Below are 67,321 nucleotides of genomic sequence, written 5' to 3' on the forward strand. Positions count from 1 at the left end.
TGCCCCTGGCCGAGTGGTTAAGTTCCAGCGCTCTGCTAGGGTGACCTAGGGTTTCACTGGTTCGGATCCTGGGCACAGACATGGCACTGCTCATCAGGCCACGCTGAGGCGGCAGCCCACATAGCACAACTAGAAGGACCCACAGCTGAAAATACACAACTATGTACTGGGGGAATTTGGGGAGAAAAAGGAAAAATAAAATCTTTAAAAAAAAAAAGCAAGTAGAAAAATGATACAGTTTGACACTTAGATCAACCACTGAAAACAGAAGGTGAAACTATGTAGCAACTTGGCAGAGTGTATGGAGCAGCTGGCTGCAGGCTGCCCGCATCCCGGCTGAGGCGCTCAGGCTACCTGTGTTCCAATCCGGCCACTACTGCACACTAACAGTGACACCCTGGGCAAGTCACTTTGCTACTCTGTGCCTCAGTTTCTTCATCTGTAAAACAGGATGATAATAGTGGTGCCTAACTCATAGAGTTGCTGGGAGCTTATTATGAATTAATTCTTCTAAAGCACAGAAGAGGGGAGCAGTAATTGTTCGGTATCATTTTTATTTAGAATGCTGTTTCTGTGTTGGTGGAGGGGAATGGAGCTGGGGAGGTGAACACAGGTGACTTCCACTTTATAGAGTGTTATGTCTTTTATTCATTTATTTGTATTTATTTTTTTTGAGGAAGACTGGCCCTGAGCTAACATCATGCCCCTCTTCCTCTACTTTATATGTGGGACGCCTGCCACAGCATGGCCTGCCAAGCGGTGCCATGTCCGCACCCGGGATCCGAACTGGTGAACCCCAGGCCATCGAAGCAGAACATGCGCACTTAACCACTACGCCACCGGGCCAGCCCCTATGTCTTATTTTTAATCCTTTTTTTGACTGTGGCACAATTTACGTGTGGTGAAGTGCACAGACCTTTTGGGCTGCAGCTCCTTGAATTTTTAGATCTGTATACACCCTGTGGCCGTCACCCGGCCCACCCCCACCGCATCAGTTTCGTGCCCTTTGCAGCTTCTTCCTGCAGATTCTATCGTCACAGACTAATTCTGCTTGTTCTTGAACTTCATACCACGTGGAATCACCTTATGATTCTTTTATATCTGGATTCTTGCACTCAACATGTTTTGTTTTCTATTGAAAGAAAATTCACATACCATAAAACCCAGCCCTTTTTTTAAGTGTGCAGTCCAGTCATTTTTAGTATCTTCACAAAGAACATGATGTTTCTGAGATCCGTCCACAGTGCACTGTGTGTCCATCGTTTATTGCTTTTCCTTTCTACTGCTGTTCTGCGGTGCGGGTGGACCACAGGCTCTTTGCACGTCCACTTGTTGACAGACATTGGATTTGCTTCTAGTTTGGAGCCATGGTGCATAAACAGTGTTCCTTGCGCATACCTTCTTGTGGGCAAAATGTGTTCCATTGACTGTTTGAGCCACACGGAGGAGGACTGCTCGGTCATGACAGATAGGCCTGTTTAACCCAATGGGTCGCCTGCAGGGTGATTTTGTCCCCTCCCCCGGGGGGACATGAGCAATGTCTGCAGACATTTTTGGTTGTCACGACTGGTGGGGGGGTGCTACCATCACATGGAGGCCAGAGCTGCTGCTCACCATCCTGCAGTGTGCAGGGCAGCGGTGCTGAGGCTGCGAACCCCGGGGAACCTTACCACAAACAGCCAACAATCCCACAGCCATCGCCCCGTTTACACACCCCCCCAACCGAGGGTGAGAGCTCGGGCTGTTCCGAGGCCGCCTCGGTCCTTCGTATCGTGAGTCGTTTTCTTTTTAGGCATTTGGGTGGGTGTGTTTTAAATCATTTACGTCTTAAAATAATTCTGAAGTGAATCAAGGCAGCATGACAAACGTTAGCATGTGTTCCTCTTGGCTGGCAGACGTACTTTAGGAGGCTCCCATCTCTTCTGGATTTAAAACTGGCACGGACATATTTTTAAACAGTAGAAGTGCCCCCTGGCCGCACAGATCGTGGGTGTGCTGGGGTGTTTTCCTGTTTTCCCAGACTTCTCAACTGGACTCAGCCGGCTTCGGCTGCCTCCTCCATCCTCGTCTCAGATGATCTAGTTAATCCGAGCTCGCCTCCCGCCTGCTTTCCCTGGGCGCCTCCTCTCTCCCCGGGGACTGGTTTTCTCCAGGCTCCCAAGTTACCTGGCTGTGCCCTCTGTTTCCACCTTCAGAGGATGTGGACAAGTCTCCTGGAGGGATGGCCTGGGCCTGCCCCCCTGCAATGGAGATGCTAACGCACATGCCTCGTCCCTCCGCTCCTGGTGGGGATCCAATCTGTGGGTATATTTAGATTTCTCAGAACCAGGCTGAGCACCAGGGTGGGGGACTAGGGTAACGAGAAGTGAAGTACTTGCCTTGGGCATAAAATTTAAGGCGGCGCCAAAACACCTCGAGATACACGGTTTTAATGTAATATTTATTAAAAAATCAAAATTAATGCAGAAAAACCCAAATAAAGCCAGGATCAGCAATCCTGATCTCTTCCTTCCGCCTCAGGGGCCAATAGGGCTCAGCTCCATACAGCACTGTTTCTTAAAGTTTTGCTATTTTGTTCGTTACAGATTTTTTAAATTAATTTTGATTTAAAATAGTGCGTTCAAATATGATTTATGTTGATGCCTGAATTTCCATGCCTCCTGCATCCCGGCCCCTCCAGGCACCCAGGGCGCCCTGTGAATGATGCGGACGGTGTCTGCTTACACCGTGCTGAGCCCCTCCGGCCTGGACACACACTGGTTTCTCTTCGCTGGGCTTTTTGGCTGAAGTTATACGTCCGGTGACTTCAGCTCTGAACCTGTTGTCTAGAACATGGACCCCCAGGTAGCCTACACTAAAGGAGGCAAAGGCTAGAACCTTCTTGCAACACTGTGGAGGAAGGTTTAGCGGTGTCAGGGCCTGAGGGAGAGGGAGGGCTGGAGCGGGCTGATTCTGCTTGGCCTACTTGCCTCCCCTCCCCCTCCCAAATCCCCAAACCTAAACATGGCTGAGAAAAGACTGACAACACCAGGTGCCAGCACGGACTGCAAGTCCCTGGAAGTTCCACACGGTGCCGGTGGGAGTGCAACGTGGAACCACCACTTAGGATAGCTGTCGGGATCTACTCAAGCTGAGCACACCCGTGACCTCCGGCCACCATTCCCCTCCTAGGTATTTAACCTAGAGAAGTGAACTCAAGTTTGTAAAAATACCCGTACACGCTTTATAAATAATGGCCAATCGCTGAAGACAAATAACTGTCCATTAGCGGGTGAATGGAGAACCCGTCTGGGCTATGCTGCGGTGCGGCCACAGAGTGGAATACTACTCAGCAGTGAAAAAGCATGAAGTCTTGATACGTGCGGCAACACGGACAAATCTCAGAACACTTTGAGAGCAAAAGAGGACAGGCACAAGAGACGACCTACTGCATGATTCTATCTACGTGCGATCCGAGAACAGATCAAACCACTGATCGAAATCCACAGTGGTTGCCTCGTGGGTGGGGACAGGGCTGTGGCTGACTTGACAGGGGCCCAGCAGAACCTTCCGGGGCCGCAAATGTTCCACGTCTTCGCCCGTCAGGTCACTCGGGTGACAACCGTCAAAACTCATGGCCCTGTTACTTTTACAATAAACTTTACCTCGGTAACGTTCTTGGGGGGAAAATAATCTAATACGGGGAAAAAGTGAGCATTAAAAGAAAGCATCCTGGTTGCGGTTCTGCCGCCTGAGCCCGAGCGGTCGCCGGCAGCGTCTAACCCAGGACGCCACTCTCAGCCGAGGGAACTGCTCCGACCGCCTGTCCGCCGCCGGGCACCCCTCACCCACCGCCGGCGCCGCCCGCGACGCACCGGAGCCCGCGCACGCGCCCTGCCTCCCGCGGGGACCGCTAGGCGCAGGGACACGCCCACAGCGGAAGCCCCGCGCTTCCTGCCCGGCGTGGAAGCCACGCTTCATAAGGGCAAGGCGCTCGCCATCGGCCAACCATCCTGGTTTCGATTGCCAGTACTAAACATGGCGGCGCCCGCCGAGCGCAAAACGCCCATCACGTGACCGAGCGCGGGTGGACCCCGGCCTTAGCCAGCCCACTCGAGCGCCTACTTTTAGGTGAACCCAAGGCTGAGACACGCCCTCTTTCCTCTCTCCACCAATAGCCTCCCGGCGGCTCCCGCAAGATCCAATCACCGCTTCCGCCTCTCTTGAATGAAAAGCCAGCGCTCCAGTGAGCGGAGCCGCAGTCGGATGCTGCGGACAGGAAGCGCGACAGCTCGGGTCGAGGCGCGCGACCGGTAACCGGAGTCGGGCGGCTCTTCTCGCAGCACGCGGAGGCGAACGGGGGGCCAAGTGAGCGGCGGGCCCGGGGCGCGGGACTGGGGTGCGGGGACGTGGGGCCCTTGGGCGAGCGGGCGAGGGGAGACGCCGGGGTTCGAAGGGAGGAGCAGGAGAGGAGGGCGCGAGACACGGGGGGGCGGGGCAGTTGGGGCGCAGGTCGCGCGGCGGCAGCCGTTGGGCGCCGCGCGCATGCGCAAGGGGTGGGCCGGCCGTTGGCGCGCGGGGCGTGGGGCGCGCTTCCGGGAGGGGCTGTCATTGCGGCGGCGGGCCGAGCCCGAGCCGAGGGCGATCCTGCCGTCTCGGCGGCCCCGGGCTGGTCGGGGAGGGCGCGGGCGTGGCGGGCTTCTCCGAGGCCCAGGGCCCCGCCGCCCTGCGCTGCCGCCGCTGCTGCTGCGGTGTTTGGGGCTCGCGGTGCCAGAGGCTCCGGGCGAAGAGGCTGTTCCCGGAGGGCCAGCTCGGCGGGGCGGCCCATCCCGGGGCGCTCGAGGGCGGGCCGCCGCCTCCCCTCCAGGCCGGCCTCCTTCCGAGCTTTGCGTCCTGTCCGGTCAGTTCCCGGGAGGTCCGGTGCCTCAAACGCGTCTGCCCCCAAGTCTGCCCCCCGGCAGAAGCCAGCGACGGTGACCCCGCGTCTGCGCCGCCCCCCGCTCCCTCCTGCCCGCGGCTCCCCGGGCGCTGCGCCCTGCTCTTCCCTGTTTCACGCCCCGCTCTTGTCGGTCCTCTTCCGTTTGGCGACTGGTTTTCCCAGCCGCTCGTCTCCTCCCCTCCGTCTTCTGCTCGGCCACATCGCTCCCGGCGAGTCCCGATGGAGTCACCTGACTCGGAGCCCTGCTCAGCGCTCCCGTTGTTGAGCAAACACAGCGACGACCTGGGCCTGACCGGCTCCTGCAGCTTCGTCTTCAGCCCGCCCACCCCGCCCCGGTCCCCGGGAGCTTCTGGGGCCGCTTCTGCCACTGGCCCTTCCTGGCTCCTGTGCTGCTGCCTGGGGAAGGACCCCTCCTGTCTTTGCCGGTCCGACTCCTCGGGGCTGGTGTCGGAAGGCCTCTTCCGAGAACCAGGACAGGAGAGGCGCCCACCTCAGCCCTGAGCTCGACCTGGAGGCCTTGGTTCTAGTTCCGTTCGTTCGGCCAGGGCTGTTCTGGGCGCCTTAGGTTGCTCTTAGGTTAGAGCAAGCAGGAAGAGCCCTGAAAGGAGTGGGGGACTCGTGCCTACTCGAGGCGGCAGGGGCAGCAAGGGCAGGCGCCCGGCGTGTCTGAGGTGCAGCTGCAAGGCCAGTGTGAGGGCGCTGGGGTGATGGCCTCTGAGCAGAGGAGGCAGGGCCTGGGGGCCGTGATGGGGACTCTGGATTTGTTCTGAGTGCAGCAGGAGCTCGGGGAGGGTTTTGAGCAGAGGAGGATCGTTCTCTGACTTAGCTTACATAGGCTCCTTCTGGCTGCTGTGGAGAGTGCATGGAGAGGGGTGGGCGATGGGAAACAGGGAGACCAGTGAGGCGGCTCTTGGCCTAATGCAGGCCAGGGGCGGCAGTGTCCAATTGCCCGCCAGCCGACAGTGGATACGCTAACTGCGGTGTTCCCATACGACGGAGTATTACTCAGCCACGAAAAGGGATGAAGTTCTGACATGTGTTGCAACATGGATGAACCTCAGAAACGTTATGCTGAATGACAGAAACCACGCACAAACGTCACATCTCACGTGCTTCCGTTATATGAAGTGTCCAAAGTCTGCAGATTCATAGACAGGGAGGTAGATTAGTGATTGCCAAGGGCGTCGGGAGCATAGGATGAAACTAAAGGGTGCAGTCTTTTTGAGGTGATGAAGTTCTAAGCCTGTGTACTGATTTCACATTTGTACTGACTCTAAAAGCCGCTGACCTGTACATTTTCAGTGGTGTGTTGTGTGGCATGTGACTATCTCAATAAAACTGTTCTAATTTAAAAGAAAGGCAGGGGAGGGGAGCTTGGGAGCAGTGAGGGCGCAGGGGTGAGAAGTGGCCTGATGGTCCTGGTGGGCTTTGTTGGCTGACCGGACAGGGTGGGTGAGAGAGAAGGGACAGAGCCATTGCGAGAACGGACTGCCTGTTCTGAGCTGGGAGAGCTGGCCTGCAGGAGGAGTGGAGTGCGGAGCCCTCCTTGCGGGGGGAGGTGTGGAAGAGTTGGCCATAGCTGAGTCTGGGGCTGTAGCTGAGTCTGGGGCTGCGGGGAGAGATTGCCGAGGGAAACACAGCTGGGGAAGCTTCTGCCCAGGGATTAAAGCCCTGGGGCTGGATGGAGTCACAGGACGAGTGACAGGAGGGCCGGAGCCTGGGCCCAGACCCCTGAGTGTCCAGCTCCGGAAGGAGGGCTGCTCTGGCACTCGCACCCTGAGGCTAGAGGCTGGACACTGGCTCTGGCAGGGAGGACCAGAGACGCTGTTCCTGCCTTTGGGGTCCTGGTACTTGCACCCAGTGGGCACCTTGTGTGTGTTGGGTTAAATAAAGCCAGGAGGCGACCGAGCTTTGTGCTAATTCCATTTATCCTCTTGGCTGTATTTTTGTCGGCCTGGGCCCAATGGGAGGCCTGTTCACGACAGCACTTAATTATTCCCCTGTGCAGACCACACAGTAGGGGAGCCAGGGCTGGGCAGCCTCTGCGCTCTCTCCAGCAGCCCAGCAGCCCAGCAGCCCATCCCCAGAGCTCAAGGTCCTGCCCGTGTGGGCTGGGTGGGGTTCTTGCGGAGCAATGCCGAGGGGGCTTCTCAGGCTAGATGGTCTGAGGCCCTTCCTGTGATCTGAGACCTTAGGGCTGCGAAGGCGGCAACTGTGCAGAGATCTGGGAGCAGCGCGTTCCCGCTGGTGCACTGGGCTGTGAAAGCTCGGGGTGGGGTGCCGCAAGGAGCCAAGCAAGCCTGGGGGTGGTTGACAGGGCCAATGAGGAGGGCCGTGGGGTCCATGGGCAGGAATTGGGGATTCAGTGGGAGACAGTGGGAGGCCCTTGGAGGGTAGGGGGATGTGCATGTGTGGGTGTGGCTGGCAGGGTTCGGGGAGCTGTGAGGTGGCTCAGAGGCGTAGTACAGGTGGAGTCACATGGGGAGCACGGGAGAGAGTTGATCAGAGAGTGATGTCTGGTCTCGGCTTCCTCAGCTGGGTGCTTCTGTGCCAGCTCCCAACCCGACCCTGGCGCATCGCGCCTCTCGTCGGACTGGTGGCAGCCGCCCGCAGCTGCTGTGCATCCTTCTCCCTCAGCTCCCTCGCTGGTGGGTTCTTCTGCATGCATCTCAGCTCAGTTGCCTCCCTCGGCCCTTCCTCCCTCCTCTGTTCTCAGCACCATGGCGGAACAGGATGTGGAAAATGAGCTGCTGGACTACGAGGAGGACGAAGAGCCACAGGCTCCCCCCGAGAGCACGCCAGCTCCCCCCAAGAAAGATGTCAAGGGTTCCTACGTTTCCATCCACAGCTCTGGCTTCCGGGACTTTCTGCTGAAGCCGGAGCTGCTGAGGGCCATAGTGGACTGTGGCTTTGAGCATCCGTCTGAGGGTACGCCTCCCTGGTCTTCCCGCCAAGGCCCTCTCACCGCCCGCACCATGGTCCCCTCAGGACCTGGCACGGGGCCTGCACAGAGAGAGTGTCCGGTTGCTGAGGCTCACACGCGCTCTCTCCCTCAGTCCAGCACGAGTGTATCCCCCAAGCCATCCTGGGCATGGACGTGCTGTGCCAGGCCAAGTCTGGGATGGGCAAGACGGCCGTCTTCGTGCTGGCCACCCTGCAGCAGATTGAGCCCGTCAACGGACAGGTGGGTGGGCGCCTGCCCCGCCAGGCCAAGCTCCCCGAGGCAGCGGGAGCCTGGCTCCTCTGCGTCCAAACGCCCATGCCCTCGCTCCTATGTGGGCCTTTGAAATTAAGTACAGTACTGAGTTGTAACAGAACCCCCCAAAAATAAGGCAAGAGAAAAAACGGAGAACTGCCCACCGTCTGGAGGTGGGCTGTTCCCCGAGTCGTGTACATTTCTAGATGGCAGCGTTCATGACGGCGTCACACACAACGCGGTTTCCTTACTGCCATTATTGCAGACGGGCGCCAGCTGTCTGCTCATGTGACCAACGTTGTCCTCCACGGTCCTAGGGGATCGTTGGGGTGAACACCAGCCTTCTGCTCTTGTCAGGCTGGGGTGCCCCCCTCAGCCGTGTGTGGGGGCTGGGCTCTGTTTCCTCAGGGCAGGGGTGCTTTAGTGGGAGGTGTGCTCTGGGCACGCGGTGCTGGGGGCTTGGGTCTAAAGGCGAGGGCTGCCTCCCTTCGTGGTCATGGGTGGGTCACCGGTGAGGCTGGGTGGGACTGTTATCCAGGCCTGCACCCTGGTGCGGAGACAGAGGCCCCCAGAGCTGTGGGAGGCCAGGGAGGCCGAGGGAGGGAGCTCAGGCTGTGAGGAGGCGGAGATGCGGATGGGGTCCCTGGATGGCCTTAGGGGTGGGAGCGGCCGGCCAGGCACCTCCAGGTATGCTGAGGGAAAAGCACTGGTGTGGGCCCTGCCTTGAGTGTCTCCCCTGCCCGCCCCACAGGTGACGGTCCTGGTCATGTGCCACACTCGGGAGCTGGCTTTCCAGATCAGCAAGGAGTATGAGCGCTTCTCCAAGTACATGCCCAGCGTCAAGGTGAGCCCTGTCTGGCCCTCTGCAGCCTTGCTGGCCTCGGCCCCTGTTTCCGGGCTTGGCTGCAGCAGCTGTGTCTAGGGCAGTGGTGGTATCTGCTCCGGAAAAGCCTGATGAATCATGCATGGCCCCCGGAGGCCTGCGTCTCAGCCCTGGGGCTCCTTCTCAGTGGAGTGTGGCCGGGCTCTCAGGCCGGCCTCTGCCCCACGGGCCTCTCCTGTTCCCACCCACAGGCCTGGGGTTTGGGGGCCTGCTGGGGCCTGCGGTGGCAGGGCCACGGACTAGGTGATGGACAGGGTGGCCGTTGGCATGAAAGGCAACTTCTGTCTGCCCACACAGGTGTCTGTGTTCTTTGGGGGTCTCTCCATCAAGAAGGATGAAGACGTGTTGAAGAAGAACTGCCCGCACGTCGTGGTGGGGACACCGGGCCGCATCCTGGCGCTCGTGCGGAACCGGAGCCTCAGCCTGAAGCACGTGAAGCACTTCGTGCTGGACGAGTGCGACAAGATGTTGGAGCAGCTGGGTGCGTGTCCCCCCTGGGTGCAGGGCCGCCGCAGGCCCGCCCAGCCTCAGCCGCACCCTCCCCCATCCTCACAGCCCCCTGGCCGAAGGTCTCCCCAAAGTGGGGTCATGTGGGCACCCAGCACACGGGCCTTCTGTGAGTGAACTGGGGAAAGTTCTAGTGTTGGCAGAATGCGGCCTGCTGCCTCTGAGCCCAGGCCAAGTGGGCCCACAGGCCCGCAGGAGCGTTTGATGGGCACACACACGGCAGCCCTAGCAGTGCCATGGCCTCGCGCCTGGGGCTACTCTTCAGCCCCACTGGCCGGCGGGAGGTGGGCTTGTGCCCGGCGGCGGCTGCAGCCCTCACCCAGCGGCTGTCTCTGCCTCAGGCTCCCCTCCCTGAAGTGTGGCTCGAGGCGCTGGCTCGGCTGCTCCGCCGCAGCGTGTAAGTGACGGCAGCTCCTGGCGCTCGCTCGCCGAGTCCAGCCCCTCAAGCGCCGGGACTCGCCCGCCCTCCCTCCTCGGCTCCCAGTGCCCTCGTCACGGTGCCCAGGGCTCCCTGGCACAGGTTGGGAGGGCCGGGTCTGCTCTCGGGAGGGGGTCCTGGCCCGGCGGGCACTCACGCCCCGCCCTGTCTCTTTTCCCCCAGACATGCGGCGGGACGTGCAGGAGATCTTCCGCCTGACGCCCCACGAGAAGCAGTGCATGATGTTCAGCGCCACCCTGAGTAAGGAGATCCGGCCCGTCTGCAGGAAGTTCATGCAGGACGTGAGTAGGGTGAGACGGTGGCCGACCGCGTGCAGCAGCTTCCGCCCGCTGGCCGGGGCCCGAGCTGTGGCTGCTCCACGACACCCGCTGCCCTCACGGCAGGAGGATGCTGGGGGGCCGGCGCAGCCCTCCTTCCCTCCCCTCGGTCTGGCCAAGCTGGGAGCTGAGCTCGGCCTCCACCTGAGCCAGCCCGGAGCTTAGATCCGGCCGTTGGGAGAGAAGCACTTACTGGGGTTCAGCAGGCCCTCGGGGCAGCATCGCAGCACAGGAGCCACTCGCTGGAAGGTCCTGGGCAGGCGGGGTGCCCAGGAGTGAGCCCCGCCCGCCCCCGCTCCCCTTCCCGCGCAGCCCATGGAGGTGTTTGTGGACGACGAGACTAAACTCACGCTGCACGGCCTGCAGCAGTACTATGTCAAGCTCAAGGACAGCGAGAAGAACCGCAAGCTCTTCGACCTCCTGGATGTGCTGGAGTTCAACCAGGTGACAGACGCTCGGGTCGCCTGTCTGGGGTTCTGGGCCTCTGGGCCTCGGGAGCCCAGGGCGCGGGGACTCTGGCCCTGACTGCGCCCCCCGCAGGTGGTGATCTTCGTGAAGTCAGTGCAGCGCTGCATGGCCCTGGCCCAGCTCCTGGTGGAGCAGAACTTCCCGGCCATCGCCATCCACAGGGGCATGGCCCAGGAGGAGCGGTGAGTGCCCGCGCCCCGCAGCCCAGGCAGCTCCGTGGGCGCCCCGCCCAGAAGCCCGTGTCTGACGGCCACCTTGTCCTCCTGCACCCAGCCTGTCGCGCTATCAGCAGTTCAAGGACTTCCAGCGGCGGATCCTGGTGGCCACCAATCTGTTTGGCCGAGGGATGGACATTGAGCGAGTCAACATCGTCTTCAACTACGACATGCCAGAGGACTCGGACACCTACCTCCACCGGGTGAGTGGCTGCACAGAGGTGTCCCCTCCTAACAATCCCTCGGGGTGGAGGCGCGTGAGGGCCTGGCCCTGCTTGTCCACCCACGAGGTCTTGGCCTGATCCCTGCTCCCATCTCCCTGCAGGTGGCCCGTGCGGGGCGCTTTGGCACCAAGGGCCTGGCCATCACTTTTGTGTCTGACGAGAATGATGCCAAAATCCTCAATGACGTTCAGGACAGGTTTGAAGTGAATGTCGCAGAGCTTCCGGAAGAGATCGACATCTCCACATACAGTGAGGGACTTGGGCCGGCCGGGGGCCTGGTGGGGGGCTGTGGGCCCCATTCCCCCAGCTAACCAGCCTCCCCTGTGTCTTACAGTTGAGCAGAGCCGGTAACCTCGCGCCTGTCGGACGGCCCAGGTCCCCCCTGCTCCCCCTCGTGCCACCAGTCCTCCTAGGCAACAGTGGCCTTTCTTTTACCGTTGAAAGCTGTAGATTTGTGTCAGAATAAATTTGTATTATGGAAGCCTGGCTCCCTGTCTCGTCTGTTTTGTGGTGGCTCCATGTTTCTGGGACACCCTGGGTCAGCCAGTGAGACCCCAGCCAGCGAGCAGTGCCACCTGTGTATCAGTGTGATATTTAATTTTAAGTGTCAACATAGAAAGGTTTATACAGATAGAAAAACATTACACACCATTCACAACCGTCCAAACAAGGAGGACCCTCTGCACCACGAGCAGACGGGCCTCTGTACCGTGAGCCTCGGGCAGTGGGGCTGGGAGGGGCCCTGCCCTCCTCCCACCCCGACCTCAGTCTTAGCTTACAGGGGCGCTGAACCCCAGCACCCTGGCCTCTCGTTCTGGAGCAAAGACAGCCGGGGGAAAGGGCCAGGCGGGCACGGGAGCCCTGTCTGTCCGGGCCCTGGGCCAGCCCCGCCCCGCCCCCGAGCCCCAGTCAGTCAGCGGGGAGCAGAGAGGCAGCCAGAAGCAGGCCCAGCAGGTGGGACTCTCCACCCTGGCTGAGCCATCTGGGGCTTGGTGCCAGGCAGCAACTGTTGACCCCCCTCCGTCACGCACATGGGGGCCGAGGCAGGAGGCTGAGCAGAATGACGGGAGAGGAGGGGACAGTCTTCGGCATGTGCAAAAGCTGCTGTGGCCGCAGGAGCTGCTGGCCTGGCTTGAACTACCCGGTCACATGCTCCATCATATGCCAGACTCAGAAGACCTGAGGGCCTGGAGGGAAAGAAGCCCGGTGAGACCTGAGACCGAGCTGGCCGAGGCAGCCTTCCAGCCCGGCAGCCCTGGCCCAGGCTCTGCCTTACCCGAGTCTGACTCTGGCTGGAGACAGACGTGGACGTGGTGAACTCCGAGTACTTGTTCCCGGTGACCATGCAGGCCCACTTCCGGTACTCCTCCCTCACCTGGGGGTCCAGGGTGCCAGGTCAGGGAGGAGCAGGGGGGCCTCGGCGGCCCGCCCGCCCCCCGCGGCCGCACACCCACCTTCTTGTTGAGCAGGCAGTGCAGCACGAAGAGGAAGAGGCCCTGCAGGCAGTTGAGGACGGAGAAGACGTAGGACAGCATCCAGCTCCGCGGGTCGAACATGAACAGGCCGAAGACCCAGGTGCAGCCCAGCACGAAGAGCTGGGCGACGGCCGTGATGGTCAGCACCCTGGGGGAGCAGGGCAGTGGCAGTGCGCCGTCGCCCCTCCCCTCCCGCAGCCCCCGCCGCGCCCCTGCGCTCACCTGAGCTTCTTCAGCTTCTTCACGTCCGGGTTGATCTCAGAAAACTTGCGCGTGAGCTTCCAGACGGTGGTGACGAAGATGACGGCGTTGCCCTGGGCGGGGGCACAGAATCAGGATTAGGGGCGTCCCCGGGGCTCGCAGGGAGAGCTGCCCTGGTGGGGCTCAGGCTGCAGGGGCGGAGCGGGGCGGTTACCAGGATGATGGCGATCACGGGGCCCAAGAAGCTCCAGAGGAAGCCGCCTCTCAGGTCCAGCCAGCAGCTGGGAGAGAAAGGGGATCCTGTCAGGGCCCTGGCCCGCCCCTGGCCCCCGCGCCCCGCGACCCCCCGCGCCCCCCCCCCCCCCCCCCCCCCCCCGCGCCCCGCCCCCCCCCGCCCCCCCCCCGCCCCCCACACTCACTAGCGCGGGCGGCCGTAGCCCTGCTTGTTGGCGGCCGCCGAGATGGCCACGATGAGCAGCGGCACGCCGTAGCCGAGGAGGCAGAGCCAGCGCGTGCGCAGCCCCTGGCCCTGGAACACGCGCACCACGAGGAAGTAGAGCTCCAGGCCCTCGAGGGCCATCCAGCAGAAGGCGGCCAGGAAGCAGTAGTGCAGCAGCCCGGCCACCAGGCGGCAGCGCAGCCCCACCTGCGCGGGCGGCCACGTCAGCGGGCGGGGCCACGTCACGGGGCGGGGGCGGGGCGGGGGCGGGGCGGGGGCGGGCGGGGCCGCGTCGGCTGGGGCTGGCCCGGCGCTCTCAGGTGAGAGCGGGACCCCCACGGGCCGGTGCTCACCTCGCCGCCTTGGTTGTCGATGCCCGCCAGGAAGATGGCGGAGCCCACGAAGAGGCAGATGCAGAGGTGCAGGTGCAGGGTGGTACGCGAGCCCTGGATGGGCCGCACCAGCAGGAAGGTGAGAATGCACAGCAGCAGGCAGACGAGCGACAGCGCCAGTCCCACAGTCGTGATCAGGGCCAGCAACTCGTCCTAGGCGCAGGGCGGTGGGTGGGCCGCCGTCAGCACCCTGAGGTTTTCTTGCCCTCCTTGTGGGCCCAGACTCCCGGGCCTGGCCTGCAGGGCTCTGATCAGGTGGCCCACCTCCCCCACCTCCTCTGCCGGCGACGTCTGAGCAGGCCTGCTATGTCTCTCATTCTAAGTCACCCCACCCCTGGGCACAGCAGGGCTCCCCCTTCTCTTATGCTTCCCTGGCCACCTCCTGATCGGCCTCCCCACTGTGCACCCAGACTGCTCCTCCAATAAGGTCCCCAGTGAGGCCTCACGGGCCACATCCCTCTTCTCCACCACTGAGGGGCCCACCTCTCTGCCCTGTCTCCTGCCCCTCCCACACCCGGCCCTGCCTCATGGCCCTGCCTATGAGCTCCCCAAATCCCACGGCCTTCTGCCTGGACCACCAGCCTCTCCCCCTCTGTCTGGCCCATTCCAGGTATCCCCATGGCCCAGCGCATCTGTGGCCCCCTGGGGCCACATCCAGAAAGCTGTGCTCCATCAGGAGTGTTTAGCAATATTTAACAACCAGTTCAGGGTGGGCAGTTAGGAGACTGGCCAGAGCAGAGCCTGCAGTGCCAGCCACACTGTTTAGTTGCTGGCTCATGACAGGGTCTGGGGGGTCCCAGGGAAGGGGCTGGGCTGTGCAGCAGGGGGCCTCCTGGGTTGTACATACAGAACCAGTCGGGCCACACCACCTGGCCCCTCGGCCAGCCCTGCCTGCTGTGGGCCTCTCAGGGTGGCCCCGGCCCTCACCTCCACATCGTAGTGGGCCATCAGGACGGCAAAGCTGCTGAGGTGGCTGCACTGGCAGGTGGTGCTGTTGTTCCGGCTGCCCAGCGTCCGGCACCCCGAGGTGGCCCAGTGCCCGCCCCCGTCGTCAGCTCCCTTCCAGAAGGCACAGATCAGCTCCTGCCGTGTCCCGGGCTTCTCTGGCTGTGGGCAGGTGGGGTTGACCAGAGAGGTTAGCCTGGAACCCCCCTTGGGTCCTGAGCGCGGGCTGAGGCTGAGGATGCTGTTCATTTGCAGCTGCCCGCTGAGCACCTGCTGCGTGTGCCAGGCGGGGGCGCAGCAGTGACCAGGGCAGACCCACGTCCCTGCCCTGGGGGGCTGACATGCTCGGGGAGACAGATGGTAAATAATAGACCTGATAAGTAAGTAAACTAGACAGTGTGTTGGAAGGTGTTAGGTGCTATTTAAAAACATAAAAAGAAAGACACAGCGGAGGGGAAGGAGAGCTGTGGCTCCAGGTTGTAATTTTCAGTAAGGAGGTCCGGGGAGGCCTAAAAGAGAAGGGGACATTTGAACACACTGGAAACAGGGAAAGGGCTGAGTCACGGGAGGGAAAGGTGTCCCAGGCAGAGGGCACAGCAAGCGCAAAGGCCCTGAGGTTTGAGGAAGGAGCAGAGTGGGCGCAGGTGGGCTGCAGAGGGACCACTGTGACCCTGGCTACCGGGTGAGCAGTGGGGCTGACCCCTCCCCGCCCCAGGACTCACAGGGTGGGAGAAGGCGAAGGTGACCTTGGGGTCGAGTTTCGTCGTGTTCGTGTTGCTCAGAAAGACCGAGTTGACGGCCGAAAGGAGACTCAACTGGACGCCGTAGAGGGGGCTTTCGTGGGTCTCCTCCAGCTCAGCTTGCCTCTCGGGGTCCAGCTCCAGGGAGGCGTTGGCCAGCAGTTTCTGCATGTTGGGGTTGGAGAGGATGCCTGCCACGGTGGGGCCTGCGGACAGACACACCGGCCCGTCTGCCCTCCCTCCTCCCTGAGATGCCTCATCCAGCTGGCCATTCCTGGGGGCCCGTCTGACCCTCACCCCTGGCCACATCCCAGCCCCCTCCCTCTCCACGGGTGCCCCCGCACCCTGCCTTACCCGACCCCGCAGCCCCGGCCGCCACGGCCCAGTCCAGGAGCATCCGTGCGTGGCTCTGGCCCAGGGTGACGTTCCCGTGCCCCTGCTCCTGGATCACCAGGGACAGCTCTGAGGGGAGAGGGGCAGTGAGTGGGGGTCCGGGGCAGGACGCACGTGGGGCTGGGGAGGGCAGGGCAGGACGAGGCCTCACCTGTGCCTGCAGGAGACTGGTAGGTGAAGGAGCCTCCAGGCACGGCCTTGGCGAGGGTCCTCAGGACTTCTTCCAGGCCCGAGAGCAGGTGGGTGACCGTGTGGTGCCGGTCAGGCAGGGCCAGGGTCTCCAGGTCCCCGGGGGCTTTCAGCAGCTCGTCCACTGACTGGATGAGGTCCTGGGGGTGGTGGGTGACAGCTGCTGGGTCATCGCACCACAGGGGCCGCCTGAATGACCCAGCTCTCCCCCACCAGGGACACAGGAGGACCACCCGGGGCCTGCGGAGCACACGTGGGCGTCATCGAGACCCCGCAGGAGCCAGAAGACCAGTGAGGGCGCAGCCTGTGGCCTGTGTTTGTGTCACAGCCACGGCGCTCAACGTCCCTCAGGATGGGCCTCCTGCCCCTCCGCCCAGAACAGTTGCCACGAGCCACGTGGCCGTCGGGCACTGGAAATGTGGCTGCTCCAAATGGAGCTGAGCTTGAAGTGTGAAATACGCGGCAAAATTGCAAACACTTAGTTCAAAAGAATGTGCAATATCTCAGTGACATTTTTATGATTCTGTGTTGAAATGGTAATATTTTGGATCTATTGGGTTAAAGGCCATTTTCTCAGTAATTTCCCTTGTTTACTTGTACTTTTTTTTTTTAATGTAGCTACCAGGAAATTTAAAATGACATACGGGCTCCCACTTTTCTACCCGCTAAGTGCGCACCAGCTCCACCCTGCGCCCCCGGGCGCCAGCTGCTGTTTCTGGAGCCTCTTCTCTTAGTTCATTTATGAAGTGAGGAGAGGGGCGGAGTCACTTGCCTGAAGTCACACGGCAGGGAGGGGCAGTGGGTGGGGAGGGGGATTTGAACCCTCGTGGCCCAGCTCCAGAGAGAAAATCCTTAACTGCTCCCTTCTCCCCCTCGAGTGCACGCGCGTGTTTCAGGCTGTGTGGGCACGTCCGCGCTTGAGTAACTGGTGTAGACACGGCGTGTATGTGGCGCACATGGACATGAGTCTCCCTGAGCAGAGGCCCTGCTGGGGCTGTCTCCACTCACACGGAAGCATCCCCCAGACACCGCAGGGGACTGTCCTGGGCCCCTGGGTCCTGCCCCTACCTGGACGGTGTCCTGGGCCGAGGCTGGTGTGAAGTGTCTGCGCAGATCCTGGACTCTTTCAAAGAAGCCTGAGAGACGCTGGGGGGAGGGGAGCAGAAGGGGTCAGGGAGTCAGCGAGCCTCGAGGGTGGGTGGGGAGCTTGGGGGAAAACTGGCTGACAGCGGGGGAGGGGGGGAATTCCTGCCTCCTGGTCCCTGCTGGGGGCACTCACCTGGCTCTGGATTCCAGGGGGCGGAGTCCAGGTGGGGAAGGTCATCTCTGCAGGGGACAGACAGGGGTTCATTAGGGCTGAGAGGGTCTGTGCTCGTTGGGGTGGAGTCTGGGGTCGTGTCAGATCAGGTACCTTCACACACAGTGGTGTTTTGGTTGTCCCGGAACCCCGGCAGGGGTGTCCACCCTTGGCGGCAGCGGCACCTGTATGAGCCCACGGTGTTGATACAGGCGGTGGAGTTGTGACATGGATGCTGCCTGGAGCTGCACTCGTCGACATCTGGGGACACGAAGATGGGGTCAGGCCAGGTCACAGCCTGGATGAGGCCCCTCTCCCCTCCACGCCCCGCCCCTTCTCCATATTTGCATCCCCTGGCCCACTCGCTGGAGGTGATGCCACTTGGTGACAGCACACCCCGAGTGGTGACCCCAGGTCATGGGGAGTGCAGAGGTGACTAGCAGGTGAGCCGGACGGATGTGCAGGTTTGTGAAATAGTGGGAACCTTCATCCCAGTTAGTAATCAGCTGCTGCCTGGGGTCCCGGGAACCTTCCCCGTGGTACCCCAGCTCCTTCCCCAGGACCCCCAGATGTTTTCACATTTGGTCTCAAAAGGCATAGTGCCTGGCCCAGCAGGCACCCCCAGCCTTCATGCTGCTGGGTCTGCTTGGGAACCATCGAGTATGTGAGCAGCTGTTCTGGGTGGAGGTCCCCAGGAGTGCAGCCGCTGAGCTCTGGACCTGCACAGACGGTGCTGTCTGGGCCTTCGGGGGACCCAGGAACCGGCTTCCAGCCAGGGCGGCAGCAGCACTTGTAGCCACCCACGACGTTGAGGCAGTGGGTGGAGTTGTGGCAGGGATTGTGCCCCGAGGCACATTCGTTCACATCTGAGGACAAAGCCAGAGGGTCAGGCCCTGCCCTCCACTCACTGCACGCCCCTCACTGCCCGGCACTAGGACCCCAGCATTCTTGCACGCGCCACCACCTGGTGAACTTCACCTTCACCCTCAAAGCACCTTATGGTGGCCTCCCTGCAACGTGGCCTTGCAGGGACCACATCCCCCAGTTTACAGGCAGAGAAACCAGGAGAGAAACTGAGTCATGAGGGCTGGACTTTTTGACCAAGGACTCTTGCTGGCTCCATCCCGGGCCCTGGTCCAGGTTCCCCTTCTGGAAAGTGGAAGTGACAGCTTCCTCCTGCCCCCGTGTGACAGACGAGGAAGGGGCGAGGTCTAGGGGTGCTCTCAGGGGCAGGGGGCTCCACGGGGGACCCAGGCCCAGAGACCCATCTGCCTCCCTGCTCTGTCGGGGACCTTCAGGGAGGCGGTCCCCTGGGCAGGCTCCACAGGTGTCAGCGTCGCAGGGCCTGAGGATCGGCTCCTCCTTGGGTTGCAGGACCCGCCTCGGCTCCTTCCCAGTCCATCCAGCCTCGGTGTCTCCCCAGGGCTCTACCTGTGCACAGATTCGGGTCCTTCGGGTTGAGCTCCAAGCCGGGCGGGCACGTGCAGGTGTAGCTGCCCAGGGTGTTGATGCAGACACTGCGGCCTTTACAGATTCTGGGTTTCTGCTGACATTCATCCACGTCTGCAAGGGGAAGGAGAGGTGACATGGCCTGCAGCCGTGGGCAGCCCTCTGGGCTGGGAGGCAGCCACGTTTCCTGGCAGAGAAGCATCTGGAAGGCCCCACTGTCTGTTCCCGGGTGAGTGGGCGCCTTTTCTCATTCACATGGAGGCCTGAGGATGGATGTGGTGGCCTGGATGCGCTGATGTCCAGAAGTGGCTGGAGGCAGCCTGAGTCCTCCCTGTCCCCAGCTCTGACTCCCTCAGCCTCCCTGGGCATCTCCCAGCCCGGGTGGGGACAGCAAGTCCACCTGTCTCTGAGGATGTGGTCATTGGCCAGGTGGGCCTCCCTGGGATTGAGAGCAGGGAAATGCTGCGTTCCCCGAGCAGCACTATCCTGGACCCAGTGATGGCCTTTGCTCAGGGCGGATGCTTCTGGCTGAGTTCTCCTTGGAATCCCTGTGAGCATGACAGGACAGTGCTCTCCCATCCACGCTCACTCTGAGACTCCAGCTCCGTGGAAATGGACCACGAGCCACCCCTGAGCCAGGCCCCTGCAGAAGGAGGCGTTCAACAGAAGAAGGGAAAGTGAAGATAGTGCTGGACAGTCCAGGGCGTTCTGGCCAGCGGGCGCCAGGCTGGGTGGACAGTGGGGCTGACTGACATCCGGCCAGGCAGCCTTGGGGCTGTGAAGGTGCCTTTTCCTGATTCCCATGAAGACATCCTCTGGACAGACAGAAGTGGGGAGATTCACATCGGATCAAGGCCAGCAGTGGGCGAGGGCTGGGTTGCTGGAAGGGGAGCAGGTGCTGATGGGCGAGGGGTGGCGGAGGTTTCTGTGTTCTCAGCCCTCGGCCTCCCCACAGAGACGCAGAACGGTGGGCCTCTGCCTCCATCTTCTGGGCCCAAGTGGTGCTCCCTGGATTGGCCCCCTTGGGAGAGGGTCAGCCTGGGGCGATGGTCCATGATGACGCCCTCTCTAGCCATTTGGTCCAGACAGGAGCTCTTCTGTCACCTGATTCTCTGAGTTTGTGTAGGGGGTTCCCATGTCACGCTATCCACCCCCGACCCTGCTCCCCCTGGGTCCCGGTCATCCACACTGCCCACGGGCCCATGAGCTGAAACTACTGGGGAGGGTCCGGGCAGCGCCTTGTTCAGAGAAGTCGATGGAGGCTGAGCCACCGGGTCAGGTGCCAGGAGGCATCGTCACCAGCGGGGTTGCCGGCCAGGGGCATGGTCGGCCGGGGACGGTGGGCCCGCCCTCAAGCCTCCTCTGAGTTTCTAGATGGGGGTGGCCGAGGGTCTGAGGGGCTCCTGGTGGCCGAGCCACGTGGCACCGCTGGGGCTGGTCTTGGGTGGCAGTAACTGATGGCGGCAGAGAGGACACACGGCCTGCGCCCCAGCCTTGTTTGATGCCAATAAGACGCCTGGTAGGCAGGGGCGGAAGGGACCCTCTGTGGGGGGTTCTGAGCCATGGGGTTCAGAGAGGGTCGGGGGACCAGATGGGGGCCCAGGATGGCCTCTGATGCCTGGAGAAAGTGGGGTGAGGGGCCCAGGGCCGGCCCAGGCTCCTGCCCCAGCACACTGCCTGCCAGGGCCCGGGCGGATGCATCTGTGGTATGGCGACGGCTGGAATGAGGTGGGGGCTGCACAGACGGCCCGGCTGATCCCGGCACAGAGGGCGGCAGGCCCTGGCCCAGGCTAGCAGGCTCACTCTCCTCATCGCCCACCCTGAGGCCTGTGGGGGTCCCTCTCCCACCTCGCTCTTTTTTTTAGGTAGCTCTGAGCTAACTGCTGCCAATCCTCCTCTTTTTGCTGAGGAAGCCTGGCCCTGAGCTAACATCGTGCCCATCTTCCTCTACTTTATATGTGGGATGCCTACCACAGCATGGTGTGCCAAGCAGTGTCATGTCCCCACCCGGGATCGGGATCGGAACCGGGGAACCCTGGGCCGTGAGAAGCGGAACATGCGCACTTAACCACTGCGCCACTGGGCCGGCCCCTCCCACCTCGCTTCTGTTCATCCCCGTCTCTGCTCAGCGGCTGAGTCTTCTTCTCTCAGCCCTGGCCTGCTTCTAACCCAGCAACGCGCCGCCTCAGTATCCACAACCACCACTGCCTGTGCTGGCGGCTCAACAGAGTGGGCGGGCAGCACCCCCGGCCCGGGCACAGTGAGTGGGATCCACGACCACCATGTGCAGTTGTGCAGGTCGCTCACTGCAAGGATATCCAGCCAAGGGGGCAAGTGGGGGCCGAACACCAGCTCTCTCCCCCTTCCCCAAGCACACTGTGTTCACCTGGCCACAAGCGGCCTTTGTCCAGTTCACGTGAAGACTGTGTCCACTGGCCAGGCCACAGGGATGGGGCACAACATTCACCCACAAAGGGCCCCGGTGGACCAGCAGCAGGTGGATGGAGCCCCCCCGCCCGCTGGGCTCCAGGAAGGTGCAGGTCCCCCTTCCCTCCGGCCAGGAAGCTCTGCTGCCCTCGGCCTGCACGCGGGAGGGGCTAGGACCTGCGAGTCCGTGGTGTCCCCCCCACCCCCCCCACCCCCCCCACCCCCCCGCTGCAGGGCGGTGTCCTCCATCCCGGGCCTCCCCTTCTGGCTCCGCCCTGCCCGCCTGCCCCTCAGCAGGAGTGATGCGGTGCCGCCTGGAGGCTGCTCCTCCCAGTCTGAGGTGGGCGCCAGAACCAACAGTGTGACTGTGGCAGGGCCCGCCAGGGCTGCTGCCCCCTGAGCGCCCCCGGGGCCGGCCCAGGATGCCCGGAGAGGGCACCTTCGTTGGACACGATGATTCTAATTTTAAAACCCAACGGCCACCACTGTTGAGCGCTTTGCAACCTCATGCACCTTCCCAGCGATTCTATGAGGGGCCAAATTGTCACCTCCCTTCTACAGATGGGTGGACTGAGGCACAGAGAGGCCAGCCAACGTGTCCAAAGTCACACAGTTAACAAGAGGCAAAGCCACTTTCGTCTATAAGATGGGAGCTCTTTTTTTTTTTTTACAAAAACACAAAGTCACAATAGTATTATCACATCCTGCATGTTAACAGTGATTTCTGGACGAGCACCCTGGGTGGGGCCACACAGCCAGCGGGCTCAAGCTGGGGTGGGCGCCCTTGGCTCTGTGCCGCCGGCCTCTCTGGGCTGGAGGGACAGGCGCAGGAACCCCGTCCCCACCCAGACCTGTAAGCCGGGCCCTGCCCCTGGACACTGCAGGAGTGGCTCAGGTGACCCCAAACCTCACGACGAGGGGATGGAAGATGAGAGGTGGTTCTTACCTTGACACGTGTTCTCACTCTCGTTTCTGAACGTTGTTGCCCCAGAAACGAGCCCATATCCTGGGCTACATGTGCAGTAGTAGCTCCCATCCACGTTCTGGCAATCCGCGAATTTTCCACAGGACACCGCCAAGGGTGGTCCACACTCGTTGATGTCTGGAACACAACAGGGCAGAGGGTCACCTCCCAAAGGTGAGAGTTCCTTCAGGGCAGAGATCCCATCGCCTACCGGACTCCCCAGCAAGGGGCCTGATACTTAATCAGTGTCTTTTTGGAAAGAATTAGCCTCTCAGGCAACACTGCTGAGGCTGGGCCGTGGCTGGAGCAAGCACTTCCTGAAGAAACCCACTGCAATATTGTGATTTATAAGAAATATGGATTTGCTCATTCAGATGACCAAAATATATTTTCTCATATATATTCGGCATTCGCACACAGTTCCTGGCTCACAGTTCCCACAACCCTTGGAATTTCCTAAGTGTTGAGAGTGATAACCGTGTCTTTTGTTTTGTTAACGAGGTGACCTTCGGAAAGCACCTAAGGATGGGAGCTGGTTGCCCAAGGAGCACAGTGTGACTAGAGGGTTGGAACTTTCAGACCCTCCACGCGCCCCTGTGGGAGGGGAGGGGGCTGAGGTTGAATCAGTCACCGGTGGCCAAAGACTTAATCAATTGTGCCTATGGCATGAAGCCTGCATAAAACCCCCAAAGGACAGGGTCCAGGAGCTTCTGGGCTGGGGACACGAGGAGGTGCAGGGAGAGGGGCCACTTGGAGAGGGCCTGGGGCCACGTCCTCCCGCACCTCACCCCCTGCGGCTTTCCACCAGGCTGTCCCTGAGGTCTGTCCTCTTCCCACAGACCGGCGTCTAGGAAGTAACACGCTTCTCTGAGATCTGTGAGCTGGGCCAGTGAGCTGAGCGAACCTGAGGAGGGGTCTGGGCACCGCGGACTTACAGCGCCTGCTGAAGTTGGGGGGCAGTCTTGTAGGACCAAACCCTCAAGCTGTGGGGTCTGACGCTCTCTCCCGGAGACAGTGCCAGAGCTGAGCTGAATCGCAGGACCCCCAGCTGGTGTCCCGAGGGTCGCTTGTTGGAGTGGGGACCCCTCCCCATGGGGTTGGCACCAGAACCCACTGACCCACCCAATTAGTTCACTCTTCTCGGCCCTGGGGCTGGCATCCCAGATGTGGACACAGTGGGAAGAGCCGGAGTCGGGGGTGCAGACGCTCTGCCACTGCCCAGTCCTGAAGGGTCCAACGAGGCCCACGTCCAGCCTCCTGGAGGCCGGCTCATCCCTCTGCAGGAAGCCATGCCTGTCCACTTCGATTTTCCACCTTCACATCTTTTCCTTTCTTTTCTCTGCTCTTGCTGACGATCCCAAGGACAAAGGCTGAGGCCCCAGCCAGCCACCACATCTCCTGAGGGCCCTGGGCTGTGCCCCACCGTCCCCACGTGCCCCCACCACCCCAAGCCCCGACTGTACCGTCACAACTGTCTGCAGGGCTGGTGATGATCTCCCCAGACCAGGAGCTGAATCCCGGATGGCAGCGACAGGTGGTGGCATTGACACATACGGAGTTCCGAGGGCACCAGGGAGCACAGCCTGGAGGGGCAGAGGCTGCGGGGGCAGAGGCTGCGGAGGCAGAGGCTGTGGGACAAGGACCATGGTCAGAAGGTGAGGGCTGGGCCAGGGGCTGGGGGCCGGGGCAGGGTCCAGGGTCCCTCCCCAGGCTCTGGAAGTGGGCCCAGCTGCTCCCAGCAGACTCACCCCACTGCCCGCCTCCAGCTTCCGACAGAATCAGCAAGACACCCAGCACTGGAACAGAGAGAGGGAGGGTCAGGGTGGACCCCAGAGCAGGGATGAGTTGGCAAGGCTGCAGGGTGACGGGTCTGAGGGCAGGGCTGCCGACACCCAGAGCTCTGTCCATTGCTGGGGAGAGAGCCAGCAGGGGCCACTGCCTGGGCTCCCACAGCCTCCAGCGCCATTGCCTGGGGTGGGTTTCAGGAACCGAGGGATGGGGAGGGGCCTGAGCCCAGGGGTGGGGGTATTGGCTCTGGCTGACCTTCGGGCAGCAGCTCAGTCAACAGACTGGAGCGAGGCAGCCTTGGTTCAAATCCCAGACCTTGGTCAGGTTAGCCGCCTCTCAGTGCCTCAGTTTCCCTTCTGGAAAATGAGGACGGGACCCACTTTCTGACTAGGGTGAGAGTCAAGCACGCAGACACCACCTGGTGTGTGGAAGTGTGCGCCATCATCATCATCTCTTTATGGACAAACGAGGGGTGGGACCAGGGCTTCTCCTGGGTCCTCGTGAATCTACTCCCGCCCCAAATCCTTCCTGAGGGACACAGGTGCATGACACCACGCCTACAACATCTGTCAGCCCCAACGGCTGGCTTGGGACCCAGCGGTGACGTTTCACCCCAGGCTCCCCACACACAGGAAGACGTGGTGGGCTTTTGGGGTGGCGCGAGCGGCCCCTCCTCCTGGGGCGTGTCCTGGGGGCCTCCTCAAGTCCCAGGGGCCTGTAAGATGGGGTCTTTTTGCCGTTCATGAGAGGGACAGAGAAGGAGAGAGAGGAAAGAGAGAGGAGAGACAGGGGCCACCTGGTGGCATGGTGGTTAAGTCCGGCATGCTCTGTGTTGGTGGCCTAGGTTTGCAGGTTCGGTTCCCAGGAGCAGACCTACACCACTCATCAGCCATACTGTGGTGACGAGCCACATATAGAGTGGGGAGGAAGATTGGCACAGATGTCAGCTCAGGGCTGATCTTCCTCAGCAAAAAGAAAAAAACGTATGAGACACAGAGACAAGGAGACAGAGAGATGGAGAGAGAGAAAGAGACAGAGATAGAAAGGAACAGAGAAAAGGGAATAAAGACACAGAGAGAAGAGAAAGGAGACAGAGAAGGAGAGAGAGAATAAAGAGATGAGAGAGAGAGACAGAGAGACAGGCAGAAGTTAAGACGGAGATAGAGAGAGATGGGCAGAGAAATAGGGAACCTGGGCAGAGAGGCCAAGATGGCAGAGAGATGGAGGGGGAGATAGAGGAACAGTCGGATGGGGCAGTGGAAACTGGGCAGGGCTGAGGGGCAGCAGGTGGAGGCTGGGGAGGCCATGGGGAGACGTCCAGCCAGTCCCTGCCCATCTGGCATCTGGGGACAGCACAGACACGGAGAATCCAGGGTGACCCAAACGGGGGGGGGGGGGGGGGGGGGGGGGGCTCGGGCGGGTCGCCCCCGGGGCCCCGGGAAAGGCTGACTCAGCGCTGCCCCTGGGGGGGCTCCCCGGGGAATTCCGGGGTCCTCATTGTGAGCTGGCTTGAGGGGCTGTGGGGCTGCAGACCCGAGGGGGCTCTGGCCGCTCGCCCCTGTGTCCAAACCTGATATCCGGCAGGCTGGTAAGGGGCAGAGACTTCGCTGGGCCCAGAGGCCCTCCCCACCGGGGTAAACTGAGGCCGGAGCGCCTGCCCCTCCCTCATGTGAGGCCCCCCTCTCTTCCTGCGATCCGGCCACAGGGCTGGGCTAGTTCCCCGCTCGCCGCGCCCCGTTGCCCAGTTCCTCTTTGCCGGGCAGACCACAAAGCGGCCCTCCCGGCGGGAGCCCCGCGCCGCCGCCCAGGGCAGGGGCTCGGCTCGAGCGCCCCCAGGCTGGGAGCTTCCGGGGGACAGGGGTCCGCAGACCCGCGCGGGAGGGCGCTCCGGGCCGCGCCGCCGTCTCCCCCGGGGCCCTGGCCGTGGCCCAAACAGGAGCGGGCAGGCGCTGCTGGCGGGCGGCTGCGGCCATCTGGTCCGCTCCTCGGCCGGGCCGGAGCGGCGGGCACCGCCGAGGGACCCCCGTGCTGGGACCGCCGGGCAGGCCGCCGCGCGCTCTCTGCTCTCCGCTCGCTGCGCGCAGCAGGCGGGGCGCGCACCCCGGGAGCCTGGAAGCGGGCTCACCGCTCGGCAGGTGCAGAAAGGGAGGCTCGGACTCCGAGGGGGCCGCCCGCCCGCCGCCCGCGCGCCTCTCGTATTCCGTCTCCCGCTCCCGTCGGGGGGGTGGGGGGCGCTGAGCTCAGGCCTGCCCCGGGCCGGCACAGGGAACCCCCTGGAAGCTCCCCGAATGCCACTTTGTCACTCTCTTTGTTGCCCGATTGCTCGGGCGACGTGCGCCCGGTAACAGTTAGGACCGCCGGGGAGGCGCGTCCACGCGGAGCGGAGCCACAGGGGCCCGCGGGCTCTGAGGACGGACCGGTTCTCCGTTCAGAGCAACTGCCCGCGGGGACGGCCCAACGCTCCCTTTCTGCCCCTCAGTCTTCCCCCGTGCCTCAGTTCCCCCTCTTAGGGAGCGGCCCCTAAGCGGCTCCCTCAAAGAGCGCAGGGGGCCCTCTGGGGGGGGGGGTGGTCTCGGAGCAGCGGGGCTCCCGCCGGGCGTGGGGTCCCGGGCGCCGCCCCTCCCTCTCCCCGTGCGCCCGGGGCCGCCGGCCGCGCCTCGCACTCTCCACCGAGAGGGGGTGACGTGCCGAGGGCTGGTGCCCGGGGCTCCGGGGTCCCCCCGAGGGGCTCAAACTGCTCACCGTGTGGGACTAGAAGGCCGCCGCGGCGGGCGCCTCCCATGGTGGGCCGCGCGGGGGAATCCAGGACCGGGCAGGCGTGCGGCTCCCGCGCTGGGCGGCGCCCCGCGGCCCGGGCCTTTATGGAGGGCGGGGGCGGGGGGGGGGGGGGGGGGGGGGGGGGCCTTTTGGGGGGGGGGGGGGGGGGGGGGGGGGGGGGCGGGGGGCCGGGCCTTTATAGGTGGGGAGCCGAGCGTTTATGGAGGGCGGGGAGGGGGCCGGGCCCTCCCCGGAACTGGCGGCGCGGCTGGCAGCCAACAGGAAAGGGCGACAGCGGCTCAGAGCCCGGGCGGTGCAGGCGCGCTCGCAGCGGCCAAGCGCAACCTGCCCGCCCTCCGCGCGGCCCCATCTGCGCGGGTGACGAGCTGTGGCGCTGGCGGGGGCGTCTGGCCCTGGGCCCCTTGGCTCTTCTTGGGGGGGTGTTTAGCTTGGGGAGGGGCCTCGTCCGTCAGAAGTCGCCCCGGCTCCCACGTTGGGGACCGCCCTGCGCCCGCTGCCCGGCATGCCCGTCTCCACTGCCAGCCTCTGAGCTTTGCAGACGAGGAAACAGGCACAGAGACGCCCGGGTCCAAATAGGAGCGGAGAGAGCGCCAAGGGGCCCTTCCCGTCCCCAGGCCTTCCCCCACCCCCCCTCAGCGGGGCTCTCCTGGCCAGCGTTCCCCTGGTGAGAAATTCGTATTTCGGGAGCTCTGGACACATCGTAAATCAACAGAGAATCACATGAGAGCAGAGCTGTTTCCTTCTGGAAGAAGTCACATGGCCGGTCTCCCGGGCCATCTAATAAATTAAAAAAAAAAAAACTTGCATTTTAAAAGCGGGTAATCTGAGCCAGGCCTGATTCTCCTAGAATTATCTGTTTATCTCTTTTGATTCATTTACTCTGCAAAACACCCACGATGCAGGTGCACCTGGGATTCCTGTCTCACAGAGGGGGAAACTGAGGCACAGCGACCAAGTGGCAAAGAGGAGATCCGCAGGCAGGCAGCCTGTCCCCAGGGCCCGGAGAAAGGCTCTCCAGGGAGCTAAGGCGTTTAACATTTGGTGGCCCCGGGTTTATCCAGCTAAAATCCACAGTTTCACCTTCCTTGTGTTACTTTTTCTTTTGAAATTCACAGGCTGTTTGGGGCAACGAGCAGGGTTTTCCCATTAGGACATTAATATAAACTTTTCCTTTTAAATGAATGGATTCAAGGCTGCACAAGTGTAGAAAATTAAAAAAATATATATATTTAGCACATAATAGTTCAAAGGGGGAAGATTGTGGTCATGGAAAAAAAAGGTCACCAATGGCTGAGGACAGAGACAGATCGTCCAGGGGTGGGAGGAGCACGCCGGCTCCAGGAATTAACCCCTGCCCGCCCACTGTGACCCTCCCTCCGCCCTGGACATGGGTGGGGAGGGGTCCTACCAGGGTCGGGGGACCTGGGGGAGGACAGTGGACACGGGAGGGGGCCAGACCAGATCCATAGTGGATGTTGACTTTTTTCCCAGAAAGCTGGAAACCCCAGGCTGGCGGTCCTCTCCCCACAGCCCCGCAGGCTGGGAGCTGGTGCCCGGAGCAGCTGGGGTGGGGGTTCCAGCCTGGGGGAGGGGAGGCGGAGGCGCCCAGCCGTCGTCCCCACAGCCGCCCTCGGCCTCATGGGTTCTTCTCCTTCCTCCTTCCCAGGATGCCTTGGGCCTGGGAGCCAGTCTACTCTCCCCGGACGCAGTTCTTCTGTCTGGTGGAGGGCCTCACCAAACAAGGTGAGGAAGGAACAGGACAACCTGGGAGAAAAGGTTTCAAGATGTTTGCCGCAGCTTGGGGAAGGCGTGAAGAGGGACATCCCCACCGCCGCCACCGCCATAATGTGGCCAGTCAGCAAGTCCTGTGGCTCTGCCTTCAAATAGACCCAGAATCCTCCCACTTCTCCTCATCGGCCCCCGCCCTGGGCTGACGCCATCATCTCTGGCCTTGGTGCCCTAGCTCCTGACCCCCACATTCTGTTCCCCTCCCAGTGGCCCGAGGGCACATGGGAATGCCTGGATTGGTCCCGTCCCTCTTCTGCTCAAGAACCCTCCATGGCTCCCACTCAGAGGAAAAACCCAAGTCCTCCTGAGGCCCACAAGGCCCTGCATACTCTGCCTGTCACCATGCTGCCCACATTTCATCCTGCTGTCCCCCTCGGTCACTTGGCTACAGCTTTCCTTGTGGAAAACACCAGGCACTGTCTGACCTCAGGGCCTTTGCACGGGCTGTGGCCTCTGCCTGAAGCTCTCTTTCTCCAGATAACCTCAGGGTTCCATGCTTCCTCTCCCTCAGGTTCTTGCCCAAACGTCCCCTGACCCACCTCCGTGTTGACAGTGTAGCCCCTTCCTCGGCACCCCCGACTGCTCCCTGCCTTCTCGGTTCCTGCAGCCCTTCATCCCCCCACCGTGGGCTCCCCTGCTTCCCGTCTGCTGTCTGCCCCCCACCCCACTAGACGGTCAGCGGGGCAGGACTGGCTCTGTTTGTGTCTCTGGCACCGAGCCTGCGCCCAGTAGGGCTCTGTAATTTGTAACACCCCCCGAACCCCCCCACTGCCCTCCCAAGGGAGGCCCCCTTCGGGCTTCCCCCCGGGCCCCCCCGGGGTGTCCACACTGCTCCTCCTCCTTCCCTCTGCCCCAAAGCTCCCGCCCCGCTGACCTATTTGGCAGCCCCTGGAGAGCCTCCTGACCTCTGTGCACATGGTGTGCGGCAGGACACGGGCCCCATTCGCCAGGTGTGAAACCCGCAGTGGGCCGCGGGCCGTCGGCCCCGGGCTCCTCCGCTGGGACGTGGCTGAGCCAGGATTGCTCAGCCAATAATAGTAACAGTGTTCTCTACCATATTACGTGATTATCTTGTTGTTATAGCTGCAGCAGTAACACATCCTCCTGGCGCACGGGAGCGCTCAGTGGGCACCTACTGTATGCCTGGCCTCTTCCAGGCGCCTCACATGGCCCAACTCATCTTCTCCGCAGCCGTGGGAGGCACGTGCTGTGATTTCCACTTGACAGATGGGGAAACCGAGGCACGGCGCCGTGAAACGCTCCCATCTCACACAGGGGCCCTGGGCAAACCCGATCTTTCCCCTTCAGGACCACGTGGTCTTGGGCGGGTGATGTGGCCTCTCTGGGCCTCGGTTTCCCTATCTGTGAATTGGCTGGAACCTCGCCAGCGCAGGCGAGGGTCATGGGGAGGATGGAACCGCAGGGGCGCGGCTGGCAGAGGGCACGTGAGGGGCCACCACGTCCTGCCCCCCGGCTTCTTGTGCCACCAATCAGCGCCCGGAACCGGCACGGGCGCAGCCTGAGGCGGGGTCAGATGGGGTCTCGGGTGGAGGGGCAGGACAGGAAGCCCCTGCCTGGAGACAATGGCAGAGGAAGGGGGGCCAGCCCGCCATGAGGCTCCAGGAGGGCGGCTCAGCCATTGTGAGCCCAGACAGCTGCCCCGCCAGGAAGCCCGGGGCGGGGGGGTGGGGGGGTCCCCGCAGCAGCTACGTCTCCTGCTCACTTGACACCTGGGCTCGGCCCGAGGCCACCTGGCTGCCGCTCAGCCCCCGCCCGCTGCCCGCTACCACGTGCATCCAGCTCCTGGCATCCTCAGCAAACTCCCAAATATAGAAGCGAGCTGTCTGGGGCCTTGGCCCGGGGACGGCGGTGGGGCGCCCGGGCCTATCCGCCTCCTGGGGCTGCGGCTGGGGTGTTGGGGGCAGCACATCCCTTGTGGGGGCACCGAGGACGTGGAGGAGGTGGCCGCAGCGGCAGAGGCGAGGGGCGAGGAGGCGAGGAGGGGCGGTGCACCCAGCTGCCAGACCCGCTCCTCCACCGCCGTCCTCCACCACCAGCTGCGGTGGCAAGAGTGGGTTGAGCTGTCACCCCGGTGTTCTCAGCTTCTAAGAAATGCAGGCCTTCATGGAACAGCAGGGGCACCCCGAACCCCAAACAAACCCAGCTCCTAGCAACCACTTCCCCTTCCCATGAGCGCTGAGCTGCTGTGGCACCAGCCGGGGCAGGTGACGTGGGCGGGGTGGGGGTGGGGCTATAAATAGCCGGTTTATAAGCAGCCGTGGAGACAGCGGGGCAGGGGTGGCCCTGGGGCAGAGAGAGCTTCTCTCCGGGAGCTGGACCCCAGAGTGTCGCCAGTTTCACCCCCCCAGTGATCCCCAAGATTTGGGGAAGTGGGGGGAACAGAGGGGCCAGCTGCTTAAAGCTTCAGGCAGCATGTTAACACGATGGGGAGACTTTCACGGAAGCTTAATGCTTCCTCAGCAGCAACTGGACAAAGGGGTTGGAATATTACACAGCCATGAAAAAGACCCCACAGATGTGCGATGAGATGAGTGGATCTCGGCAACACACTTCTTTCTTACTTTTAAAAATTGAGTGAAGTGCAAAAATCTTAATTTGCTTCATGAATTTCATAGTAGAATTTTTTTCCAGCTTTATGAGATGTAATTGACAAATGAAATTATAATATATTTAAAGTGTATGACGTGGTGACTTGAGGGTAGTAAAATGTGGAGCAGAAAAGATGTCCCCAAAGCCTCATGCAAAAGCCACCTCGTGTCATAAAGCTCAGACATAGAGAAAATGAAACTAGATAAGGTTTCAGGATACAAATAGATGTGAGAAAACTTAAAAAAAAATAAATAAATGAGCGAGGGAGTAAGAAGCTGAATTCTGGGCCTGACTGGCGGTGTCATGGTTAAGTTCGCACGCCCTGCCTCGGCAGCCCAGGGCTCACCAGTTCGGATCCTAGACGTGGACCCACACACCGCCTGCCAAGCTGAGGCTGCGCGCCGCACAGAAGAACTAGAAGGACTTACAACTAGGTGCGTAACTGCGCTCGGGGGCTTGGAGGAGCAAAGAAAAAAGTAGACCGGCAACAGATGTCAGCTCAGGGCCAATCTTCCTCACCAAAACCCCCACAGATTTCGGGGAGGTGGGGGAGGGAGCGGGGCCACGCCCCAGGTCTTGGTGGCTCCTGGGTGTGCCTTAGGGACTGTTACAAACGGAAGGAATAAAGTCAGTTAAAGCGGCTCGCGGGGGCCTGAGAAGGAGAACCTGCGCCCCATGGAAACTGGTTTTGAAATTTGAAACTGTTTCCAGGCTCCAGGAGCTGCAGGGAGAGGCAGCACTGGGAGGTGCCAGGAGACGCGCTGGTGGAGGCCGGAGGGGCCTGGCTGGGACGCGGCGGGGCAGCTGTGGGCGGGGGTGCCGGGCAGGCCCCAGGGAGCTGCACGGTCCCAGCGGGAACCCCAGGACACACGGGCATTTCCGCCTTTCTCGAAGGTCTAGGCCTCTTCCCCATTCTGCAAGGGCTCTGGGGAGCGGCGGGCGGGGCTGACCGTGCCCAGTGGGCATGGGCCAGGTGGACCTGGCCCTGTGCCTCGGTGTCTCCATCTGGGCCCCCGGGCCATGGCGCTGGAGGTCGTGACCGGCCCCCCCGGTGGAAGTGACAGGTTCCAGGAGACCGGGGCTTTGGCCAGAACACTGCGGCCCAGCACTGCAGGAGTGGGTGCCCCGCCGTCAGCGGTGGGAGGCGGCTGCTCAGGAAGTTGAGCATAGTGTCACCCTGTGAGCTGGCAGGTCCCCTCCGCACAGATGCCAGGCAGGCTGAGCACAGGGCCTCAACGGATGCTCGGGGCCCCAAGTTCACAGTGTCCACCCACAGTGACGGGACCCACGCAACGTGCTCCATCCGCATCGTGGAGCCCGATTGGGCCACAAAAGGGAACCAGGCTCTGGAACAGGCGACGCCGCGGTCGGAGGTGGTGGCCGCGCTTGCTGCGGATGTGCTGGATGCCACTGGACTGTTCATGTTCAAATGGTTGATTTTATGTCATTGTGACTCTCACCTCGATTTTAAAAAATCCTGAGCGGGTCGTGGCAGCGTCCCCCACGCCACCCTGGGCATCTCTCCTGTCACAGCCTTTGCTTTGTGGCTCATAGGTCGCCCCTCAGTTCATCTTTCCACTGCCCTAAGGTGACACAGAGGTTACTCTCCTCCTTTTACAGATCTGATCATCATGCATTCACTCAACAAACACTGCATGCCAGGGGCTGTTCTAGGCGCTGGGGAGGGCAGGTGTGAACAAGCCCAACCAAAACATCTGCCCGTGGGCCTGATATTCCAGCCGGGGAGAAGACTGTGAACTCGATAAAGAGAACAGAATGGAGAACATAGGAATGGGGAAATTAAGCAGGTTAACGAAGGAGGAGGGGAGCTGGGAGGTTGCTGAATTGAACAGGGTGGGCGAGGAAGGGCTCACTGAGGAAAGACCTGAGGGAGGTGAGGAGGGAGGAGCCATGAGGACATCTGGGGAAGGGCGTTCCAGACAGAGAGAACAGCCTGTGCAAAGGCCCTGAGACTGGAGCGTGCCTGGTGTGGAGAGCAAGGGGGCTTATGAGGCTGCAGCCAGGCAAGCGGGGGGAGAGGAGTTGGAGGCGAGGCCGCAGAGAGAATGGTTGAGACCGTGTGCAGCAGAGGTTACAGGAGAATAGCTAACACCCGCGAGGTGTGAAGCTGGCTGGGACGACCTCAGCCCTGTGGCTTCCTGCCTGCCCTCTCATCTCGGGGTGCCTGGGCCTGGGACCCTGCACGGCCGCCCCCAGCCCATGGAGTGGGCAGACCTCCCCCCGCAGACCCGAGCCTGAAGTTGGCTGCTCACAATCAGGCGTGAGGAAGGCCCACAGGTTGGTCTGCAGGTGGGGAAACTGAGGCTAGAGTAGGGAGGGATGGCTTGGGGTCACGTAAATACAGGCAGTGCTGGGGAGCCTCCTGGACCCTGGGGGTGGGCGTGCGGACCCTGCGAGACTCCAGGTCCAGCCCCTCAGCGCTGGCCTGGATGGTGCAGCCGCCTCCGCCCAGCACCCTGGCTCCCGCCCTCGCCCTCCACAGTCTGTTTCCCCACAGCGGCCAGAGGTCGCCGTGAGAGCCCGAGTCATATGGCGTCCCTCCTCTGCTCAGAACCCTCCGTGCCTCCCACCTCACTCAGAGCAAAGAGCCCAAGTCCTTGGCCCTGCTCTCTGCCGGGCCCCTCCCTGCTCCACTGCCCATCTCTGCCTTGCTAGCCTCCTGCAGCGACCTGGGCCTGGTCGGTGTTCCTCAAACCCTCCAGGCACATTCCTGCCTCAGGGCCTTTGCACAGGCTGTTCCCTCTGCCTGCACTATCCTTCCTCCCCCAGACACCACACATTGCCCCCTTCACCTCCTCTTATTTCCTTTTGGAAGATTAGCCCTGAGCTAACTGCTGCCAATCCTCCTCTTTTTGCTGAGGAAGACTGGCCCTGAGCTAACATCCGTGCCCATCTTCCTCCATTTTATATGTGGGACGCCTACTACAGCATGGCTTGACAAGTCGTGCCATGTCCGCACCCGGGATCTGAACTGGTGAACCCTGGGCTGCCGAAGCACAAGGTGCGCACTTAACTGCTGCACCACCGGGCCAGCCCCCCTCACCTCCTTCAGGTCTTGAACTGAGACCTCCTCTGACCCCTCTCTGAGAGTGCAGCCACCCCCAGGACCCTGTCACCTGCTGTGCCGTTTCTTCTTTCCAAAGCGCTGAGCCCCGTGCAGTCAGTGTGCAGCATCCTCACCGTCGTCTGCCCCCTCCAGTGGCCCTTGCCTTCAACAGTGCCTGGGACACAGCTGGCGCTCAATGACGGCTGCATGAGCGAAGGTGAAAGTCTGAGTTCATTGCGCTCTGTCCTTAACACCTTTAAATACCCCGGTGATCTCTCTCCATTTTATTTATTTTCCTTTTTGTCTTTTCTTGTTTCTTTTTTAACACCAAGAGCAGTCTCTTTGCTCCATGGCTGGACTAGGTGGTGCTGCTCGCAGGGTCCTGGGCGGGGCCTACCTCAGCGCCTTGCCGCCGTGCCACCGCCAATGTGACCCCGCCAATGTGATCCCGCCGATGTGACCCCGCCAATGTGCCGCCCTGCTGTGTGACCCACTCGCTGCCACCGTGCCCCTACCGCCACGCAGTGCTTTCCTCTGTGCCGTCCACTTGGGAAATGGCCCTGGTTTCCTTTGGTGGCAGTGGTACAAAGGGTCCTTTCAAAACAAATTTGCTTATGAATTTTTTTTTTTTTTGAGGAAGATTAGCCCTGAGCTAACTACTGCCAATCCTCCTCTTTTTTGCTGAGGAAGATGGGCCCTGAGCTAACATCCGTGCCCATCTTCCTCTACTTTCTATGTGGGACACCTCCCACAGCATAGCTTTTGCCAAGTGGTGCCATGTCCGCACCCGGAATCCGAACTGGTGAATCCCGGGCCCTGAGAACCGGAACGTGCGAACTTACCCGCTGCGCCACCGGGCTGGCCCCTCGCTTATGAATTTTAAAAAGGAAAAGCAAGCTGATTGAAGGAAGAGTGTGGGGCACAGTGGCATCACCCCGCCAGCGCCGGCTGGGACTCGAAAAGCCAGGGACCAGGCGATGGCAGCCAGCGCCGTCCTCCCGGGTGCTCCGAGGAAGGGCTCCTCTGACAGCGTCTCCCGTTGGCGCCTGTATCTGGGACGAGGGCACCACCGGGGTTTCCCTGGGCCCCTGGCGTGTGTCTCAGTGCCGAGTGAGAAGCTCAGTGGCGACCCCTTTGTGGACGTGGGATACAGCGCCGCCACACCTGCCTTGGGCCCCAGCTCCTGCCTGGCTTGAGCAGCCAGCCCTGGGGCCCTCGGTGGCCCCGCCACGGGCAAGGAGGCTGGCGCCCACGGCCTGAGCCTCCTTCAGAACAGAGTCGTGAGATCCCCAGACGATGGCCCACAAGCGCGTGAAAAGATGCTCGATTGACATCCCTGACCTTCAGGGAAATTCGAATCAGGAGCACAATGAGACACCATCTCACATTTATTAGAATGGCTCCTACGAAGAGAAAAAACCACATCACGAGTGTTGGCGAGGACGTGGAGAAATTGGGACGCTCGTGTGCTGCTGGTGGGAGTGCAAAGGGCGTGGCCGCTGTGGAGACAGCAGTCAGTTCCTGGTAAAATTAAACTCGATCAGCAGCCCTGCTGGGCTTGCCCCCAAAAGAGCTGCGACGCATCCTGAAGGATATTCACACACCACCCTGGCAGCAGCCAAAAAGGGGTAGCAACTCAGGTGTCGGCCGATGGACAGATGAGTAGACAAATGTGGTCCATCCACACAGTGGACTATGACTCAGTGTCAAAAAGGAGGGATGTTCTGACACCTGCCACCACATGGAAGGACCCTGACGACACCATGTGCGGTGAAACAAGCCAGTCACCAAACGACAAAAACACTGCGTGACCCACTTAAATGAGGCGACTGAGGTAGTCAAACTCTAGAAACGGAAAGCGCAGCGGCGTTGGCTGCTGCCCGGGGCCGGGAGGGGTGGGAGCCGCTGTCTCTGTGGGCACAGTTTCAGTTTTGCAAGAAGAAAAATTCTGGAGGTGGATTGCACACCAATGTAAACACACTTAACCGAACTGCACGCCCAAAAACGGTCATGACGGTGAGTTTTAGATCACGTGTTTTTTACCACTTAAAATTGAGAAGGAGGGAAATGCTGACACCTGCTCCAACGCGGACGGACCTGGAAGACATTACGCCGAGGGAAATAATCGGGTCACAACAGGACAGATGCTGCAGGATCCCGCTCATGGGAGGTCCCTGGAGTCAAGTTCACAGAGACGGGAAGTGGACGGTGGTTCCCAGGGCCGGGGTGGGGGCAGGCAGCAAGGAAGTGAGTGTTTATGGGGTCAGAGCTCCAGTTTGGGAAGACAAGACGAGACGTTTCTAGAGACGGACGGTGGGGCTGGTTGCCCCACAGTGTGAGTGCACTTAATGCCAATAACTGGACGCTTAAAAATGGTGAAGGCGGTAAATTCTACATTATGCGTATTTCGTCACATTTAAAACAAGAGAAATCCCAGGCAGGACGTTAGGACAGGACTGAGGCTGGACGCCCAGCCCGGGGGGGGGGCTGTCAGGTGGCAGGAAGCTGGGACAGGGGCAGGGGGGAACCCCCAGGGAGTCAACACTAATTGTGCCCTAAAGCCTGGGACTTTCCCGTCTCCACCTGGCCCTCCCGCCTCGGTCCAGAAACCCAGCTCCCGCTCAACCCGGCCGGGCTGCCACGGGGCCACTGGGGTCGCCACCCGGGACGCTCTCTCCTGTCAGGCGCGAGGGAGGAGGTGGTGCCTGCCCACGCGGGTGGCGGTGTGACTGGTTTTGGCTGGAAAAACGGGAGAGGGTGTGACACGTGTGGCTTCCGGTGGGGGCTTGAGAGCCGGTGCCCACAGCGGCTGTTTCCTTCTCCCTCTGCAGTCAGCTGGGATGCACGGACGTGGCAGGCGCAGGGTGACGTGCCCGCTGTCCCAGGCCTGGGCTCTGACTGGCGACAGTCACCATGAGCCGTGCCCCACGTACTGGCCTCCCACGGTGGCCCCCCGGCTGCAGGCACACAAGGAGGGAGCCACCACCTGGCAGAACAAGGTTTAAGGGGGCACCAAAGAACTCAGGAGTCAAGATAGATGTTATTCTAACACAGCGTTTTAAAGAAATCAAAATTAATGCAAAATGCCCACGAGGAATAAAATAGCAACATTTTACACACAGACAAGACCAGTCGCGGTGCCACGCTGAGGCGCTCCCGGGCCCGAGGCAAAGGGGAAGCACACCTGTGCGCTCGGCCCTCGCTGTGGCCCCACGTGCCGCTGCAACTGGGGCTCCGTGGCCACGGGGCCGCAGTCCAAGGGTGCTGAGATCCCTGGGAATAGCCCTCCATCATTCTCAGAGGATCCGTGTGCCAGCCCCACCCCCTCATATGGGGTAACTCTGGGGGCTCCAGAGGGGCTGAGCCCAGGCGCCCACAGCTCAGTATCTGCTGCCCAGCCATCCCCAGCTCACTTCCTGCCTTCTCTACAGATGCTTTCTTGAATCCTCATCTAGTGAAGCTGCTCTCAACCCTTGTCTCAGGCTCTGCACTGGGGGGAAGCCAACCCCAGGCAGACGTCCATTATGATTCTCTTTAACGTGGCAAACTCTGTGACTCCTGACACCCCTCTTGACCTAGGGCAGGTCACTGGCTTCTGCTCCAGGGCCCCTCACAGGCTGCCAGCCGGGTGTCTCAGGGGCCGCAGTGTCATCCGAGGGCTCGAGAGGGGAGGCTCCACCCCACAGTCAGCCTGAGCAGTTGGCAGGACTCAGCCCCCTGGCTGAGGAGATGCCTCAGCTTCCGGCTGAGCGGGCCCCCCCGGGGCAGCTCACAGGGCAGCCGCTGGCGTCATCGGAGCTGGTGAGAGCGAGACGGAAGCCTCGGTCATTTGGAAGCCAGTCTTGGAAGCGTGGCCCAGTCATCTGTGTCTTATTCTGTAGTTAGAAGTGAGTCTCAAGGTCCCGCCCGCACTCCAGGACAAGGGAGGGACACGGTGTGAACGCCAGGAGGCAGGGACCGTGGGGCCACCTTGGTGTCTGTCCACTGATTTTCGCCTTCTTAGTGTATGGCACCCTGACCTGCTCAGTTCTTCACCCCCAGAGAGGTGCCCTCCCGGACCCCTATCTGTCTGCCATGCCGTCTGTGAGGCCTCCGACCTGGCTCCAGATGCCCTTCTGATCCCGCCTCCTTCCCTCAGGGCTGGCTGTGCCCACCTCACGTCTCTTCTTGGAAGCTCAGTCCCACCTCAGGGCCTTTGCACCTGCCGTTCCCTCTGCCCGGAATTCTCTGTCTCCAGACATCTGCACGGCTCCCCCTTCAGGGTCTCTCACAGGCTGCCGGCGGGTGTCAGCTGGGGCTGCGGTCTCACTGGAAGCCTCAATCAGGGAAGGAAACCCCTCCTGCAGGCCTCGGCTTCAACACGAGCTCTTTGAAGATGCATTCCTGGCCCAGCACAACACTGAGGCCTGTACGGTCGAGTCAGCTCAGCAGCCCAGGGGGCCCTGATCCTGCACGTTCCCAAGAAAGGCCCATCTGCAGGCCCGGCCCTACTCCTAGGATGTCACCTGCTTGCCCCTGGGGCGTCCTGCCTGTGAGAATCTGCACCCTGGACCTCAGCCGGGATGGACGCCCTGGGCTCCTGTGAGATTCCGCTGGGCCTGGGCCCCCGTTCAGAATCAGCGGGACCTCTGCAGGGGCTGCAGCCCGGGACAGCCACACGCTGGTCAGCCACGCCTACGCGCCCACCTCCCCGTAAAACGCTGGGCCCCAGGGCTCAGGCGGGTGTCCCTGCTTGGCGACAGTCCACGTGGAGAATTCACGGCTGTCCGCTGACTCCAAGGGCGGACACTGGAAGCTGGCGCCTGGCCTTGCCGGGTCCCGCTACTCGAGCTTTTGCTCTTTGCTGACTTTAATCTGTATCCTTCCCCTGTGATAAACCGTAATCACGAGTAGAACAGCTTTTCTGCGGTCTGTGAGTCCTAGTGAATCATGCACCCCAAGGGGGGTCTTGGGGACCGCCACCCAAGCCCCCCACCCCAGCCGCCCTCTGAGATCTTCCTCACCCTTGTCACCGAGTGGTATGTTCTCGCTCATTTGCTATTTCCTGTCTCTCTCTCCCGGATAGAGGGCTCCGGAAGGCCAGGCCTCGTCTGTGGCTCTCACGAGGGACAGAGGAGCAGAGCGGCCGGGGGTCGCGTCCTGGCTCTGCTACTTTCTGGGGGTGCAGCCCTGGGCACGCAGCATCCCCTCTCTGAGCGCCAGCCTCCCCATCTGTAAGTGGGAGCAGGAACACGGAACACCCATTTCTCCCACATGGCCGGCCAGCGGGGGATGCAGGGGCCAGAGAGGCCTCCAGAGCGCCAGCTTTGAGGTAGCGGTTCCCTGTCTCCCCAGGGGCAGGAGCAGGTCCGGAGGGTTCCCAGTAAAGAGCACAGCAGTCAAGGAGACTCCACTGTGGCCTTTGACATGGAGAGGCAGGAGGCGGCTGGAGATACTCAGACAGCCGGTGGGGGTGGGGGGGGAGGAGAAGGGGGAGGGGAAGGGGGAGGAAGTGGAGAAGCGGAGGGGAGGAGGGGGAGGAGGAGGAAGAGGAGAAGAGGGGGAGGAGAAGGAGAAGAAGGAGGGGTAGAGGCAGGAGGAGGGGGCACAGAGGCCACAGGACGAGGGAGGCCCAGGGAGGGTCGGGGGCCTGCGGCTCTGGTGACAGGCGCTGCCAGGGCTGCTCGGGAGCCAGGCCGCCGTGGCCGGCAGGGAGGAGGCCGCGGGCGAGGTGGGGCGGGGCCGTCAGGGCTCCTAGGAGGACGCCTGGGGGGTCTGGGGCCGGAGCCGGGCGGGAGGGGTGGCGGTGATCCGTCTGGCCCGGAGTGGGGGGGACGGCTCCCGGGCCGAGCTCTGCAAGAGGCCGGAGGCCTGAGAGCCAAGTGGAGGGGAGGCCGGCGCCAGAGCTCTCCCGTCGCCAGGCCACCGCCGCTGCGCAGCCTGCACCCCGGGCCCCTCGCGCCACCTCTCTGGGCCTCAGTTTCCTTCCAAGAGGCCCAGACACTCAGGTCCAAATACTTGGAGCCTCTGTCTCTGTGCCCCCGCGCCCCGCGTCAGCAACCCTGCGGGCACTACAGCCAACATCTAACCGGAATCCACCAGCCCCTCGCCTCCTCCACGGCCCCATCCTCCTGCATGAGGCCATCACCTCCCCTGGGACCAGCGCAGTGCCCTCTACTCTCATCTTCCAGCTCCCGCTCTCACCCCCTACAGCCTGTTCCCCCAGCAGCAGCCAGAGGGCGCCCTTGAGTGTCCGAGTCAGGTCCCTCCTCTGCTCAGGAACCCTCCATGGCTCCCACCTCACACAAAGCAGAAGTCAGAGTCCTCCCGGTGACCCACCAGGCTGTGCTCCCTCTGCCCTGCCCCTCCCTGCCCACTTGCACCCGCTCTCCCCCTCACTGTTCCCTCCAGCCCCACTGGCCGCCTCACTGTCCTGGCCAGCTCCCATCCCAGGGCCTTTGCACAGACCGTTACTTTCTGCCTGGTACTCTCCCCCGTATATCTCCACACGGCCCCCTCCTCGCCTCCTTCAGGTCTTCACTCAAATGTCTTCCCTGACCCCTTGACTTAAAACAGCCCCTCCCCAGGCCTACTTAATTTTCCCAACACATCCCTGCCGAGGCTGGGCCGGTCTCGCTTCTCGGCCTTGCTTGTGCCCACGCGGGCGAGACTTGTGCTGTGCGCAGCGTGAGGTGCACCCAGGCAGGTGCCTGTCATCAGTTTACCCAGTGCTCGGCATGGCCACTGTCGCAGACCTTCACCCCAGGCCCCCTGGTCCCCCTGCTCGCCTCCACTCTCCCCTTTGCTCCGCTCATTTCTCTCCTTAGTTGCTGGTAGATAGAAACAGCCTTTGTTTTTATATATTGACCTGTGCGCACGACCCTTGCTAAATTCACTCAGATTTATTAGTTTATTGGTAGATCTTATTCCATCTGCTACGTACATAATTGTGCCATTCACAAATGAGGAAGGTCTTATTTATTGCATTTCAATCTTTCAATCTCCTATTATCTTTTTTTTTTAAGATGGGCACCTGAGCTAACATCTGTTGCCAATCTTCTTTTTTTTCTTGCTTTTTCTTCTTCTTCCCAAAGCCCCCCAGGACATAGTTGTATATTTTAGTTGTGGGTCCTTCTAGTTGTGGCATGTGAGATGTCACCTCACTGTGGCCTGACGAGCGGTGCCATGTCCGCACCCGGGATCTGAACCAGTGAAACCCTGGGCCGCCGAAGCAGAGCTCACGAACCCAATCACTGGGCCCCGGGGCCACCCCTGTGTTTTCTTTCTTTGTCACCCTGGCTCCTTCCTCTTGTGCAATGTTGCAGAGAAATGCTGATAGCGGCCATTCCTTTTCTGGTCTAATCTCGGGGACATCACCACTATGTCACAATTCCGCTTGATACCCGCTGTGGCGGCTTTGGCAGCCACCTCGCAGCAGAGCCCCGCGGCTCCCTCCGCTCCCGCCTCGCTCCGAGTTTTGAGCGTGAATGGGCGTTGAGTCTCGTGGCTGCATCCCGACAGCGCTTCCTCCGTGCTGCGTGCAAGTCCTGTATCAGCACAGACCTGCACGGCGTCCCCTGGTCTGCGGCTCAGCGTTCCCTTTTCTTGACGTCCTCTGAAGAGCACGAGTTTTCATTGTGATGAAGTCCAATGTATTAACGTTTTCTTTCGAGGGTCACACTTTTGAAGACATGTCCAGGTAGTCTCTGCCTAAGCTGAGGTCACACAGATTTCCTTGTGTGTTTTCTCCTGGGCGTCTTATAGTTTTAGGTTTTACATTTAGGTCCATAATCCTAGACCTGAATTTTTTGTATAGGACGTGAAGCAGGGTCTAGACTGTCCTTTTTTTCCTGCACGTGTATGTCATATTCTTAGGAAAGTGTGAGGGGGTTTCCTCTGTTTCTGGTACAGTTAACGCTTGGCTCCTGCTCCTGCCTGTAATTCTTGGCAGCCCAGGAGAGAAAGCCGCGGGAGCTGCCCAGACAGGAGGCGGCCCAGCCCTCTTGGGCTGAAATCCAGCCCCAAGGGTCCTCATGGCCCCTCCACCGACAGCTCTGAGCGCGCTGACCACAGGCCCTTCCTAGGGCTGGACGGGGGCTCTGAGGCCCAGACAGAGCCAGGGGCCAGCGCGGCCAGACCGGCCCCTGTGGCTTCCCAGGGGAGGCAGCCCCTGCCTCCGGGTGTCCCCGGCCAGCCTCTGGGTGACCCCGCTTCCGCCAACCAAGCCGGGTCGTGCCTCCCTGTGCCCTCGGCTAAAGCAAGCATTCCCAGCAGCCTGTCCAGGGAGCCCGGAGCGGCGGGGGCTGCGGGCTCTGCGGGCCCCTCGCCTCCTGGGAGGGAACCCGGGCGCCAGCCCCCCGCCCCTCCCCACCGGTGCTGCCCGCGGGTCGTGGGAAAAGGCAACAAACCAAACCGCAGGGAGGCGTGGGAGCAGGGACCCAGCTTCGGAGGCCGAGTCCAGCCCTCTGTGCGTGAAATCCCTCTGCGTCAGTCTGACATCTGTTCTTCGCCTGAGCTCCTGAGTCAGGCCGGTCCCGTCCCTCCTCCGCGCAGAATCCCCGGCTCCCCCCTCGTTCAGGTTAAAGTCTAAAGTCCTCCTGAGGCCCACAAGGCCCTGCACAACCCGCCCCCACCGCTTCACTCCCACGCTGCCCCTCACTCCCTCCCTCCAGCCACACAGGCCCGGTCGCTGTTCTCCAAACACACCAGCCCCAGCCCCGCCTCAGGGCCTTTGCACAGGCTATTCCCTCTGCCTGGAAGGCCCTTCCCCAGGTATTTTCACTCCTGCCTCAAGTCTTTGCTCAGGTCCCACCTCCTCTTGAAGCCTCCCCCTCCAGCCGCCTCTATCCTTTTCCCAGCTTTCATTTCTCCATAGCTCAGCAGCCTTCTGATATCACTGTAATCATGCCTTACCTAGAGCGCCGGCTGCCCGAGAGCAGGGTGCTTTCTGTCTGGTTCACCTCTGTGTCCTCAGCACCTAGGACAGGGCCAGGCACACAGTAGATGCTCAGTAAACGTTTGTGGAATGAACTGTCTCCTCCTCCACATTTTGTCCACTGAGATCCCACTCCCACCACCAGGAGCGGTCAGGTGGCCCAGGCCCAGCCAGGGGGCACAGTCCATCCGTTCTGGCCACAGCGATTGGCTTCTAAACGGCACATGACCCCAGTCTGCCCAACAAGAGGGAGCCTGGGGCTTTTGCTACAGCCAGTGGCTAAGTGGCTTTCTCGTTGTTCTCTAGAGTTTCTAGGCTGATAAAACATAAGCAGGGGTGGCAGAGGCCATTCGTCCTGAGAGTAAAGCTCCCCAGAGGCAAGCTTAGTTGAGGGGGGGAGATTACTTGGTTTGAGCCCCTGGATTCAGCCGTCCCTGAAGCCAACATACCTTAGACTTTTCAGTTATATGAACCAATAAATTCTTTTTGTTGTTGTTCTCAAGCTCGTTTGGGTTTGGATTTTTACTTCCTTCCCTTTGGAGGGCGGGTGACAGGCACAGTTTTGACTCAGTTGTGTTCAGGGGTGGGGATGGTGGTTCAGGCCAGGATGGGGTAAGGGCTAAATCAGAGGTAGAAGGAAAGAAGGGATGGAGGGAAGGAGGAGGAGAGAGAGAGAAAGGAAGGAAGGAAGGAAAAGGAAAGGAAAGAGGAGGAGGGAGAGGAGGAAGGACGGAGGGAATGAGGAAAGGAAAGAAAGTAGAAAAAGAAAGAAAGGAAGGAAGGAGGAGGGTAGGAAGGCAGCACTGGGTGGGACTATTTCAGTCTCAAGTCGCTGCCTCCCTAGGCCCACCCTCCCCGCCCAAGCCTGTGGGATTCTGCCAAACGTGGGTGTGAATCCCGGCTCTCCCATTAGAGGGCTGTGCACCCCCAGGAAGTGACTGTGCCTCTCTGGGCCCCCATTTCCCCATCTGTAAAATGGGGGCATGACAACCCGGCCACTGTTCCCAGGTCCGCCTCCGCTCCACCTCTTCTGACGGTCTGGTCACCCGCCTGCCCTGAGCTCTGCTGAGTCCTGTGTCCTGCAGAAGGAGGTCCCAACTCGCCCTGGCCCCCAGGGCCACCACAGTCAGGACCCAGGCCTCTGAGGAGACCGCCGACACCACCCCCACTTTACAGATGAGGAAGCTGAGCCCCGGGTCATGCAGAAAGGGTATAAACAGGACTGTCTCTCAGAGGCGTAAAGGCGTGAGGGGCTGGAGAATTCCCCCGCAGGGAGTGGTCCAGGAGGGCTCCCTGGAGGAGACGGCATTTCAGGGCTAGAGCTTCCCCGACACAGCACCTCGTGTGGGTGTGTGCAGGGGGTGGGGGGCAAGCCAGGCCGGGGGACCCACAAGGGCCAAGGGCCCAAGGGGGACCAGTGTGTGTTTAGGGCCCATCGGGGGTCCGGAGCGGAGCAGGGCAGCGGGCAGGCCTCAAACGCATATTGCTACATGCGCAGGCGGAGGGCGCCTGGCCGACTGTGGCCCGAGGGGCTGGGTGAGCGCCCGCCGGGCTGTGACTTGGTGCCCCCCCGGGGTCTCCTCTCTGCCAGGGTAGCCGTTCCTGGCGCACCTCCTCTGCTCCCTCCCAGTGCCTGGGCTGCTGCAGCTCTGCCCCCATCTTACAGAGGAGGAAACTGAGGCCCCAAACAGGCCCCCCAGGTCCAGAACCATCAACTCCAGCTTCTCCTGGCCCTGCTGCCCCGCAAGCAGGACAGGATCTTGGGACCCCTGGGCTCCAGATGGGAGACTTGAGGTCCTCCAGACCAGCCCTCATCCACCTCCACCAGGAGGTCTTTCTGGCTTTCTCTAGCTGGGGCCCTCGTCCTTGGCATTCGGCCCTTGCCTGTGTCAGGCCCAGAAAGTGGGGTCTCTGAGGGCCAGCAGGTGGTTCCGGGCTCTCCCGGAACCTCTGTGCAGGGAAACTGGGGAGAGCCAGAATGGGGGGGCTTCTGGGAGGGAAAATATTTTGGTTCTCAGAAGGCCGAGAACTGCCCGATTCCCAACCGATTAGGGGCGATGAGCCCTTCGAGAGGCGGTAACTCAGTCTGTGCCGCTGCAGCCGCCATAAGAAGCTCCAGGAGCCTCCGACCCCTCCCCAAGGCCAGGCCGTCCCCAAGGCCAAGGCCAGCCGGCCTGGGGACAGGGCTCTGCTCCCCTTGCGGGGCTGAGTGACACCCACAGCCCCTCCCAGGCCCCCAAGGCAGGGACCTGCAGAGCAGCGCTCGCGGACCCCAAGCGCTTGCCGCACTGTCCCTTCGGGGCCGGCAGGCCTCACAAGGGGACTTTGCTCCTGGGGCCATGAAGGAAGCCTCAGGCTGGGCAGGGCTGTGGGGCTGGTGACAACCCCTGAGGGCTTTTCTCTGTGGCTTAGGGGGCGAGGAGGGGGCTTTGCCAGCAGAGCGGCCCCCTGTGCGGTTGCCCGAGGAGTGCCTGGCGAGGGGCAGCTGGTGCACAAGGACCCCTGGGCTGGCAGGTCCACGGAGCCTCTGCTGTGCCCCTGCCCGTCAGCCCAGCACGGGCATGCCCTGAGAAGCCACTGGGCCGACCCCGGGGTCCCTGCCCTGCGCTGTTACTCACAGGGTCCTGCTCCTCGCCCCCACCCGTGCCCCTGGGCTCCGTGGTGGGAGTCAGTCTCGTCAAAGGCCGGGGAGAGGGAGCCAGTGCACGCGGGCCAGGCTGTCTCTGCAGGACACCTGGTCCCGCGTCTGCGTGGCGGGCGGGGGTGTAGGCAGAAGGGCATCTGCACGGAGCTGGGTGGTGACGGACGGCTCTGGGCTCCGAAGGAAGTTTCTTCTTCTCCCCTCGGGAGTGTGGAGTCAGTTTGTCCCCAGCAGGCGCCTTGACATTCCGCCCTGCCTCTCCCTCCATCTCTGGCCGCCCTGACTTCCTTTCTTGTTGTCCAACACCCCAAGCTTCTTCCCATCCCAGGGCCTTTGCACCCACTTACCCTCCACGGGGCCGCCTTGCCCCAGGCTTGGCACATGGCTGGGCCTTGTCCCTCTCAGGCTTCAGTCCTTGGAGAGCCCTCCGCATGGGCCCGGACTGTGACATCTCTCCCCTCACTTCCTCCTGCAGAACACCTATGCAACCAGCAGTGGCCTCTGGGCTGTTGTCCCGGCCCTCTGTCTTCCTCTAGGCCCTGAGCTCCAGGAGGGCAGGGAGGCCGCCCCCCAACCCCAGCCTGCTCCCTCTGTGTCGTCTGAACCCAGAGCAGAGCCCGGTATGCAGCAGGTGCTCAACACACGTTTGTTGGTGATCGATAAGTGGGCAAGGGTAGCGTGGAAACAGCGCCCCGCAAGAGCGCTGGGATCGCGGAGGAGAATTTCGACGCTGCTGGGGCCCCGGGGCGCTGGGAGGCGAGCACCGGGAGCGGCGACCCACTTTCCGGGCGCGGCGCGCACGTCCAGCGGCGGCCGGCAGGTGGCGCGCGCTCCCCGCGCTGCGGCGGCGGGAGGCGGAGGCGGAGGCGGGACGCGCGCGGCCGCGCCTGGAGGCACCTGCGCGCTGGCCCGGGCCTTGCACGCCGAGCCCCGGGACCCCGTCTCGATCCCAGCTCCCGAGGGTCTGCGGGGGTGGGGCGCTCCTGCTCGCGCTGGGCTGGTCTGGCAGCCCCTGCCGGGGAGGGTCGGGGTTGGGGGGCGCTTCCTGTGCGCGGGTCCTGCCTTCACCCAAGACAGCCCCGGGGCCGGCGCGTGCTGGCTCCAGCAGGGCCGCCGAGCACGCTTGTGGGATAACGAATGGACGAAGCCCCATTTCATAGGTGGGGAAGCTGAGGCTCGGGGGGGCACAGAGCCAGAAGACGGTTGGAGCCCCAGGTGGGTCCTCTCCAGGGTCAGCCGGTTGAAAAACCATTTTGGGGCTGGCTTCGTTGTTACTCTCAGTCACTAAGGTTGCAGTAGTGGGGGTGCTTTGGTGGGAAGGTCCCCTTCCAGCCTGCTTTCTCTGCCTCCACACACGTGTCTACACACACCTGCGAGGGAGGGGGGGCGTCCCCTCTCTGGGCCTCAGTTTTGCGTCTGTAAAATGGGCTTAATGGTAGTTGACCATCTCCCGGGATGGCTGTGCGGGTGGAATGAGTTCTTCCCGGGAGAGGCTCTGGGAGCAGAGTGCAGGCCCCTCTGGTGGTCTACACGGCCTGGTGCAAAACACCCGGGTGTAAATGTTGCTGCTCCCTCCCTGGTAGGAGGCCGTGGGGCACCGTGCATCCTGCGTTCCGAGGCCGCCTGTGAACCCTTTGCGCATCTGCGTGTGACTGACAGGCGGGCGCAGGCTGTGCCGGTGTCCTGGGCAGTTGTGGACCCAGCTTCTCAGCCTCAGCTCTCTTGACACTGGGGCTGGATCAGTCTTTGCTGTGGGCCGTCCTGTGCCCTGTAGGGTGTGGAGCAGCGTCCTGGCCTCACTCACTAGGTGCTTGTAGCCCCCCTCCTCAACTGTCACACCCCAAAATGCCTGCAGACATTGCCAAGTGTCCCCAGGGGGCAACATCACCCCCTTTGGAACCCACCACCATATACCCTTCTAGTGTGTGCACACCCAGGTCGGTGTGGACACGTGCGTTTCTGCTCTCTGGGGCCCCTTGGCTTGGCTTCCCCCAGAAGCAGATGGACGGCACATAGTTTATTTGGGGGATACAGTGAGCCAGTGCGTGTGTCCCCCCAAATTCACACGCTGAGGCCTAACCCCCAGGGTGATGGCGTTGGGGGGCGGGGCCTTTGGGAGGAGATGAAGGTGGAGCCCCTGTGAGCAGGATTAGTGCCCTGGTAAAAGGGGCTCCAGAGAGACCCCCCCCACCCCGTTCCGGCATGTGATGCCACAGCGAGAAGGAGGAGGTCTGTGAACCCAGAAGAACTTGCTCCCCAGAACCCCACCATGTTTCGACTTCCAGCCTCCCCCGGGGCTGGAAATTTCTGTCGTTTCTGCGCCCCGGTGGGTGGTGGTTTTGCTATGGCCCCTGATGGGATTGAGATGGGCGATGGCCAGGGGGTGGGGGGCGGTGGGAGAGGAAGGGGAGACCCGGCTCGGTCCCCCTGGGGGCATTGGGAGCCCCCATGGAGCGCGCCCTGCAGGGAGAGGGGCAGGGGCATTTGTCCACCAGCCCTGCCCTCTGGGCCGCTCCCAGCCGGGCGCTCGCTCCTGGCCGCTGGCTCCAGCCCAGCCGGGCCGCGTGGTGGGCTGGCAGCTTCTTGGGGGTCCTGCACCTTGCACGGGGCGCTGCTGGGGGCTGCCCTGCGGCTGTGCGCGCTGGCTGTGCCAGTGTGTGTGTATCTGTGCGCGTGTTTGCGTCTGTGTTTCCCTTCTGCTCCATCTCCGAGAACGTGGGGGAAACTTCTGTTTTTAATCAGGGGCCCAGGAACTGTCTCATCGCCACGTTAGGGGCAGCGTTTTTAATTAGCCCCACTGGAAACAATCTTTCGAGCCTTCCCAGAGGTCGGCTCGAGGCCCAGAGGCAGCTGCAGCAGGGAGGGGCCCACCTGCTCCTTCCCGAAAGGGAAACCGAGGCACGTGGCTGCAGGAGGCCTCCAGGTTGGCAGCCAGGGAAAGGCAGTTTCATGTGGAAAGCGTTTCACGTGCATAAAAGCTTGACGAGTCCCTTCCCACATATAAGAAAGGAATTCTGATCCCCATTTACAGATGGGGAAACTGAGGCCCAGGGGTGGGACCCAGACCTCCTGTGAGGCCCTAGGCTCTCAGGTCACCAAGGCTTGTCCCCTTGTTCTTTCGAATGGCAACTACTTTTGAAGCTTTCCAGGGCTGCTTGGACCTCATCTGTGCCTCAGTTTCCCCTTTTGGTCCCGGGAGCCCTTCCTGCTAGCCAGCCCAGGGCAGTCTGAACGATCCATGTGGCCTGGCAGGGCGCCAGCTTTCCCGTACTTTCCTTCCTGGATGCTCCAGGCCCAGGGGCCGGGCTGGCTTTCTGAACACAGATATTAATTAGCAATAATTAATAACCCTTCGGAGTCACTGTGGCACCTGGATCCCCAAGCCCTGCAACAGCTAGAGGCAGACTTGGGTCCCTGCTGTGTGGTGGTCTGGGACCAGGGTGGGCAAGGGCAGGGCCCACGAGGGCACCCTTCCACAGGGGGCCGAGACCCGGGCCCTGTTCTTCCTATGGCTGCAGAACCACGTTTGGGAGATGGAGTTTGTGGTCCCCAAAACGTCACACGTTCAGCTCAAATCCCCACCCTGGCACCTGCTGTGTGACCTTAGGCAAGTTGCTTACCCTCTCCTTGCCTGTTTGTTCGTCCCTGACATGAGAGTCGTTTCTGCCTTGCAAGGTTGTTAGAAGAAATAAACGACCGTGTATGTTTCATGGCAGGTGCACACTGTCACCATGGAAGTTGGTGGCCAGTAGCTGCAGTTGTCACGAAAGGCTGCTGGGGCCACTCTGCCGCTTACGAGCTGAGTGACCTGGAAACAGGGATTCTATGTTCCTGGGGATCAGCTTTCCTATCTGTAAATGGGGCCAACACAGTATGGGCTTTGTGGGATTGCTGCAAAAATTAAATAAAACAGTGCCCCTAAAATGCTTAGGATGGCGCAGAATGTGTTAAAAGTGTGGGATGACTATGGGCTAAATCAAAGGAGGAAAGACACAGCTGTGGCTGGGCGAAGGCTGGAGGTGGCACGGGTCGAGACGGGTTAAGTCATCCCAAAAAGGAAGCCCCGCGTACTCAAGACGGGTCCCTGGGGCACTGCTGTGGGCCGAGCTGCGCCCCCTTTACAGACACGTTCAAGTCCTCACCCCGGGCCTGTGTGTGCGAACTTATTTGGAAATAGGGCCTTTGTAGATGGAATTAGTCAGGTTACAATGAGGTCACTTTGGATCAGGGTGGCCCTAAATCCAATGTGACCAGTGTCCTTATTAGAAGAGGAGCTCGGGGGGCCGGCCCCGGGACCGAGTCTCCCTCAGACCCCCAGAGGAACCACACCTGCCCGCGCCTGATGCTGGCCTCCTGGACGGTGAGAGAATAAATTTCTACTGTTTTCAGCCACCCTGTTTGTGGCAATTCGTCTTGTCAGCCCTAGGAAACTACTACAGACATCTCCCCCTTTGCCAGGTTGCATAGTATTCCGGGATGCCAGGTTGCATAGCCAACGTCCCCATCCGTTACTGAAGGACAGGAGTTGTCTCCTGTTTTGCATGGTCACAGACGGGCCTGCCCATGTCGTCCTGGCTTCCGCCTCCACGCCTGAGGGGTGATTCCATGAGGCCGGCCGCCAGAAAGGGAACCAAGGTGGAGGGTTTGTGCCCATCACACTTTAACACATACTGCCACGCTGCTCCCCAGGAGTGCTGGGCAGTTTACCCCAGCTCCCAACGGAGCCCTCCGAGAGTGTATATTAAACGCTATTCACCTCGGCCCAAGGATGCTGCGTTCTACTTGAAACGGTGCTTGGGTTCCAGAGACAGCTGCAGAAACTTTCTTAACCCATTCCTTGCGCATCGAATCACTGAAGTGACTCTTTTTGGAGTCCCCTGAACCCCGAAGGATCTGAGAGGTCTAGGGTGTGCTTGATCTGGGAGGTGACCCCAGGAAGCAGGGGGAGTGGAGGGACGTGAGGAAGGGAAGGGAAGGCGGCCTATGAAGGTGTGCTCCTGAGCGCGTCTCCACTGCGGGCGCCTGGGGCGCCGGGACGCCCCGCGGGGAGCTCAGCGTTTCCCCCCGGGGGGCGGGGTTTGGCTCACCCCCGCCGCGGGCCCTGGGCCAGGCCCGGACGCCCAGACACGTGCGTGGGACGACTTTCTGGGGAAGCGACACGGACCCCAAACAGAAGGAGGAGGTCGCAGCGTGCTCGGAGGGGCCCGTGCCGCAGAGACAAGAACGCGGAGACAGGACTGGGACGCCGAACCCCTGAGCTTGGCGCGCTCGTCTTGGTCCGAGAGGCCCGCGCGTGCGCAGAGAGCCGGTGCGGACCGGGCGCCTGGGAGGGGCGGGGGCAGCGGCTGCTGACGGCGCTGACGAGTGATGGGTCCTGCTCTCTGAGAGGCGCAAGACTCTAATTAGAATGAAAATGTGGTTTAATGAGGATGAAAACGGTAATTGTGCTGGGTAGCGCCTGTCCCCACGGTGCCACTTTCCCAGGGGGCCGATCTGGGTCTCCGAGGAGCTGGGGCAGGGGTGAGGAGGGCTGGGGCGGGGAGAGCTGGGGAGGGGCGTAGTCGGGGCCTCAGTTTCCCGCCAGAGGGTCCTCCCGGTGGCACTGCGTAAAGATGCGGTGCAGAGCCCCACCTAACTGCCCCCGGGGCGGGTTCCAGGTGCGGGGCCCCGCTTTTCTGTCCCATACCTCATCCTCAGTAACAGTACAGCAAACAGGGGAACTGAAACTGAGACATTGTTTACTGAGCACCCACTGTGTGCCAGGCGCCGTTCCAGCCACTTTCTAGATCCTAAATCATGGGAGCCTTAAAAGGATCCCCATTTTACAGATGGTGAAAGCGAGGACAGAGAAACCGCGGGCCCGAGAGGGATGTGTTAAAGAAAGCAGCCAGGGGCCTCCTTTCCTTAACGAGGTGGGTGCTGCGGGCACCGGGGGGTGGCCAGCCTTCCAGGCCAGGGGCCCCTCCTGCCCGCCTCCCCCTCTCAGTTCCCCAGCCCGTTCTTGAGGGGCACTCCGTTCCTCTCTGTGCATCTTCGGCTCTCCTAGGGGAGGTGGGCGTGGCTGACAGGGGAAGGGCGTGGCTTTAGGGCAGAATGGGTGTGGCTTGGCGGGAGGTGGGCGTGGCCGGATTCAGGAACGCAGGTGAGCCCAGAGTAGGCAGAGATGAGGCGTCTCCGGGCTCCTGGACAAGCCGCACAGCCAGCTGCTGACCCTGCACCTGAGCTTTCTTGCTGTGCAGAGGGAGAGGTTCTTCCAGTGTCGGTCTGGATAAGACTGGGGCTTATTAGACCCAGGGTCTCCACTTCTGCCTCTGGGAGCACCACTAATAAAATGCTGCTGCCATGGGGACTGGTTAGAACAAAAGCATTCATTGGGGCTGGGTGGGCCATAAAAGCAGACCTACCTGGCCTTTCAAAGTGGTCCCAGATCAACAAGGATTAGATTGTTTGCCACATGTATGGCAGACAAAGCATTAGGAGCCTTAATATACAAAGAGCACTTATAAATCAATAAGAAAAAGACAAACATCCCAAGTGTGAAATTGGCACAGGGCATGAATAAGGGGCTCACAAAGGAATGATAAAAAGTCAACAAATCTCTGCAAAGATGCTCAGTCTGACCATTCATCAGATAAGAATCGCATTTACTTGTCAAGCTTACCAGTGTGTGTGAAGTTTTGGGGACACACATCCGTGCACTGTCCTGAGAGTCTAAACTGATGCAACCTTCCTGGAGGGCGGTCTAGATAACTGTATTAAACATTTAAGTGCGTGAAATATTAAATATTTAAGTGCGTGAACCTCTGACCCAACAAGTCCGTCTCCAGGAACATGCAAAAATCTACTGCGAGTAATGCGGTGTGGTTAAGAGCCCAGAGCCAGACAGCCGTGGCTCAAATCCCGGCCGCGCCACCTGAGCTCTGACGCCTCAGGCACGTGACCTGAGGTCATGGAGCCCCCGTATTCTCCCCTGGGCAGTGGGCGGGTCACAAGGGCTCCGGGAACTAATGCATGTGACATGCTCCATGAGCCTCTCGACAGCACACGACCGGCGCTGTGGTGGTGCTCCTGCTGCAACCTGGAAGGAGGGCTGGGAAACCACGGGCAGGGCCACAGGGAATGAAAATGACCAAACCCGCGTTAGGCCGCATCGTGTGACCTGCGAGATACGCTGATTGAAAGACGAAAGGGAAACAGATTTCCAGCACTGCAGACAGCCATGCGTCCAAGCATTTTGATCGTGAATCTGAGAATTAATTTCCCGCTTTGCGGTGGCGTCTACCCGGTTCTGCACGTAAACGCGAGCGTCATGAGGGACATTTCCCTTTTCTCTGTGCGGGCTCTCTGGTTTTCTCTTCTCTTTTGTTCCATTTGGAAAGGCAGTTGTTTTCCCAAGTACAGTGTTTTTCTCTTCAAGGCTCTGGTCGAAAGAAACCACCACCCAGGAAAGGTGGAGTCTGGGTGGCCGCTCAGGAAAGGGTGGGGTGGGGACGGGGGGAGTGATGGCTTCAACCCGCGGGTCGGACTTCGCCCCATTAGTAGGCTTCACTGTGTACGTGTGAACTCGTGTGTGCAAGTGTGTGTGCGCATGCGTGTGTGTGTGTGTGCGTGCCAGGGCTGGGAGGATGGGGAGGTCGGTGAGGCAGTCGCCCTGGCAGCAAAGTTTAAGGGAGTGTCAAAAGAACAGTCGTCAAGATGAATTTTTTTTTTCTTCAGATTGGCCCTGGGCAAACATCTGTTGCCAATCTTTTTTCTTTTTATTCTCCCCAAAGACCCTGGGACATAGTTGCATATTTTTAGCTGTGGGTCCTTCTAGTTGTGGGATGTGGGACGGTGCCTCAGCATAGCCTGACGAGTGGTGCCATGTCCGCACCCGGGATCCGAACCTGAGAAACCCTGGGCCGCCGAAACAGAGCGCGCAAAGTCAACCACTCGGCCACGGGGCCGGCCCTGTCAAGATAAATAGTTTAATGCTATATTTAAAAAATCAAATAATGGACCAACCCAGATGAACAAAGCCTTGAATTTTAAAACAAAGGCAGGATCCCACCTTGATTTTAAGTCGCATCCTCACTCCCCTCACCCTCGTCCTGGTTCTGTGTCCAGGCGTGTGCTTGCACATGTGTTTGCATGCACGTGTGCGTGTATCCATGGGTGTGAACACATGCATGTTTGCATGCTTCCGTGCGCTCAAATGTGTGTTGTGCATGCATGAGTGCAAGCACATGTGCATATGTAGGCATCTGTCAGCTCGTGTGCATGCCTGTGTGCATGTGCGTGCCTGTGCCCATGTGCATGCCTGTGTGCGTGTGCATGCCTGTGTGTGTGTGCATGCCTGTGTGCGTGTGCATGCCTGTGTGCGTGTGCATACCTGTGCCCATGTGCATGCCCGTGTGTGTGCATGTGCATGCCTGTGTGTGTGCATGCCCGTGTGCATGTGCATGCCTGTGTGCATGTGCATGCCTGTGTAAGTGTGCATATGCATGCCTGTGTGTGTGCATGCCTGTGTACATGTGCATGCCCGTGTGCGTGTGCATGCCTGCACACACAGAGAAACGTCCAGAGAGATGCCCCAAGTGTGAACCATATTTCCCTCCAGGAGGTGAGAATTCAGGTATTTCTCTCTTTGCACATGCCTCCATTTTCTTCCCCACTGTGTGTCATCTTATGACCAGAATAAAAACAAGGAAGCCATTTTCACTGTGGAAAGTGGGTCACTGGCACCTCCCTCAGGGCAGCCGGCCGCGAAGGAGGGACTGGGAGAGATCCCGAATTTCCGTCCCATCAATCACTGCTCACGTTCACTGAGCGCTTCCCGCGGGCCAGGAGTTGTGCTGATCTTTCTACCGTTCGGCGTCTGCTCTTCATTCCCGGCTGTGTCCGTGGTGGGGCCACAGTGCGGAACAGGCGTTTGTTGAGTAGATGAGTGAATGAATGAATAAGTGAGTGATCCCGTTGCCCGACCCTGGGAGCCAGGACCGCTGTGGCCAGCCTTGGCTTTCCCCTCTGCCTGGAAGGCCCTTCCTGCTTGTCCTCACGTGTCTGGCTCCTCCTTGTCATTTAGATGCCAGCTTCTGTCACCTCCTCCAGGAAGCCCTCTTTACTGCCCTGTTTGCACCAACCTGTCAGCCCATTTTAGTTCTCTAAATAGCACGTTTGTTCTCATCGCTCTTCTCCCCACTGAGGACCGACCTCGCCTCCCTTACTCACCGCTGTGCCCCGCCCCTTGCACCCAGAGCCTGGCACACAGTAGGTCCTCAGTAAATATTTCCTGAGTGAACGAATGGCATCCCATCCCATTCAGAGGAGGAGGCTGAGGCTCAGAGTTTCAACGCGCCTGCCCAAGGCCACTGGGGTTTCAGGTGGGCCGCCCAGGGTTTGAACCCTGGTCTTTCTTTTCTCTTTTGGAGAGGTGATTTTAAAGTATTTTATTTTAAAAATAAATTTTGAAAACAACAGGGACAGAAAACATGAGTGGTTGCTGGGGATGGGGCGGGACTCGCTCCTGGAGGGGAGGGGAAGCGTGGGGGATGGAACCGTCTATATGTCGACGGCCCACACGGCCGACAGAGCTGACGTTAAAGGATGATTTCACTGGATATAAATTACAGTTCAATTTGTAAAAAAAAAGACACTGAAAAGATGAGCCAAAAATTTATCCTCTGTGAAAAACACAGGGCTCGTGGCTTTCTCTTGTGGACAGAAAAAATAATTACCGTGGGCGTGAAGAACAGTGAGATGAGAGACCTTCAATATACGAAACGTTTTAAAATGTTTTTAAAGAAAAATATGCCTATGCAGAAGTAATATTTCTTTTTATATTTGATAATTTGACTTGAAGTTCTTCTCCAGAGATAAGTGTTAGAAATGCTTTTTTTTATTTTTGAGGAAGATTAGCTCTGAGCTAACTGCTGCCAATCCTCCTCCTTTTGCTGAGGAAGACTGGCCCTGAGCTAGCATCCGTGCCCATCTTCCTCTACTTTATATGTGGGACGCCTACCACAGCATGGCTTGTCAAGAGGTGCCATGTCTGCACCCCGGGATCCGAACCAGCGAACCCTGGGCCGCTGAAGTGGAACGTGCACGCTTAACCGCTGCGCCACCGGGCCGGCCCCACAAGAAATGTTTATTTTTAAATATCACAAAAGTCTCAGATGATAAGAAAGGCCTTAAAACAATAGAGGGTTCTAAAACGAGTTTCATAAAGCATTTTACTATAAAAATATATGCAGCTTTTAATAAAAAAAGGAAAACATTTCTTTACAGTTAAAAAAGGCGATATTTGGACAAATAGTTAAATTTTCTTGAAATACAAAAACTCAAATGGAAAATGCTACCCATAAACTACATATTTGCCTAAAACCGGATCTGGCTGTTTACAGGAATTTCAGAATATACATTTATGAATTTACACAGCGGATGCTTAGAGGCTCCTCAGAATCGAGCCGTAAACTGAGGACACAGCACAGCTGTCTTCGGCTCCCATGGCCGCAGCGGGTCCACCAGCCCATCCTCCCCAGCAGCGCGGCCTCGGCAGATGCTGCTGTGCGGTCACCTCCCTTTCGGCTTCTCATGCTGCAGGTGCGTTGGATGCTGGCGCTCAGCCGGGACACCATGCCGCATACTTGAAGTCGCTGAGACGCGAAGAGACCAGAGGTGCCCGGTGCGGTGCTGGCTGCACGCAGTGGCGGTGATCCGGGAGGCTCTCCCCGGGCTGGTTTTTAAAGCACGTCTCGTTTGGTTTAGGATCCTGCTTCACCATCATCGCTGTCAGCATTGTGGCTGTCCTCCTCCTCCTTGCCATCTTCCCTCTTCTCTTTAAGCATTTTCAGATATTTACTAGCTACAATCTTCTTTGCTGACATATCTGCAAGAAACGGAGAAGTTCCGGATTCCTCTGCAGAACGTGATAGATCGCCGTGGGTAAGTGCCTTCCTGAACCCTTGTCTTTCTGATGCCAGCGCCTGCGCCATCAACCAGGACCGGCCCTCTCCCCCCGATGGCGCCAGGCCCTGTGCCCGATGCTCTGATGGGTCGTCTGGGTCCCGAGTCCGCTTGCGAGTGGACCCGCTGCCAGGAGAGGCCCCAGGCTGACAGAAATAGTGGCTTTGCTTCATTGAGCACCAGCCGTGTGTCACATGCCGGGGCCCACAGCTGATCCATGGGACGTGTGGGCCCACATTGTGGGTTGAACTGTGTCCCCAAAGGATGTGTCCACATCCTAAGCCCCCAGAAGGTGTGGATGTGGCTGTATCTGGAACGAGGGTCTTTGCAGGTGGAAGGAAGTGAAGGATCTCAGGATCAGAGCATCCGGGCTCATACAGGCAGGCCCAGTCCATGGGCAAGCGCGCTTCTGAGAGGCAGAAGAGAAGATACGAGCAGAGAAGGAGGCCACGTGGAGACGGAGGCAGAGGTTGGGGTGACACGGCCACGAGCCGAGGATGCCTGGAGCCCCCGAAGCTGGGAGAGGCAGGCAGGACCTGGCCCTGGGGCCTCTGAGGGAGCCCGGCCCTGCGACGGCTCGTCTTCAGACCCCCGGCTGCAGCCTGTGCGGAGTGCTGCCCTGTCGCTCTGTCTCCCAGTTCGTGGTCACTTGTCGCAGCAGCTAGAGGAGCAGACACAGGCTGCTGTACCTTTCAGCACAGATGTTGTCAAACGTACAGAGAAATGGGGAAACCCTTCCAGTGCGGACCCGCATGCACCCACCTCCTGGAGCCTGCAGCTGGCCTCAGCTCTATTCATCATTGTCTGTCCGTCTGTCTGCTCACCTCATTAACCATTTTTTTTAAATTGACTTCACTTTTTAGAGCAGTTTTAGGTTTGCAGGAAAATTGAGAGTAAGGTTCAGAGATTTCCCATAAATCCCCTCCCGCACCATCAACATCCCCACCTGGGACGTTTGTTATAAGACGAACCCACACGGACACGTCCTGATCCCGCAGAGGCCGGAGCTGACGTGAGGGCTCCCCCTTGGTGGTGTCCGTTCTGTGGGTTTGCACAAATGTGTAATGACGCGCGTCCACCATCATAACACCACCAGGAGTATTTCACGCGCTCAGAGTCCTCGCCCGTTTGTCTCTCCCTTCCCACCCCTGCACCCGCTCATCTTCACACCATCTCCATAGTTGTGCCTTTTCCAGAATGTCACCTACTTGCAACCCTACAGTGCGTCACCTTCTCAGCTTGGCTTCTTTCACGGAGGAGCGTGCGTTTCAGCTTCCTCCACGTCCCTTTGTGGCTCGAGGGCCCGTTTCTTTTCTGTGCTGAGTCCTGTCCCACTGCCTGGTGCGTTGTCGCCTCCTGAGGGCCGGCTGCCCCGCTCCGTGTGCATTTCCAGCTGAGCCCACCCCCCCAGAGGCCTCGCTGTGCCCTCTGTGCCCCCTCATCCCTCTCCCCTGTCCCCACCGTCCACTGACGCCCCACATGGTCACCATTGGCCCCGGGTGCCTGCTGGGAGCCTGGAAGTGACGGAACCGTGCTGCGCTCCGAGTGAAAACATGCCGGGTTTTGGAGACATGGTGCTGATGGATGTACAGTGTCGCATCAATCATTTTTTATATTGATTCTGTGTTGAAAGGACAATATTTTGGCTATATTGGGTTAAATAAAATATATGATGACAATTGATGGCATCTATTTTCTTTTCTGCTTTTTAAAACGCGGCTACCGGAAAGGTTAAAATCACATACACCCCTCATTTGGGGCTTCATCCTATTTCTGTTGGCCGCTCCTGGTCTAGGATGTTGGCTCCAGAAGGTGGGTCTTGGGTTTGCTCTTCGGGGGTCTTAGACGCTGGATAAATGTTTGTTGAGTGAATGAATGAACCCAAGCCTGAATGACACCGAAGAGGCGGCTCCGTCAAGACGGGTGCGCGGGTCTCAGCCTTGTGCGGAACCCTCTGGGCTCCCGGGTCTCGAAGGCAGGGAGGCGGTGCTGGGGGAGCACCCGGAGCAGCACCGGCGCCGCCTCCCGGTGGAGCGCAGGCTTGGGCAGGGCTTCCGAGGGGTCGGGGCCGGGTCCATGCGGGCATCCATACCGTGAACTCCGCCGCTCCCCGCCCCGGCGGCGGGCGTTTGGCTCGTTTGGAATGAATGAAGCTGCTGGCAACCTTTGCACGGACGTGTGGTCGTTTTTCGGGGTGACACCTCTGGCCGGGGCTGCTGGGCTGCGTGGTAGATGCACAGTCATCGATTAAAACAGCTGTGATCTGCTCCATGCCACCCAGCGAGGCCCAGCTCGCCCACCTCTTGCCAACACTTGGTATTGTCAGCTTCTAATTTTGGCCACGTTGCTGGCTTGTCACCTGGACCCCAGCAGTCACTTTCTCGTGAACCCCTGCACCTACCAGGCGCCCCCACCCCGTCCTTTCTCCCCTTAGAAACCAGCTTTGTGGTTTGTCTTTAACATTTCCTTTTTTATTGTAGAAAATGTTTACTCGCGTGCAATCGCGTGCAAAGCAGAGTGCACGTGACAGGCTGGTGGTGCCGGCACCCACCTTATGTGATGAGCCCTTTGTCCATCTTCTTTCATCTCTCACCTCCTAACTTTTTCTTTTAATGGGCTGTTTTAAAGCAAATCCCAGGTGCCAGCTGACTTCCGTAAGCATCAAAGGAATCTTCTCAAAATGTAAATCAGGTGACATCGCGTCCTGCCTTGAAATTGTCTGGTGTTTTCTTGCTGCTCATAGGAAAAATGCCAGATTTCTTCCCACAGCCCTCAGGACAGCTGCTGCCCCCTCTGCCTCCATGTTCTGCTCCTCCCCCTTCCTCCGTCCCTGCTTCAGTCACATTGTCCTGACCACTCTCCAAGCTTGTTCCTGCCTCAGGACCTTTGCACATGCTGTTTCCTCTGGAATGGTCTTCCCTACATGTCCGCATGGTTTCTTTGGTAGGCAGCACCTAAGATGGTCTCCAGTGGGCCCTGCATCTGGGTCTTCATGCCCCTCCCTTTGAGTGTGGGCTGGACACTCACTTCTAACCAAGAGGACACAGGAAAAGTGATGGGCATCACCTCCAAGATGAAGTGATAAGACTGTGACTTCTGTCCTGCTGGACTCTCCTTGCTCACACTGTCTCTTGTCCTCTCACTTGCTCGCTCTGATGAAGCCGGTGGCCACAGGACGGTGTGAGCCGTCCTCTGGAGAGGTCTATACGGCAAAGAAAGGAGAGCAGCCCTCAGCCAGCAGCCAGCAGGGAACTGCGTTCTGCCAACAGCCCAAGTGTGAGCTGGGACGCGGCTCCTCCCCGGTCGAGACTCGAGATGAGTGTCGCCCTGGTGGGTGCCATGACTGCAGCCTCAGGAGAGGCCCTGAGCTGGAGGACGGCCGAGTGCGCCAGAGTCCTGACCCCCAGGCCCCGTGAGATCATCCAGCTCCCCGTCTCCAGCCACTAGATTTGGGGGTAATTTGTTACGCAGCAATGAATAACTAATGTAACCCTGTCACCTCCTCAGCTCGTTGCTCAGTCACTTTCTCTGTGAGGCCTCCCAGGTCTCCAGCCCCAGCCATCCCCAGCCCTGTTCCCCACTTTATTTTCCTCTTTCGTTGAACTTTTCGTCTTCTATGTTATTTAACTGACCCAGCGTCCACCTCTCCCCACGGGAGCCACAGCCTGGGAGGACAGGGGCGCCTCTCTGTTCAGCTCTATGCAGCTCTTCCAGTCTCAGAGCGTGGCGGGCGTGTGGAGGGTCACTGGGTGTGAGGATATGCAGTCCTGCTTCTGGGTGTTTACCCCCAAAACTGAAGGCAGGGTCTGGAAGAGATATTGCACACCTGCGTTCACAGCAGCATTACTCACAACAGACACCACGCAGACGCAATGCCAGTGTCCCCGGGAGGATGGATGTAGGGGAGGCATCAGCGTTTCATGGGGCCAGTTTCAGATTTACAAGATGAAAGAGTTCTGGGGGTGGGGGTGGGGACGGCTGCACAACAATGTGTGTATTTAACACCACTGAACTGTGTGCTTAACAATGGTGGGAGGAGCCGGCCCGGTGGCATAGTCATTAAGTTCGCCAGCTCCACTTTGGTGGCCCAGGGTTCGTGGGTTCGGATCCGGTCACAGACCTACACACTGCTCATCGGGCCACGCTGTGGCGGCATCCCGCATAAAACAGAAGAAGAGTGACACAGGCGTTAGCTCAGTGACAATCTTCCTCAAGCGAAAAGAGGGAGAAAAAGATGCACCTCCTGTGCCATCCTTCCCGGGGGTGGGGCCTGGCTACCAGCTGCAGGGTTTGCAGTCGGACGTCATGAGTTGGGGTCCCAGGTGTGCCCCACCGTTGAGCTGAGCTGTCTACATATGTTCCTGCCCCCCGCCCCATCACATCTGTGTGCCCTTCACTTCTTCTCAGCATCTCAGGAATTTTTCAGGGACGAGAAATCCCCCTCCTGCCCAAATACAGATCCAGGAAACCCTGGTCCCTGTCTGCGGAGCACGGGTCGGAGAGCCTAAGCGCCAGGCCTGGGCCCGCCACCGGGCTCCCTGTTCCTTCTGCAGCAGCCCCTGGCTGGCCTTGATGGCCAGAGGATCTGGGAGCCCAGGGGTGGGGGGTCATCAGCTCCAGGGACGCTGTCCTGCAGGAATCACACTTGGAGGGGCCACTGACCGCCAACCCCGCCCCTGTCCACAGATGCACGACCACTGCAGGCCCAGCAGGCCCCGCTCAGCCCTCCCGCCTCTGTCCACAGGCGGGCGGAGGGGTCAGGCAGGCCTGGCAGGAGGGCGGGGGCTCCACTCGGACGGGCGAAGAAGACTCAGTTACTATCTGGGGGAACAGCATGCCAGGCTGAGGGAACAGCCAGTGCGATGCCCTGGAATGGAAGAAGGCGGGGGCTGCTCACCTTCCTTCTCCCCCTTTCTCCTGAGTCCAAATTGGAAAAGGCAGCTCCAGCCAGGAGGTGATAGCCAGCGGGATATGAGTGGACCCAGCTGCTTATGGAGAGACTTGTGGGGCTCAGAGAGGTCACGTTCACAGCTTGAAATGGGCCACGGTGGGGGAATGGTCACCGCGGGAAGTGGCAAACACCCCCTGCTGACCTGCCGAGGACGGCCCCTCCCTCATCCTCCCCTACATCTCAAGACCGTTGAAACCCCTTGCCCTCAGGTGGGGCAAGACAGGAGGCCAGTCTGGTGGAGGAGGCAGGTGGCAAACATTACATCCGAGGGTGACAAAAGAAGTATCATGTAGCACAACCAGAAGGACCTACAACTAGAATATACAGCTATGTACTGGGGGGCTTTGGGGAGACGAAGAAGAAAAAGAAAAGTGTCATGTAGAAAACTACAGCCCCCGTCCTGCTGCCCCCGCCTCTCCCCCAGCAGCACGGAGGCCTCTGTGCCCCGACTCTGGGCTCCTGCTCCGATGGTTGCTCCCAACTGTGACGGGGAGACCGTCCTCCCTTTGGGGGCTCCGTGGTGACGGCCTCCCTCTGTCCACACCCACCCCAACCTCACAGCCACTAAGGGGCTCCTTAGGCTGGTGGCAGCCCCCCCAGACACTGGGCAGACCCAAGCCCCAGCATGGGAGCGGGTTGGAGATGGCACCAAGCACACATCCTGTGGTCCATCCTCCTTCTGCCTTGCCTCAGTTTCCCCATCTGCTCACCCTGCCCTCTCCTGGGGAGGAGGCTCTGGGGAAGAATGTCCAGACACACAAGAATGGGGTGAGGCCACTTCTCCCTCATGCCTCTGTGGGCCCAGCTCAAGTGGGCCTAGGGGATCAGGAAATTCTAGACCTTTCTCAGACCAACACTCGAGTCAAGCTGCGCCCCAGTGGCTGGGAACTCCCCCAAATCTTAGACAGCCGGTGAGCCCCTCCCCTGAGGGGTCCCCCCGACCCGGTCCCGGAGCTGAAGCCAGAAGCCTTCTGTTTACAGACCTGCGGTGGAGGGGGGGCAACTGGCACGTTTTGAAAGCTCGTTAAGGGCCGAGTTCTTTTTATAGATGAGGTTTTCTGCGTCTTTCCTTTTCTCCACCCGCCTCCACCCCTCCCCGCTTTCCAAACGCCGTATTTATTTGAGTTAGAAAAATAATGAGGTCCCCGAGGTCGTCCACGACACGTTGGCTCTCTAATCAAAGTATTGCTGCGGAATTAAACATATATAGAAATCTCTGCGTGTCGGCACACGGGCCACTGGCTGTGGGCACAGGGCACGCTCGCCCAGCGCCACCCAAGCCCCAGCAGCCTGGCTCTGGGGGGGACACAGTTAGCTGTTTTCCAGCAAAGTCTCTGGGGTGGGACACGGACTGAAATGCCTACGGTCCTCTCCGGGGGGCTGTGGGATGGGTGTAGCCCACTCAGAAGTCATTCTGGGCGGAGGAAGAGAGGCCAGGGGCTGGATCCCACCAGGCCTGATGCTGTCAGGGGTGGGGCCAGAGGGACAGTTTCCCCAGGCGGGGAGGCCAGACTGGGTGCAAAGGGCAAGGAGGCTATCAGAGAGGGAGACCCCCAGCGGCGCATGCAGCCTGAGTGGCCGATGGACCCCGCTGTTTAAATTCTAGTTTAGCAGGTCAAATAGTGTCCCCTGCACCCCAAAACCCTGTGCTCAGGAACCTCACAATGTGACCTTACTTGGAAATAGGGTCTTTGCAGATGACATCAGCCCAGGATCTCAGGATGAGGGGCCCTGAGCGGTGAAGCCAAGGGCTGGTGTCTTTATGAGAGAAAAAGGAGGAAGTTTGAGAGACGCACAGAGGTCAGCAAGGACCCAGGCCGAGACCGGAGCCCTGCGGCCAGAAGCTGAGGGACCGACATTTGTGGCCACCAGAGGCCGGGAGGGGCCTGGAAGGATCCCCAGAGGGGTCCAGCCCTGCCCACGCCTTGATCCCGACCCCGGGCCCCAGAACCGGGAGGGGATGCGTTTCTGCTGTGTTAAGTCCCCCAGCGGTGGTCGCTTCCTACAGCGGCCCCAGGAAGCCTGGCCACCAGCGCCGTCCCAGGACGAGGCCAGCTCACTGGAGTTCCCTGCCAGTCCGGCTGTGGCCTCCAGGCCCCACGGCAGCCCCTCGGTCCCTCAGCCTCGCCCCACTGCTGCCAGCCCCGCTCCAGACCCGCGGTTCCCTGCCTCTGGGCCCTCGCCTGTGCTGTTCCACCAGCCTGCAGCTCTTCCCACCTGCTCATTGGCATCGCAGCCTACAGATTGGGCCCTCCCGCCGTCCCGCTGCAGCCTGGCTTTATTTGTCGTCATGTCCCTCATTGCAACCACATGCTCGTGTGTGCACGTGCACACACACACACACACACACGTGTTTCTTTAGTGTCTCTCCAGGGCTCCAGCCCCACGTGGGAGGCACAGTCCCCCTGCTCACCCCGGTGCCCCAGCGGCGAGCAGGGCGGGCCCACGGGAGCCCCCGAGCAAATGCACGAGACAAGCGAACAGGTGAAGGAGGACAGCTCAGCCGGCCCTCCCTCCAGCTGCCCTCCCCCGGGGCCGTGGGTGCCGGGGCCGGGGTCTGTCTCAGAGGGGCCCCCTCTCTAAACCCGCAGGTCCCACAGCAGAGGGAGTGGGGTGGCTTCGGCTGGCGGGAAGCGGGTGCCAGGGCCCCCGGTGACGGTGACATTACAGAGGCTCAGCGGGCAGGGGCTTTGTGCGTGAGTGTGTGAGGGGGAGGGTGTGTAACTGCGAGAATGTGTGTGACTGCGAGTGTGTGATGGTGGGAGAATCAGAGATGTGTGGGGGTTTGTGCGTGTGTGTGCAAGGTCACCGTAAGTGTGAGGGTGAGAGTGTGTGTGAGAATGAGGGTGTGAGAGCATGTGAGAAGGTGGAACTGAGCATTTCTGATTGTGTGAGTGCGTGTGACAGCGTATGTGCGTGTGTAGCTCTGAGAATGGGTGACTGAGGATCTGAGGGGTGAGGGGTGTGAGCATGAGAACGCATGAGTGTGTGTGAGAATATGTGCGTGGATGTGCGAGAGTGTGGACGTGTGAGGATGTGTAACTGTGAGAATTTGTGTGAGTGTGACTGCACATGAGTGTGTAACTGTGAGAATGTGCGACTGAGAATTTGAGGGTATGTGAGGGTGTGATTGTGTGAGACTTCATGCAGTTGTGAGTGTGTATGTGTGACTATGAGTGTGTGTAATTGTGAGAATGTGAGTGTGTGAGTGTGAGAGTGGGTGTGCAGGAATGCGAGGCTGTGTGAACGTGAGGGGGTGAGCCTGTGGCTGTGTGTCCGGGGGTCGCACCTGTCCCCTCAGGACGCTGCGCCCCGCCCCTCCCTGCGCCCGTCACTCCCTGCGCCACGCCCCTCACTGCGCCACGCCCCTCACTGCGCCACGCCCCCTCCCTGCGTTCCCTGGAGAGCTCTGGTCTGGGGGGGTTTGCTTTTTGCCACATTCTCCCCCAAGCCTCAGGGGCGTGAGAGTAAGTGGGGGGGGGGGGCTGCAGGGACACAGGAGGGAGGGCGGCCGGTGACCGGCACGTCATCGAGCGAGCGAGCCACCACCGTGGGCACAGAGGGGACGCAGCGCAGGACACGTGGATGGAGAGGCAGGGGCCCATCTGTCCCGCAGCTCCCGCCACCTCGAGCAGTGCTCCTAGGCCCGGGATCCTTCCCGGGACTCCCGGCCGAGGGGCCTGCACCCACGGAGAAAGCCCTCGGCCGGGAGCGGAGGTGGTGGGGCTGCCGAGAGGGAGAGGCTGGGGGCAAGCGGGGGACCACTTCGGCTGCGAACTGCTGTTGATTGACTGAGTGAAAAGGTTTCAAGAGTTCCCCACGTCCTAGAGGACAAAACCCACACCTCTGAGCCAGCAGCAGAGCCACTGTGAGCCAACATCAGGGGCGACAAGCTTCCACGTCCACAGAGGCCACTACACGGGAAAGACAAACGCAAAGCCAGTCGAGGACGATACACCAGCAGCCCTCCTGGACATCTTCAGTTCTCCTCTTTACACAGAGATGGAGCACTGCTAGACGGTTCCAGAACACAGGGAAAGCAGCAAATGCTGTGAGCGAGATGGTAAAAGGTAGCAGACCCTCGGCCACAGTGCTGGGAGGCAATAGGGAGTGTTGGGGACTGTGGAGAGCTGGAAAACACATTCCCATCATGCTCTGGTCAATTACTGCCTTGTGGGAATGCAGGCCCAGGGTCACCAGATTTTCTGATTTTTCTTGAAATGCCAGAGTCTGGATTTTTATCCAAAATTATTAATTATTTAAATCTCGGTGATCAACGCAAGTATTTCTTAAAACAAAGCACACCTGTGGGCTGGTTTTGACCAGTACTCACGCTCTGCACCCTTATCAAGCAAGAGTCAGTTCCAAGAACCTGACATACCCTTTAATAACCTCAGGCCTTTGCACATACTTTTCCCCCTGCCTGGTCTGCCATCCCACTCTTACAGAAAACTCCTATTCGTCCTGCAAAACCCTGCTCAGAAGCTACCAAAGAAGAACTCTCCCGGAGCTCCTAGTGGGCGCTTTCTTATTTTGTTGAGTAGATTTATTTGTCTCTTTTCTCCCACAGCCTGCGAACTCTGTGGGGGCCAACTCTGTGCGTCTTCCTCAGCTCTGTGTGCTCAGGTTCCAGCTCAGGGGCTGGCCCCACAGGACAGACAGAGTTGGGCACGGCCGTGCCGCTGTCCACGTGCTGTGCTGCAGTGAGCTGGTTTTACTGACCTTTACAAATCTTTCCTATTGCGCATAACAAACACACCACACAGCGTGCGCATCCTAAGCGTGCAGCTCTGTGAACTTCCATAACGTGAACACTCCGTGTGAGCAGCCCCAGGTCAAGAACAGTATATCCCCAGCTCCCAGAGACCCCTCGTTTCCCTTCCAGCCACTACTCCTTGCCCAGGGATAACCATTATCCCAGTTTCTATCCTCACAGAATAGTGTTGCCTGTTCTGGAACTTCATATAACAAGTCAGACAACGTGTGTTCTGTGCTTGCTTCTTTTCTCCAGGACTAAGTTTGCGAGACTCATCCACGTCGCTGCAAGTAGCAATGGTTTTCTCTTTTTCATGGCTGCGTAGTATTCCACAATCCGACTCCACCACAATTAATCTGTCCATTCTACTCTCATGGGCTTTTGGGTTGTTTCCAGTCTGGGGTTGTTTGCCTGGGAACGGAGTTGCTCTGTCACAGAGAAGTGAATATTCAGCTTTTATAGATGTAATGCAACAGTTTTCTCATATCCCCTCCCACCACCAGTGTGTGGGAGTTTGGTGCAGAGCCATCCTCTTAAAATGTAAATCAGACCAAAAGCCTTCCACGACTGCCTGCGGCCTTTAGAATAAAGTCCAAACCAACTCGCGTGCCCGCTCGCCCCTGCTGGCCCCGGAGGCTCTCAGGCCCGATTCCCTGAATGCGCCACAGGTTTGCCCATCCCAGGGCCTCTGGCTCGCTGTTCCTGCTCCCCAGACGGCTACGCCCTCCGTTCTTCACCCGCTGACGTCCACGTCCCCTAACGCAGCTCAGACGCCACATCTTGAGACCTCCCCTCCGACCTCAGCCAACCAGGGGGCGACAGCCAGCGTTTATGCTACCAGACAGCACCCCCACCCTCTCCAGGCCTCGCTGTCGACCAGACAGGAAGACGCAGACCCCTCCTGGCGCTGACCTACACCATTATCCTCGTCATCGTCCCACAGAACAGGGGGTTCAAGGTCAGGCAGCGCCTGGCTGGTTAATTCAGTGGCCCGATGGCCTCGCCA

At 60.3% G+C, this 67,321-nt stretch overlaps 2 protein-coding genes and 2 long non-coding RNA genes across 11 annotated transcripts; 2 read left to right on the forward strand and 2 right to left on the reverse strand.

Annotated features, from left to right (window-relative positions):
- The first annotated feature begins 4,213 nt into the window (after positions 1-4,213).
- DDX39A (DExD-box helicase 39A) lies at positions 4,214-11,653 on the forward strand. Of its 4 annotated transcripts, none has more exons than XM_046685494.1 (11): positions 4,214-4,347; positions 7,635-7,846; positions 7,975-8,102; positions 8,866-8,958; positions 9,295-9,478; positions 10,106-10,224; positions 10,573-10,704; positions 10,801-10,910; positions 11,002-11,146; positions 11,269-11,416; positions 11,502-11,653. In XM_046685494.1, exons 2-11 carry the CDS (start codon positions 7,639-7,641, stop codon positions 11,516-11,518), a joined length of 1,284 nt encoding a protein of 427 aa, XP_046541450.1. In that variant the 5' UTR covers positions 4,214-4,347; positions 7,635-7,638; the 3' UTR covers positions 11,519-11,653. The 4 variants fall into 4 exon arrangements, with proteins under 4 accessions (XP_046541450.1, XP_046541451.1, XP_046541452.1 ...); XM_046685495.1 differs by lacking the exon at positions 4,214-4,347 and adding an exon at positions 4,753-4,879; XM_046685496.1 differs by lacking the exon at positions 4,214-4,347 and having other exon boundaries at positions 6,995-7,846; positions 9,328-9,478.
- A 92-nt stretch (positions 11,654-11,745) lies between these two features.
- Positions 11,746-26,732, reverse strand: ADGRE5 (adhesion G protein-coupled receptor E5). Of its 4 annotated transcripts, none has more exons than XM_046685490.1 (20): positions 26,609-26,732; positions 23,827-23,874; positions 23,542-23,691; positions 22,061-22,216; positions 18,670-18,801; positions 17,958-18,104; positions 17,353-17,499; positions 17,221-17,267; positions 17,010-17,087; positions 15,904-16,081; positions 15,714-15,821; positions 15,342-15,565; positions 14,602-14,781; positions 13,636-13,827; positions 13,263-13,489; positions 13,058-13,124; positions 12,865-12,956; positions 12,622-12,790; positions 12,444-12,542; positions 11,746-12,354 (listed from the first exon to the last, which is right to left on the reverse strand). In XM_046685490.1, the coding sequence occupies exons 1-20, from the start codon at positions 26,646-26,648 to the stop codon at positions 12,325-12,327; spliced, it is 2,511 nt and encodes an 836-aa protein (XP_046541446.1). In that variant the 5' UTR covers positions 26,649-26,732; the 3' UTR covers positions 11,746-12,324. The 4 variants fall into 4 exon arrangements, with proteins under 4 accessions (XP_046541446.1, XP_046541445.1, XP_046541447.1 ...); XM_046685489.1 differs by having other exon boundaries at positions 23,542-23,706; XM_046685491.1 differs by lacking the exon at positions 17,958-18,104 and having other exon boundaries at positions 23,542-23,706.
- A 1,186-nt stretch (positions 26,733-27,918) lies between these two features.
- LOC124251873 (uncharacterized) lies at positions 27,919-43,139 on the reverse strand. 2 transcript variants are annotated; one of them, XR_006891869.1, is made up of 4 exons: positions 43,002-43,139; positions 34,180-34,312; positions 32,503-32,625; positions 27,919-28,408 (listed from the first exon to the last, which is right to left on the reverse strand). It is a non-coding gene; the product is annotated as an uncharacterized LOC124251873 (long non-coding RNA). The 2 variants fall into 2 exon arrangements; XR_006891870.1 differs by lacking the exon at positions 32,503-32,625.
- LOC124251874 (uncharacterized) lies at positions 30,991-34,750 on the forward strand. The gene is made up of 3 exons (XR_006891871.1): positions 30,991-31,476; positions 34,207-34,326; positions 34,447-34,750. It is a non-coding gene; the product is annotated as an uncharacterized LOC124251874 (long non-coding RNA).
- Positions 43,140-67,321: the final 24,182 nt, after the last annotated feature.

Source organism: Equus quagga, chromosome 14, assembly GCF_021613505.1.
Source record: "Equus quagga isolate Etosha38 chromosome 14, UCLA_HA_Equagga_1.0, whole genome shotgun sequence".
Lineage (NCBI taxonomy): Eukaryota > Metazoa > Chordata > Mammalia > Perissodactyla > Equidae > Equus > Equus quagga.

What these genes read in the sequence shown, in the direction of transcription:
- DDX39A (XM_046685494.1), top strand. Translation starts at nt 7,639, where the DNA reads ATGGCGGAACAGGATGTGGAAAATGAGCTGCTGGACTACGAGGAGGAC. An exon ending in TTGAGCCCGTCAACGGACAG is followed by an intron (nt 8,103 to 8,865) that starts GTGGGTGGGCGC and finishes CCCGCCCCACAG; the next exon opens with GTGACGGTCCTGGTCATGTG. An exon ending in ATGTGCTGGAGTTCAACCAG is followed by an intron (nt 10,705 to 10,800) that starts GTGACAGACGCT and finishes CGCCCCCCGCAG; the next exon opens with GTGGTGATCTTCGTGAAGTC.
- ADGRE5 (XM_046685489.1), bottom strand. Translation starts at nt 26,648, where the DNA reads ATGGGAGGCGCCCGCCGCGGCGGCCTTCTAGTCCCACACG. An exon ending in GGACCCGAATCTGTGCACAG is followed by an intron (nt 18,105 to 18,669) that starts GTAGAGCCCTGG and finishes CTTTGTCCTCAG; the next exon opens with ATGTGAACGAATGTGCCTCG. An exon ending in GGCTACGGCCGCCCGCGCTA is followed by an intron (nt 13,125 to 13,262) that starts GTGAGTGTGGGG and finishes TTTCTCTCCCAG; the next exon opens with CTGCTGGCTGGACCTGAGAG.